At 47.4% G+C, this 71,456-nt stretch overlaps 1 protein-coding gene across 2 annotated transcripts; it reads left to right on the top strand.

Annotated features, from left to right (window-relative positions):
- The first annotated feature begins 37,728 nt into the window (after window positions 1-37,728).
- On the top strand, window positions 37,729-43,097 carry IRF2BP2 (interferon regulatory factor 2 binding protein 2). Of its 2 annotated transcripts, none has more exons than XM_062210634.1 (2): window positions 37,729-38,824; window positions 39,472-43,097. In XM_062210634.1, the coding sequence occupies exons 1-2, from the start codon at window positions 37,810-37,812 to the stop codon at window positions 40,185-40,187; spliced, it is 1,731 nt and encodes a 576-aa protein (XP_062066618.1). In that variant the 5' UTR covers window positions 37,729-37,809; the 3' UTR covers window positions 40,188-43,097. The 2 variants fall into 2 exon arrangements, with proteins under 2 accessions (XP_062066618.1, XP_062066616.1); XM_062210632.1 differs by having other exon boundaries at window positions 37,730-38,872.
- Window positions 43,098-71,456: the final 28,359 nt, after the last annotated feature.

Raw genomic sequence — 71,456 nt, 5'->3', positions numbered from 1 at the left:
AATGACCAAAGCAAAAAAGAAGTTAAATAAAGCTTCAGAGTTTGAATTACATTTTAGAAAGCTTTCAACCCCAAATGCCTTTCCTTTGATCCTTCTTTTCCCTTTCTTCTCTCCTTTCCTTCCTTCCTTCCTTCCTTCCTTCCTTCCTTCCTTCCTTCCTTCCTCCCTTCCTTCCTTCCTTCCTCCCTTCCTTCCTGTGCAGTCAGTTGCCTAGGACTCAGCTCTTCAGAGTGGAGGATTTTATAGTGCTGCTGCCCTGGGTGCAGGCAGTACCTAGATATGGGATCATTGCACATTACGTGATCAATTTTGGTTCATATCCTTTGAAAATATTTCACTTTTTAAAAGATGCTTAACAGCTTACTATTAAAAAACACTGTTACCTGAAAAGAGAATTGAGAAAAAATTAAAAACAAATGGAAAGAGTGGTAAAGAGAAGCTCCATCCGCACAAATATTATATCATCTGTGTAGCAGGAAGGAAAAAGAGGATTCCCTTAAGGCACAAACAAAAGTTTACCTCTCATTTATTTTCACTCTTAGCCCAGCTCACAGACAGAACCCTAAAATTCCTCAGTATCACTAAATACCCTTTCAAGTCATGAAGAGCTAAAAGAAAAATCTAAGTCACTTCCCCATGTGACACATAAGAAAAGTCGGGGGTGGGCAGGCATGTGACACAGTAGTTAAGCCCTCGCTCCAGATGCCCTGATCCCATATTAGTGTGCCTGAGTTCGAGTCCTGGCTCTACCTCTGATGCAGCTTCCTGCTCATGTGCGTGAACCCTGGGAGGCAGTGGGTGATGGCTCAAGTATTTGTGTCCCTGCTATCCACTTGGGAGACCTAGACTGAGTTTCCAGGTCCTTGCTTTGGCCTGGCCTAGCCCTCGCTGTTGCAGTCACTTGGGGAGCAAACTAACAGATAGATGATCTCTCTTCTCTCTCTCTCTCTCTCTCTGGAAAAAAAAAAAGCACATTTAGATCTTCCAAAGGAAAGGAAATTTAACTCCAGCAACTTTAAAGCAAGCCTATCAATTGCATCCTCCCTTCTTCCCTCTTAGGACACACACCACACACACATACACACACACACAGACTCAAATATTAGGAACATGGTACTGTCCTAGCTACCCTTCTTTGAAGGTGCAGTCAGGCACTGGGTTAAAGTTTAATACTTAATTGTCACTTGGCCACACCCCTGTGAGGAAACTGAGGCCAGGGAACTTAAGTCAAGTTCCTGAAAGACACATAGTTTGCAAACAATAGAGAGGGGATTTGAAACAAGCTTGTGTATTAACCACTGGGCTCCACTCTCTGCCAAAGAGGTCTAAACAGTTATCCCTAAATGACTCATTTTCTCAAGGGGCAGGATGATTGAGAAAAAAAACAGTCACTTTGAATGCAAAGACCTAGAATGTGCAGACCTTCCTCTACACAGAATGGAGTTTCTGGGTATTTGGATGTCCTGAGTGACTCACCTGCAATCTGAAGTTGGAGACTGGGGAAGTCCTTGAGCTAACATGGAAAGGTGGTGTGTCCGTATGCAACTGCCACACCAGTGGTCCAGCCGCTGAGCTGGTTCTCTGTTTACCAGTGATGAGTGCCATGGCTACAATCGGACCCTACTTTTACAGTGGCAGCCTCCTGTAAGTACTTCCTGTGTGACCTGGGTAATGTGAGCTCACACAGCCCGCCCCCCAGTCACAGAGCAGGTGCTTAATTCTTGGTGGCCAAAGGCAGCCTTGGGTCTGTCCTCAACTTTTTAAGGCTGCAGGAAGCCTTGAGGATCCAATTCCATAGGGATTAGGCCAAGTGATTCCAGAGCCCTTGCTTTCTACTCTTTTGAGGCATTTACAAAATGCAGATAAGACTATTAGAAAATAGAAACGTGTAAATTGGAAAGAGAAGGAGAGAGAAAAAGAGAGTAAAAGACTGACTTTGGAAATTATCAGCCTGTCAACGTAACATATGGAGAAATACAGCAGTCATTGATCAACATATCAAGTTGTCAGCACTTAAACAGAATGCTAAGGAAGTACTGAGCTGTTCAACTATGTAATACACCAAGTCTCTGGGACTTGCAGAACTTCCTTATGAGGAAAAATGGCAGAGGATGAAGCAGCCACAGGTTCAAGGTAGGAACCTGCAAATGCTTTGTCTCTGCTTCAACCTGGCTGTGCAGCAGGACCCAGGTCTCAGATTCATGGGCAAGGTTAAACTCCTTGGGAGCAAGCTAGGGCAAGTGTGCCCAACCTTTGAGGACATCTCATTCTTCAGCATTCCAGGACATTCACAAGTCTCCAAGACAGGGGCTTCTCAACTCCCCCACCCAGGCAGGCCACTAGTACCCATTGTGGACCCTGTTCTCTCTGTGTGTCTCTCTCTCTCTCTTTTTTTAAAAAATATTTATTTATTTGAAAGGCAAAGTTACAGACGGGCAGAAGCAAAGAGAGAGCGAGGTCTTCCATCCACTGAATCACTCCCCAAATGGCCACAACGGTCAGATCTGGGCTGATCTGAAGCCAGGAGCCAGGAGCTTCTTCCGGGTCTCCCACACAGGTGCAGGGGCCCAAGGACTTGGGCCATCTTCTACTGCTTTCCCAGGCCATAGCAGAGAACTGGATCAGAAGTGGAGCAGTCAGGACTCAAACCGGCACGCATATGGGATGCTGGCACTGCAGGCTGCAGCTTTACCTGCTACACCACAGCTCTGGTTCCCAGACTCTAGTTCTTGGGCATGAATTCAGTAACCAGCACATGATAAGTGCTCCATAAGCATTAGTGGATTGAAATAGTTAAGTGCTTTGTAAATGTCTGCTCATGGAGTCATTAATGCTTGCAAATACAGTGTTTAGTCAAAATATTCTACCTCGCTACACTACAGCCTAAACTCTGTCCACATTTCTGATTTCAGGGGAAAGATACATCATTTTACAGGCATATGAGTTTACATGAATACCATAGCCTTCCAAACTGATATTTCTGATATTAAATGTAATGCAGGCTTATTGTAGAATAATCTTAAAAGTGAAAAATACAAAGAATCAGAAGCAATTTTCTAAAATCTCTTAATCCTACCTCTTAGAGATAATAGTCAACATTTTGATGTATTTGCAATTTTTTCATATAAATGTATGTTGACATTTATAGATATTAAAAATTATAATTATATGGAATATACGGCTATGTCTCTGACCTTTTCATAGAATGTTGTAGATTGGGCATTTTCATTCATCAACAGTTATCTCTGAAAATACTATTTTACATATCCATACAGTATTTCATTCTACAGATGGCCTATGATTTATTTAACTGTTTCCTTATTTTTGTACATTGGATTTGTTTCCAACTTCCCCCATATTTTGAAGAATGCCTCATTGAACATGCTTATTCGTAAGTCATTCTACACACCTGATTATTTTCTTTTAGCAAAAAATTTAAAAAGAGGGAAAAAAAGAGATTTATTTATTTAAAAGGCAGAGCACCAGAGTGAGAAACAAGAGAGAGATATCTTCCATATATCCTGATTCATTCCCCAAATGACTGCAATGGCCAGGGGTGGGCCAGGTTGAAAACAGGAGCTAGGAGTTGCTTTTGGGTCTCCCAGATGGGAAGCAGAAGCCCAAGCACTTGGGCCATCTTCCACTGCTTTCCCAGGTGCATTAGCAAGTAGCTGGATTGGAAGTGGAACAGCCAGGGCTCAAATCTGCACTCTGAAATAGGATACAGGTGTTGCAAGTGGTGGCTTAAATCACTGTACCACACACAATGCCATCTCCTTGATTATTTTCTTAAGATCAGTATCTAGAAGAAATTTACTAAGGCAAGAGAATATAAACACTTTTATGGCTATAGATACATATTTCTACTTTAAAAATTATTTATTTGAAACATAGAGGAAAAGAGAGGGAGAGTCAGAGAGAGAGAGAGAGAGAGAGAGAGAAATCTTTCATCTGCTGCTTCATTCCTCAAATGACCACAACAGCCGGGGGGTAGGCCAGTCTGGAACCAGATTCCCACCCAGGTGACAGGAACCCAAGTACTTGGACCATCCTCTGCCTCCCAGACACATTTTTAGCAGGAAAGTGGATAGGAAATATGGAGTAGCTGGAATCCCAGCTAGGCACTCTGGTATGCAACGAGGGCATCCAATTGGCCACTTAACTCAGTGCACCACAAAGCATGTCCTTCTTGTTACATATTTCTAAAAATATTTTTTAAAATTCTTTTTGAAGCTTTTAAAGACTGAGATCAAAGGGAAGTAACAGAGAGAAATGACAGGTTTTGTTTCGGTTTTTCAATCCTATTATCTCTTCCTTCAGCCCAGCCAGCCCGTGTTTGTCAACCTGCTGCTTCTGTTTCCCCCTGTGTCTCAGGCGCACTCACTGAGAGGGCCCTCTGTGACTGGTGGTCTGTGTTGCCTCCTTCACACAGGGGGGCTGCGATCCAGGGTTCAGGGAGCCCTGCTGCACCCTTCACAGAACCAGAAACTTCTCTGCAGGAAGCTGGTCTCAAGGCTAGAAACACACTGCAGTCAATGGCCTATTGTCTAAAAAAAGCAAGTAAAAATGTACAAGAAATGTTGATTCCATTTAATTGAAAATCCTATATTACTTCCTGCCCCATGTATTTCTACAGAGCTCTTTCCAGCATTCTAGTAGGTTTCAGGAAATATCCAGGGGCATTGCAGCCACAGAAAAAAGTGTGGATTCCAAAAACGCAGTAATGGTCATTTTAGAATACGGTGTTCAGTTCTGTGTGATGGTAACTTAAAGCCTGGGTTATTTCAATTGTTTCTTTCACTTCGTAAAAAATGTGCTAAGTTTGCTGTCTGCCTATAAAAGGTTGCTGGTATTTCAAATTGTATCACAGCAGCTTTGCTCTCTTTGTTTCTGAAAATTTACTTTCTAATGAGCATAGAATTTATTCATGTCAATTACAAACATCCTCCTCCTCCCTTTTCTAGTTGAGTTGAATTTTAATTATTATAATAGATTTTCTTAAGTGATTCTCATTATACTTTCTTATGTTCTACTTTCCTCTCACTTCTTTTTGTCTTCTTTATTATAGAAAATATATTCTGAAAAAATTATGTAAAAGTATTTAATATGCTATACCAAGAGAGTCATCAAATATATTCCTGCATTTTAAGAACTTAAATGTGAGACTGACATAGTGGCACAGTGGGTTCAGCCACTGCTTGCCACACTGGCATCTACTGGAGCACGGGTTCAAGTCCTGACTCCTCCACTTCTCATCCAGCTCCCATCTAATGTGCCTAGGAAAGCAGTGGAAGATGACTCAAGTACCTGGGCCCCTGCCACCCACATGAAGACCAGCATAGAGTTCCTGGATTCTGGCTTTGGTCTGGCCCAAGCCCCAGGTGTTGTAGCCATTCGGGGAGTGAGTGAATCAGTGGATAGAAGATCTCTTTCTCCCTCTCTCTCTCTGTCTATCTGCCTTTCTGGTAAATAAATGTCTTCTTAAAGAAAGAACATAAATGTGTACACAACCATGCTGACAGAATTATAGAATCAAAGAAAACATGTATTTAGCTGGGACCCTGGGATATTAAACCTAACTCCCTCATTTGGGTAAGGAAACTGCATCCTGGGGGAGTGAAAAGGCCACCTCCTGAGGCTTTGGGTTTCTCACCTAATCAAGGATACAGAACAGGAAAAAGAATAACTGGCTTCTTTGTAGCACCTCACTGTTTATAAAACACTTCCACACTCACACTGGAAGGCCCTGCATTTCCGGCTTTCAGCACACGAAACCCCTGCTCCCTCCTGCTCTGTCTCCCTCCAGGAGAGCCGTGTGGCTGATTTCGTATCTGCTATTATTCCGATTACTGGTTGTTGCTGATGGCAGCACCCTTCACCTGGAGCCTCAGAAGGCACTGAAGATGACTTCAAGCAGGAAAGAGCAGGCTACGTCTTTGGAGGGGCTGATTTGAAATGGAGAATAACACACCTTGCTCTAACATGGCTGCATCTGTGTGACACAATCACAGTGTCAGAGAGATTTTTAGATTTTATTTATTTACTTGGTTGAGAGACAGAGGCAATAGACAGAGCGCTCATATCCTCTGATTTATTCTCTAAATTAGCACAATAGCCAGGGCTGGACCAGAACGAAGCAGGGAGCCAGGAACTCAGTCCAGGTCTCCCACCTGGATGGCAGGAACCCAAGTACTTGAGCCATCAGCTGCTGGCTCCCAGGGTCCACATTAGTAGGAATCTGAATCAAGAATGGAACCGGAGGCCGGCGCCGTGGCTCAATAGGCTAATCCTCCGCCTTGTGGCGCTGGCACACTGGGTTCTAGTCCTGGTCGGGGCACCGATCCTGTCCCGGTTGCCCCTCTTCCAGGCCAGCTCTCTGCTATGGCCCGGGAAGGCAAAGGAGGATGGCCCAAGTGCTTGGGCCCTGCACCCCATGGGAGACCAGGAGAAGCACCTGGCTCCTGCCATCGGATCAGCGCGGTGCGCCAGCCGCAGCACGCATACCGGGGTGGCCATTGGAGGGTGAACCAACGGCAAAAGGAAGACCTTTCTCTCTCTCTCTCTCTCTCTCTCTCACTATCCACTCTGTCTGTCAAAAAAAAGAATAGAACTGGAAATCAAACCCAGGCACTCTGAAATGGGCTACTGGCATTCTAACTGCTGCCTTCACTGCTAGACCAAGCACTCACTCTGGATTTTCAGATTTTAAAAACATCTGATCAGCTGGTGCGGCTAGGCGGAGGATTAGCCTGTTGAGCCACGGCGCCGGCACACCGGGTTCTAGTCCCGGTCAGGGCGCCGGATTCTGTCCCGGTTGCCCCTCTTCCAGGCCAGCTCTCTGCTGTGGCCAGGGAGTGCAGTGGAGGATGGCCCAAGTGCTTGGGCCCTGCACCCCATGGGAGACTAGGAGAAGCACCTGGCTCCTGGCTTCGGATCAGCGTGGTGCGCCGGCTGCAGCGCACCAGCCGCAGCAGCCATTGGAGGGTGAACCAACGGCAAAAGGAAGACCTTTCTCTCTGTCTCTCTCTCTCTCTGTCCACTCTGCCTGTCAAAAAGTAAAAAAAAAAAAAAAAAAATCTGATCAAATCTGCTTTGGGGTTCTCAAGGACAGGTTAAATCTCAAAACCAAGGTTGTGTCTTTCAGTGACCAAGGGTGGGCTTCTCCAATGAAGGAATCAGTTGGGCTATCTTGCCGGTTGTGCCTTCATGGAAGATAATGGTAAATACTTATGTGATTTCATAAAATGACATTAATCACTCATCTGAAATAGTTATCCCATTAGTGCATTTGTGTTGTCATCACTCCCTGGGCACATTTGGTTTTCAGGTGCAGTGGGAGGCATGCAGAAGACAACAGGGCATGACTGCTGCTCTTGGAGTGCTCCCCATCTGAGATGCATACCTGCCTAGCCACATCTACAGGAACTGCCACCAGTCCTTGCAGAATTGCATGTCCTTTGCAAATGATGGCATAGTTCATCATCACTGTTTGGGACAGCTCCACTATGACCTCATCCTTGTAGGGGGTCTTATGGCATCATGCATTTACTCTTTAGCGGGGGATGTTAGTTTCCTAGAGCTACTGAAAAAAACTACCACGGACGGGGTGCTTAAAACGACAGAAAGTTATTCTCACAGTTCTGGAAGCTAGAAGTCCAAAATCAAGGTGTTGGCAGGACCAGGCTCCCTTAACGTCTCTAGGGGAGAATCTGTCTCTTGGCTTCCAGGGTTGCTGGCAATCCTTGGTGGTGCTTGGCTCATGCATCACGTCGGTCTGTTTCCATGGTCATGTGGTATCCTCTGTGTCTCTCATAAGGATGCCAACCACACCTCACATTTGCTTGACTGTAAGACCCTGTTGCCAAAGATGGTCACATCCACAGGTCCTGTGAGCTAGGTCTTCAGCAGAGCTTTTGTGGGGACACAATTGCACCCATAGCTCAGGGACTTGATGCATCCGTGCCCTTTTCTCAGCAGACAGTAAGCCACTCCCATCTTCCCTCTCAGGCTGTAGGCTGCAGCTTCACAGAGCTGCCTTCAAGGACAAGGCAGAAAAAGCCTGGGTTCCTGAGCTTCAGAGTGGGCCACTGATGGTTAAAATCCTGTGGGATGTGTTTTCAGGAGCAGGAGGGCAGAACAGCCCCAAGTGGACCTTCAAGTAAGTGACATTTCCTGTGTCCCTCTGTCTTTCATCTTTATGTGTGGATAGCACATTATCCTTCATCCTAATGTCTTTCTCTCCTTGTTCCAGTGAAGCGGCAAAGAGACTAAAAGTGCTGAGCTCCTACTGTAAATCAGGGGCTATTCGATGCCCCCCATCCATTTGCACCACTCACTGTCCATTCTCTGAGACAAGGCTTGCAGCCAGTGTCCTGATAGATCCTGTTTTCCTTCTCTTAATTGAGTCTGAATGGCCTACCTGGCGGAAGATTTTATTTAGGCAGCAGAGTGCATATCTTGCTTCCATTTCAATCATTTGCATTGCAAGTGTCCTCCCCACCCCCAGTGAATACTTAGCTGTGAAGAATCCAAACCAAGTTGCAGGTACGGCCCCCTCTGCATCAGCTGGAAGTTGGCACATAATAATCCCACCTGGAAGAACACAAATTGCCAGCCCCCGAGCCCCATCCCACTCACCTGCACTGCAGCTCTTCCGCAGAGGCGAGCAGTGCAGGCAGGCAGCCCTGGCCGCTCCAGCTCTGCTCTTTGTTCACACACGATGCGCTTCCTGTTGCTTCTGTGCGATGTTCTGCCTGACCCAGCAGCACCAACAAAATATTGTGCTAGGCCCAAGCCCTTCACACTACATTCACCAGGCAAAGTGTTGACTCAACAGGAGCTGAAGTCTTGCTGGGAATGGGGAGCTCTGAGAGAGCAGCTTTCCTCCCTCCCCCTGATCACCCTCAGTGGAGAAGCAGAAAGGTTTCTGTATGAAACAGAGGAAAATGATTGCCTTTCCTGCCATCAGAAATCATGACGAAGCATCTTATTGCAAGTCACAGTTTATTGGGGGTTATAAAGACACGTTCAACACAGTCCCTGAGCCCGGTAATGTGTGACCTAATACGAATTGCAAGGACCAGACAAGTATCTAAAGAACATTCAGGCAATTAAACACATGTACTAAAAAATCTTTAGTTATGTACAGGCAAAAGGAGATAGCATTTCCTGGTAAATACGTAAAAGTCATAAGAGGTCCTTTGAGGAAGAATGGCCACCTTTCTTCTAATCACAGGGAGTTTTGTGGAAGAAATTTTAGAATTCTTTTGGAAAAAAAAAGATTTTGCTTATTTATTTATTTGAAAAGCAGAATGAGAGAGAGAGAGAGAGAGAGATCTTCCATCCACTGAATCATTCCTCAAATGACCACAACAGCTGGGGCTGTGCCAGGGTAAAAAGCCAAGAGCCAGGAACTCTATCCAGGTCTTCCACATGGGTGACAGGAACTAAAGTACTTGGCCATCATCTGCTGCCTCCCAGGTGCGTTAGCAGGAAGCTGGATCAGAAGCAGAGATGAGACTGATATGCAATGCAGGGCCGGCGCCGTGGCTCAACAGGCTAATCCTCCGCCTTGCGGTGCCGGCACACCGGGTTCTAGTCCCGGTCGGGGTGCCAGATTCTGTCCCGGTTGCTCCTCTTCCAGGCCAGCTCTCTGCTGTGGCCCGGGAGTGCAGTGGAGGATGGCCCAAGTGCTTGGGCCCTGCACCCCATGGGAGACCAGGAGAAGCACCTGGCTCCTGCCATCGGATCAGCGTGGTGCGCCGGCTGCAGCGGCCATTGGAGGGTGAACCAACGGCAAAAGGAAGACCTTTCTCTCTGTCTCTCTCTCACTGTCCACTCTGCCTGTCGAAAATAAATAAATAAATAAATAAAAATAAAGATATGCAATGCAGATGTCTCCAGCGGCTGTTTAACCTGCTGCACCACAAGGCCCACCCTAACGTTCTTCATATACAAATTAATTCAGTAACAAATTAAGTGGATAGTCAAGTCTCTCCGTTCCAAGTAAGAGGAGTAAAACTCCAATCAGGAGTGTCACGTACCTAAAAAATTCATCAGTAGTTCCATATCCTCAAAGTCTTTCTCTTGACATCATTCTTAAGCCGCAGTCTCTTTTTTTTTTTTTTTTTGACACAATGTCATCAGAAGATCTAAGCTAATTTTCTATCAGTGTAAGCACCCAAGAAAAGAGTTTCTCTTTTCCAACACTTCTAGCCTAGCCCTGACAATCTTGGCTCTGACAGGCTCAACTTGCAACATATGCTCATTGATGAGCCAGCATGGTTAAAACGCTCACTGGCCAGGCTTGTCCCGTGTGCCTACTCCTGCGGATAGGGGTGACAGTCAACCCCACTAGAATGAGAAGGACTGAGTGAGGGTCAGGAGGAGGTGATTCTCTAAAAGAAAACAGGGCCTGATTAGAAATGGGTGTTGAAGGCTGGCGCTGTGGCTTAACAGGCTAATCCTCCGCCTTGCGGCGCCAGCACACCGGGTTCTAGTCCCTGTCGGGGCGCCGGATTCTATCCCGGTTGCCCCTCTTCCAGTCCAGCTTTCTGCTATGGCCCGGGAGTGCAGTGGAGGATGGCCCAAGTCCTTGGGCCCTGCACCCACATGGGAGACCAGGAGAAGCACCTGGCTCCTGGCTTCGGATCATCGAGATGCGCCAGCCGCAGCGGCCATTGGAGGGTGAACCAACGGCAAAAAGGAAGACCTTTCTCTCTGTCTCTCTCTCTCTCACTATACACTCTGTCAAAAAAAAAAAAAAAAAAAAGAAAAGAAATGGGTGTTGAACAGGCAAAAACAGTAGATGCCCATGACACTATACAAAAAAAAAAAGTACATTGTTCTGAGATTCTGAGTAAGCGCTCCAAAGCCAACTATTATTTTTTTAAAAGATTATTTATTTGAAAGTCAAAGGTACACAGAGAGGAGAGGCAGAGAGAGAGAGAGAGAGAGAGAGAGGTCTTCCCCCTGCTGGTTCACTCCCCAATGGCTGAAACGGCTAGACCTGAGCCGATCTGAAGCCAGGAGCCAGGAGCTTCCTCCGGGTCTCCCTCGTGCGTGCCGGGGCCCAAAGACTTGGGCCATCTTCTGCTGCTTTCCCAGGCCATAGCAGAGAGCTGGATCAGAAGTGGAGCAGCTAGAACTCGAACCGGGGCCATATGGGATGCCGGCACTGCATGCAGTAGCTTTACCTGCTACGCCACAGCACCAGCCTCAACTCTAGCTTTTTAGACTAATTCAAAAAGGGGTCAACTTTCAGTGTCCTTCCCAGAATTTCTGATTACTTTGCATAAGTAACCAAGTCAACAATAAATTCTTTGTTTCCCTTGCAGTGCAAGGTTGTCCAGCAACATTTTCTGTTAATCCTTAGAGTATTACATAAGTCCTGAAGCCTCCTTTTTTGGAAATAGAGGTAACAAACAGATAAAAACAAACAAACAAACAAAAACACTAAAAAGTGTTAGAATACATTTTTTTAAATTTTTACATAATTATATGCTTCAACAGGAAATGCTCAGTGATTTTTGCACACAGAGCAAATAAGGGTTTAGGTTTAAAACAGAAGAAAACCAATCACCCTCTGTAATAAATGCAAAGAAAAAATATGAAAGGAACTCTTTCATGGCATAGATACTGCTGTTTCCCAGGAGGCACTAACATATCTATTTTCAGTTCTCATTTTCTTTCTCACCTCAAAATTTTACGTATTCACTGTAACTTATAATTAATTTTCTTGATTCTTCTTTCCCTCGTTATAATCAGCCCCAAGTTTAAAAAAAAACACAAAAATTATAAATTCAAAAACCAACTTGTATTAAAGTCAACAAAAAAGTCTCAAAGAAAAATTTCTAAATACACAGAACTGAGTGAAAATAGATATTAAAATATGTAGGTGGTAATTAAATCAGGGTTGAGGAGGAACTTGATATCACTAATGCTCACAGTAGACAAAAGGAAATCCTCAACTGAATAATCTAAGTTCCTGTTTCAAGAAACTAGAAAAAGATGAAAAAAAAACTCAAGGTGAGCAGGATGAAAGAAATCAAGTTAAGAGTAGAGATGAATGAAATCAATATCAGGAAAATAGTAGAAGGGAAACCAGAGATATAAAAAGCTGGTTCTTTGAAGAATATTAATAAGACTGATAAAAAATTTTTAAATTATTTATTTACTTGAAAATCAGAATTACTGAGAAAGAGGGAGAGACAGGGAAAGAGAGAGAGAGAAAGAAAGAGAGAGAGAGAGAGATCTTTCATCTGTTGTTTCACTCCCAAGATAACAGCAACAGCCTGGACTGGGCCAGGTTGAAGCTGGGAGGCCGGAACTATGTCTGGGTCTCCCACATGGGTGGCAGCAGCTTGAGCCACCACCTGCTGCCTGGTGCTCATTAACAAGAAGTTGGATCTCATGAGGCCATTGTGTGGTGTACCAGGTTGAGCCATCGGCTGTTACTCCAGCATCCCATATGGGCTCCAGTTTGTGTCCTGGCTGCTCCACTTCCGATCCAGCTCCCTGGGAAAGCAATGGGAGATGGACTGAGTTCTTGGGCCCCTGCACCCACGTGGGACACCCAGATGGAACTGCAGACTCCTGGCTTCAACCTGGCCCAGCCCTGAACGTTGAGGCCGTTTGGGGAATGAACCAGCAAATGGGAGATCTCTTCCTCTGTCTCTCCCTTTTTCTGCCACTCTGACTTTTAAATAAATAAAATAAATCTTAAAAAAACAAGCATTTCAAGAGTAAAATTTAAAATGCAATATCCTCACAACCATTCAAGAAAAAAAAAACCCTCTGATATAAACTTACCAAAACATGTAATTTTATGCAATTTTTATGATGAAAATCAACTCATAAAATACTGATGAAGAAATCAAAGATCTAAATAAATGAAAAAAAAATTGCTCATGGATTGGAGGATTCAACATAGAAAAGATGTCACTTCTCCCTAAATTGATTATAGGCTTAATGCAATTTTTATCAAAATCTAAGAGTTTTTTCAGACATAGGCAAACTAATTTTTTGTGGAAAAGCGTAAGACCTATAATAGCTAGAACTATCTCGGAAAAGAGTGAAGTGTGAAGTATCCTTTCATCTGATGTTAAAGTCTACTGTGTAGCTATCACAGTCAAAATAGTGTGAAGAGACAGACACATAGATCAGTGAAAAAGAATAGAGGACTCACACAAATTTGCATATAAGAAGCAATTCAATAATGAAGGGATAGCCTTTTTAACAGATGGTGTTGGATCAATTGGATATCCATGGGCAAAAAAAAGTCCATTTCAACTGTAATAGGACACCCTATGAAAAAGTTAAATAGATCACATACTTAAATATTAAACATGAATCTTTAAGGACGAAACACTATACATTTTCGAAAGCTAAAGCTAGCCAAAGAGTTGTTAGCTTTGACACCAGATGCATGATCCATTGAAAGAAAACTTGATATCATGGACCTCAACAAAATTATCAACTTTTTGCACAGCAAAAATAATTTACTAGGAAGATGAAAGGACAAGTGATAGACTGGGGAAAAATTTCCAAGTAGTTGCAAAAATCTGCATTTGAATATTTAAAATGGTGTTGCTTGTAATAGCCCAAACTGAAACAACCCAGATATCCCATATTATATGATTCCGTTTCTATAACATTCTTGTAATGGCAAAATTCTAAAAATGGAGAAGAGATTCATGGTTGTCATGGATCAAGAATGAGATCTGGGGACAGAAAGTAGGTGAAAAGGATTTTTGTGGTGATAAAAATGTTGTGTATTTTGACTGTCATCAATGTCAATACCCTGGCTGTGATATAGTGCAGTAGTTTTGTAAGTTGTTACCAGTGGAAAAACTGTGTGGAGGGTACAAGAGCTCTCTCTGAATTTACTTCTTACAACTGCCTATGAATCTACAGTTTTCTTAAGACAAAAAGTTTCTGTAAAAAAAATCAATTTGTATTCCTATACAGAGAATATTGATAAAAACACAAAGTACAAGGCATTAGTAAAGTATCAAATTACTACAAAAATGTAATCAGGAGTATTTTTTAAATTCAGTGCACATGCTTTGGTACTTGGGACAAATTTCTTTGGATATTGACAAATTGACAGTGACCTTACTATGAGGTCATTCATTCTTTCAGCAACTATTTAATGGGTGCTCCTAAGTGCCAGGTACTACATGGTACTGGAGAACATCTTTTTGTGTGTGTGTGTGCAGCTTACATTCCAGTTGTGGAGATAGTGACAAACAAGTAAACATCCACATCAACAGATCATTAGAAAAAAAAGAAAATGCAGGAGAACAGCCCCTTGTGGGTAGGGTGTCAGAGAACCTCTCTGCAAAGGTGACATCTTCAGCAGGTCCCCACAGGTGTGAATGACCTGTCACTGCAGAGGAACAGCAGGTAGACCAATGTCATTGGGATGGTGTTGGCAAGGTAGGCAGGAGACCTATCAGACAGGTCCTTCTCAGCCAGGGTAAAAAATATGAATTTAATTCTTAGAAAAACTGGAAGTCATTAAGGGTTTTATAGCCAAGAACTAATATGACTTGATTTAAATCTTAAAGTAATCATTATTACTGCTGTAGAAAGAATGTGTGTGTCTGATGTTAGGTTCAGCTGTGTGGGAAATAAAACACAGTTGATGGACCCCGTTAGCAATGGTTTGATTTATGCTTTTTTTCGACTTTACCATAGTGCCAAAGAAATACACATTCAGTATTTTGAACCACACATTTTGAATCACTTCAAATTTTGAATGTTGGTCTTTTCCCAAGCTAGGGATTTGTGAAATGATCTTCTCTTGCAATACTGGTCAGCAGCAGCAGCAATAGCCACAGCTCCTGGTTAGTCCCACGATCTCAGGTGTAGACCACTGATACTCTGTAGTGTGTTATGTTGCTGAGTGTGATGTTCCATAGGCTAGGTATACTGGATGCATTTTCCACTTAAGATATTTTTAGCTTATAATGGATTTATCTGGACATAACCTCATGATAAGTCAAGGAGCATCTGTAATAGCTTAAACAAGACAGAGATTGCTCTAACATGAAAACATGGGAGGGGTTAGGGTCCAAGATCAGCCCATCATCTCCATGTCCGTTAGAGCCCTGGTCTCCTCCATCTGCCTTGGCTTAGCAAAAGGCTTCCATCCATAAGATCACAAGATGGCCACAGGAATCTCAACATTAGCTCTGAGTGGAAGACTGTACCAGAAGGGAAGCAAAAGGGAACAAAATATCTCCCATCCCATCCAAATCAGCTTCCTTTCAAGTCGCACAAAACTCTTCTGCTTACATTCCACCGACCAGAATTTCATTACATGTTTACCCTTCGCAGATGAGGCTATGAAATATGATTTCACTATGAAGTCTGTGTTACTGGAACAAGTAAACCTGGAAATGCACAATTGCTCAAACGTGATGTTTGTTTACTTCTCATCCTCATGAAGTCCAAAATAAGTTTCTTGATTGGCAGATGGCCCTCACCAGGACTCAGGTCCTTCTTCTTGTTCTTTTTTTAAAGATTTATTTATTTATTTATTTGAAAGTCAGAATTGTAGAGATAAAGAGAGGCAGAGAGAAAGAGAGAGAGAGACACACACACACACACACACACACAGAGAGAGAGAGAGAGAGAGGTCTTCCATCTGCTGGTTCACTCCCCAGTTGGCCGAAATGGCCGGAGCTGAGCCAACACAAAGCCAGGAGACAGGAGCTTCTTCTGGGTCTCCCACATGGATGCAGGGGCCCAAGGACTTGGGCTATCTTCTACTGCTTTCCCAGACCACAGCAGAGAACTGGATTGGAAGTGGAGTAGCCAGGACTTGAACCAGCGTCTATTCGGGATGCCAGCAAAGCAGGTGGCGGCTTTATCCACTGTGTCACAGGGCCGGCCCCCAGGTCCTTCCACTGTGTGCCTCTGCTATCCCCAGCCCTTATCTTCCAGGATCATCTTACTTGTCTACATCAGGCTGTGGAGGGAGAAAGAGCATGGAGGCTGGGGGCATGGGAGGTTTATGTGGTTGAGGTCTGGAGGTTGACACATGACCAACACTTCCTAATGGCCATAACTCAAGCACATGGGTGTGTAACTGCAAGGGAGGCCTAGAAATGGGGCCTAGCTGTGCCCAAGAAGACACAGGTTTGTGAGCAGTCAGCAGCCTCTGCCGCTGGGGCAGTGAGCTCTGCTGAGAAAGAAATTTGGAAGACAAGTACAGTCTGTGTCCCAAAGGCAAGAGCAGATTCAAGACCAGTTACACTGAAGGGCTGGCATGAGACTGCTTGCCGTCTGTCAGCAGTGAGATGGCACGCTCTTAGACCATCAGATGACAAGGTCCTACCACAGGCTGGGTTTTGCAATGATGCCTCAGCACAGATATTCCACAGCATTATTTTCAGCCTACAAAACATTCTTAGAATAAAATTGTTAATTTTTAAAAAAGATTTTATTTATTTATTTATGTATTTGAGTGGTAGAGTTACAGACAGTGAGAAAGGGAGACAGAGAGAGGTCTTCCATCCGCTTGTCCACTCCCCGAAAGATCACAATGGCTGGAGCTGAGCTGATTCAAAGCCAGGAGCCAGCAGCTTCTTCCTGGTCTCCCGCATGGATACAGGGGCCCAAGTGCTTGGGCCATCTTCTACTGCCTTCCCGGGCCTTTGCAGAGAGTTGGATCAGAAGAGGAGCAGCCAGGACTAGAAACGGTGCCCATATGGGATGCTAGCACCACAGAGGATTAACCCACTGAGCCACAGCGCCGGCCCTGCCACATGTTAACTAGTCAATTTAGTTGTATTTACTTTTGTATTTTCTTAATGTGATAAAAGGCTGTTCTATAATCTGATATCAAGACTATGGAGGGGCCGTTGCTGTGGCGTAGTGGGTGAATCCGTCACCTGCAGTGCCAGAGGCTGCTCCACTTCCCATCCAGCTCCCTGCTACGGCCCGGGAAAGCAGTAGAAGATGGCCCAAGTCCCTGGGCCGCTGCACCATGTGGGAGACTGGGAAGAAGCGCCTGGCTCCTGGCTTTGGATTGGCACAGCTCCAGCCGTTGCAGCCATCTGGGGAGTGAACCAGTGGATGGAAGACCTCTCTCTCTCTCTCTCTCTCTCTCTCTCTCTCTCTGCCTCTCCTTCTCCTCTCTGTGTAACTCTGACTTTCAAGTAAATAAATAAATCTTAAAAAAAAAAAAAAAGACTATGGAGGGGCCGCACTGTAGTGCAGTGGGTTAATGCCCTGGCCTGAAGCGCCGGCATCCCTTATGGGTGCCGGTTCTAGTCCCAGCTGCTCCTCTTCCGATCTAGCTCTCTGCTATGGCTTGGGATAGCAGCAGAAGATAGCCCAAGTCCTTGGACCCCTGCGCCCACGTGGGAGACCCTGAAGAAGCTCCTGGCTCCTGGCTTCAGATCAGCGTAGCTCCAACTGTTGCGGCCATGTGGGGAGTGAACCATCGGATGGAAGACCTCTCTCTCTCTCTCTCTCTCTCTCTCTCTGTCTCTCTCTCTCTCTCTGCCTCTCCTCTCTCTGTGCAAATCTGACTTTCAAGTAAAATTAGAAAAAAAAAAAAAAAAAGACTATGGAAATTCCACCACATTAGGGCAGATAGAGAAGACACAGGGAAACACAGTGTCGATGACTTAACAGTACTGCAGACCCAGCCATAGAAATCCCTGGGTGTGAATTTTGACATATAACATGTTCATTTGGAGATAGTAACTTTATATTCCCAATGTCTGTTTCCATTGTACATTTATCAATTTGTTTTCCTTTAATATTGAATTGTGTTTAACCTACACAATACTCTGCAAGAGAGACATTTACAGGCAGGCTGGGTCTACGTGTGAGACTCAACATGCACAATGAGTCTTGCCCAAATCATTGGTATCTGCAGGACATTCATCATGAGATTCTACAAGGGCTCAAGGTGTCCAGGTAAATGTAGAGGCTCGGAAGGATAGAATAACAGACCTCTAATACACAAGGGAGACAAAAACATGACCATGAGAAGAGAATGAATAGATCTGAACATAGACAAATAGGTCAGAAAGTAGAGTTAATTTAGCAATGTGGTAAAATGCACAATGTTTGAATTATGCCAGGCCTCAAATTCCAGCCCAGCCACTCACAAACTATGCACTTTTCGAGCCATTTAACCTCTCTGAGCATCAGTTGCCTCATCTATGAAAAAGGGATGACAATAGGAACCTCACAGAAATAAGGACATGTAACGTGCCTGGTGTAGTCAGTGCTTGGATGACATACAGCGAGCACTTTGAAAAAACAGTAGTCATTGTTAACAGTCAGTGCTTAGCATGACTAAGCCAGCCTTAGGCTTGATGTCAGGTGCCACTGGGTGACAGAAAAATAGCTCTTCTGTGAAGACTGCTGCTTCCGCAAGTCAGACTAGACAGCACATATAACACAGGAGATCGCACAGCACACATTGAGTGCAGGTGCTGAATTCTGTGTCCCGGGAGTTCAGAAGAAAAAGACCAGTGCTAGTAGGAGGACCTGAGGCTACACGGATGGGGGCCTGCCCTGAGGTTTGGGAGCAGTATAGGGTTGAAACAGGTAAGGAGGGAACATTCAAGGTGACTCCATCAGAGACAGATTAGTTACCTCCAACCGAATACGTGAGTGAATGGAAGAGCAGCAAGTCTGGTTCATGGCGGGGGGCTCCCTAATCGCCATCCTTGGTGGGGTGATGCATCCAGAGATACGGCATCTGGCAGGACCTAATAGACAGGGAGAGTCTGGTTTGATGTGGAGGACTGGTAGAGCAGAGAAGGAAAAGAAGCCATGCTAAGAGCAATTCCGGGTTAGGAGGAAGCTGGGCTTCGGGGAAGGCAGACAGGACCTTGTGTCGGGGATTCGGATGGGAGGTAAGGAGGCTGGGCTGGGGCAGGGACAGCAGTGGGCATGGAACCTGTGGTTCGACCTCTGACCCCCAGACAAGAGGGTGAAAGAATCAGGCGAGAGCCTGGCCTATCAGTGGCTGCAGCAGACTACAATTATGTATCTAGTAGACAGGAAAACCGAAAGAGCTTGTGAGCAAGGGGAGCTGGGGAGCTGGGGAGCTGGGTTAGTGTTTGTTGCTGGAGCCAGCAAAGAGAGACAGCTGCAAACGCCCAACAGGCAGTTAGGAGTACAAAATTACAACTCCAACACATGGGTAGAGGCAGAGAGAGACTTGGGAGTCATTATAGAAGAGACAGTAAACAAAAGTCATGAAATGGAGCCGGTCTCTGAGGCGTGAGTATAAATAGAAAAAAAGAGAAAGCCAAAGTCGAAGTCTCGGGCAATGTATAAATTAAAAATATGAAGCCATTCCAGGAGGACACAGTGTGCGCTCATGAACCTCAATACAGTCAGTTGTCAGCTATGAGGGTGGTGTTAGGACTTCAGTGGTTCCTGGAAGTGACACTTTTGCCTTTGTGGACCCCTTCCTCCATTCATAAAAAGAAATGAAGGGGCCGGTGCTGTGGCTTAGCAGGTAAAGCCACTGTCTGCAGTGTCGCATCCCATATGGGCGCCGGTTTGTGTCCCGGCTGCTTCACTTCTGATCCAGCTCTCCGCTGCGGCCTGGGAAAGCAGTGGAGGATGGCCCAAGTCCTTGGGTCCCTGCACCCTTGTGGGAGACCTTGAAGAAGCTCCTGGCTCCTGGCTTCAGATCGGCGCAGCTCTGGCCATTGCAGCCATCTGGGGAGTGAACCAGAAGATGGAAGACCCCTCTCTCTCTCTCTCTCTGCCTCTGCCTCTCTCTAACTCTGCTTTTCAAATAAATAAAATAAATCTTTAAAAAAACAAAATTAAAAAAGATGAAATCCTATCGATACCAAAATGTAGTCAGCTGGCAGGAGTGTATGCTAGTGTCCCACAGTACACACAGTAGGGTGACCACAGTTACAGCCATCTGTTATAAATTTCATAAAGAACTAGAAGAGAGGCCTTTGAAGTTTTCCCAACACAGAGAAATGATAAATATTCAGGGAGAAGGAACTGCTAGTCATCCTGATTTTGTCATTATGCATTTACACATTTATCGAACTATCACAGTGCACCCCATAAGGATGTGTAGTTAAGAAACATAAATAAAAATTTTTAAATGATATCCTATATAATGTGGCAGTATAAAGACAAATATAATTTAGTCTGGAGGAGCTTTTATGTGAGTATATTCATAATTATATTAATTTTTTCTTATCTTACTTTTTAAAAAAGATTTATTTATTTATTGGAAAGGCAGAGTGACATAGAGTGAGAGAGGGAGAGACAGAAAGAGAGATCTTTCATCCCACATGGCTATAAAAGCCAAAATTGGGCTATGTCAAAGCCAGGAGCTAGGAACTCCACCTAGATTTCCCCCATGGGTGGCATAGGCCCTAACACTTGGGCTATCTTCCACTGCTTCCCATGCATACCAGCAGGAAGCTGTTTCAGAAGCAGAGCAGCTGGGACTCAAACCCATGCTTCGATATGGGATGCCAGCACTGCAAACAGTGACGTAACCCACTGCACTGCAATGTTGGCCCCTCCTTATTTTAAAAAGAACTACAATCAAGACAGTTTAGTTTTAGTGTTTAAAAAAGCATCATGGCTTCTAGTGTGCCTAATAGAGAAATTCACCCTGATCATTACAAGACAATATGATAGTATATTGAATAAAATCCAAAGTCATGGGTGATTTAAAAAAAACTATGTACCATTGACTTCGGAAACTATGTGTGTGTGTGTGTGTGTGTGTGTGAGAGAGAGAGAGACAGAGAGAGAGAGAGAGAAAGAGAGAGTGGTGTGAGGCAGGTGGGTTTGGCCTATTTTTCTTTTTAATGTTGCAAGCTAATGTTTTGATTGATCTTGATTCTCACAGGTGCATAACTTTTGCTCAGCTGAAGTGGCCCTGAACTGAGACTTGCTGCAGAGGTGTTCAGGACAAGGTTAAAGAAAGCAACAGTTGTCACACTTCATAGTCTTTGAGAAATCAGCTTTATTTTTAAAATGCATGTCCTTGAGTTCTACTCCCTGGAGAAAATGATTCCCAAGCATCAAGAAAATAATATAAAGGGACATAGTCAAGGATCTACTTCAACAACACAGTTCCAGACACATTCATGGAGCGTCTACCGTGTGCCCAGTAAAGTTACCCTCAATATCTGGTATGGGCAGGGGATTGGCCCACCCCCATACCAAAATCTAGGATGCTCAAGTCTTTTATATAAAATGATAGTATTTACATACAGATTATCCACATCCTTACATATACTTTTTTTCTTTTTGACAGGCAGAGTTAGACAGAGAGAGAGAGAGAGACAGAGAGAAAGGTCTTCCTTCCGTTGGTTCACCCCCCCCCCCCCAGATGGCCGCTATGGCCGGCGCACTGCACCGATCCAAAGCCAGGAACCAGGTGCTTCCTCCTGGTCTCCCATGCGGGTACAGGGCCCAAGCACTTGGGCCATCCTCCACTGCCTTCCTGGGCCACAGCAGAGAGCTGGACTGGAAGAGGAGCAACCGGGACAGAACCCGGTGCCCCAACTGGGACTAGAACCTGGGGTACTGGTGCTGCAAGCGGAGGATTAGCCAAGTGAGCCGCGGCCTTACATATGCTTTAAACTATCTCCAGATTACATGGAATAAATTCCTAATACAATGTAGATACCGTGTGTGTGTGTGTGTGTGTGTAGTTGTTACACTGTATTTTTAGGAAGTGAAAAGAAAAACAGTTGGCACATGTCCAGTACAGAACAAATTTTTAAAAAGATACTTTCTATCTGTAGCTTGTTGAACCCATGGATAGGAAAGGTTGACGATATTGAAATTTTCAGCATAGAGTAGGGAAGCAGAGAACAAACACATAAAACTAAACATAGGGAGAGAAGTTCAGCAGGTACAGGGTATTGTTTTAAGAGTCAAAGTGAGATGGTACAACACTGTGGCATAGTGAGTAAAGCTGCCGCCTGCAGTGCGGGCATCCCATATGAGTGCTGGTTCAAATCCTGGCTGCTCCACTTCCTATCCAGCTCTCCGCTATGGCCTAGGAAAGCAGTATAAGTTGGCTCAAGTCCTTGGGCCCCTGCATCTGCATGGGAGACCTGGAAAAACTCCTGGCTCTTGGCTTCCGATCAGCACACCTCCAGCCGTTGCAGCCATCTGGGGAGTGAACCAGAGGATGGAAGACCTCTCTCTGTCTTTCGGCCTCTGCCTCTCTGTAACTCTGCCTTTCAAATAAATACATAAATCTTTTTTTTTTCTTAAAAAGTCAAAGTGAGAAAAAGAATCCAAGGAGTGACATCAAAAGTGGCAGATGACTCAGGATAAGAGATAAGATTAGAGAGACGGTCACAGACACGACATAGACAGCTTTGGTGACAACCACTTCCATGCAGAGGGTCATTGAGGAGGGTTCCTAGGGTCCTTCAGAGGCCAGCCACAAGCTGTACTAGAACTGGTTAGTTTCAGAGGTGCCTGCTTCCGCCTCATCCAGAAACACTGGCCCTAACAAAAGGCAACGTGAACCGGGGCTGCTGGTGTGCTGTTCAAGTTCTTCACAAGTCACTGAAACCTCCCATCAACTATTCTTACGCCCACTTTTCACAGACAAGGAAGTTGGAGCATTGAAAGTATGAGAAACTTGCCTAGGATCACAAAGCTGGTAAAAGTGGCAGAGCCTGAACAGGAACCTGGGCTGTCTGGTTCCAGATCCTGCACCTTAACTTACCAATACAGTCAACCCTCTGCATCCGCAGGTCCTGCGCCTCCCTTTTAATCACAGATAGAAAATATTTGTACAGAATGGTCTGTCCTGAACATACCAAAGCTTTTCAAACAAGTTTATTTTCATTTATTTGAAAGGCACAGAGAGAGAGAGAGCGAGAGAGAGAGAGAATGAATCATCCCCCTAGCGGCTCACTCCCCAAATGCCCATTAACAGCCAGGGCTCAACCAGGCTGAAGCCAGGAGAATGGACTCCAACCCCACCTCCCAAGTGGGTGGGAGGGACACATATACACATATCCTGCTGCCTGCAGGATGCCCACGAGCAGGAAGTCGGATCATCAGCAGAGGTGGGATGCAGTCCTAGGTACGGTGATATCAACAGCTTCGCCTTCTGCTCCGTAATGCCTGCCCCAACACAGACATCTTATCCCTTGTCCCTGTTCCCTAAACCTTACAGTCTAACAACTATTTATATAATATTTATATCACATCAGGCATTATAATAATCTGGAGATGATTCAGAGTATACAGGACAACAGATGTAGGCTCCACACACAAATACTACATTTTGCATAAGGAACTTGAGCATCTATGGGTTTTGGTATTGGCAGAGGGTCTGGAACAAATCCTCCATGGATACTGAGGGATGGCTGTACTTTCAGATACTTACTGATTCTGAGGGTCTCCAGACATTACTAAAGCTCACGTTTGTTTGGCAGCTGGTTTTGTTGTTTTTCTATCAATTTACAGAGGTGAGCAAACTGCAGAAAAGTGATGCAGCTGGGTTTGCAGAGTGAGAGCATGACTTACTTCCCCAAGGTTCACACCTTGGAGTGACTGGGGAGCAGGGGAGGCGGAGCCCCAGAACTCTGTGAAACAGAGCCAGGAAGCCCAAAGACAGCACCCTGAGATCCCAGGAAAGCAGAAGTGGGGACTCCGTTCAAAAGAGCAAACATCTGGCCAGTTCTCAGCCCAGATCTGTCTCTGCATTCCTGTGACCCCCGTGACCTCTGGAGAGCAAATTTTACTTGAGAAGGAGTGATTTGTTTTCTTACAGTGAACATTTAGAAAATGCAGAATTTCAAAGCCTTTCCCCATTGAGACTCAGTCTTGAAGACACATCCCCTGCTTTGGCTGCTGAGTGAAGAATTCATCCGTAAGGAACCACTATTTTTTTTTAAAAATCATATATATAAAATTCCATACACACACACACATACACAGAGCAGCTTGGTTTTTGTTTTGGGTTCCTAGGAGGAAAGATACCATCTAGACATAAATGGCTGTAGTTTGTTTCTTTTTTAAAATAAAAAATTAATGACATTCCTGTATCAACATGAAATGTGTACAATTGACCTACAGGCCTTTCTCTGTCTGGTGAGGAAAATGCATCCCTTGAAAATGTGTGTACACGGACAAAGAGATAATCGGAGGGATAATTGTCATAATGGTTGGGTAATAAGGTTAGGCCCTGTGATTTTTGTGACCACAATAATTGCTGCTTCTACTCGCCACAGCTTAAGGAAAATGATGGTGCAGCATCCATCAGAGAAACTGAAAGGGAGACAGCGCTGTCTGTGGATGAGAAATGGTGTCCACAGTGACTGTGTTAGGGATGTCATAACTGGGGAGGCACTCATGCCTACCTCTCCAGTACACACCTGTGTGAATCTTTAACAAGCGTGTGTTGACTACATTTTTCAAAATCTAATATTACTTATGTATATTGGAGAGAGTTGCTTTTAAAAAAACTTTAGATTTTATAAAGTGTCCATTTGTAATTCTGAATGATCACTTCCCAACTTATCTCTTTTCTAAAGCATACAGCATTCCATTTAGAATGCTCTTCAAGCAGATTCTCAGTAACAGATACAAATGGTTATTAGCAATAAGAGTGCTTATAAAAGAGAATTGACATGAAAAAAATCAAATATTCTTTTCAGTTGCTTCAGAAATGACACTGGGCAGAGAGGGACTAACGTAAAATCCTAAAGGCTGTGTGTTTTTCGGCAGAGGTCACCTCCTCGTGCTTGTCTTCGAGCTCAGTGCTCTGTGTCTCTGTGTAGCTCCAGAAGCTCTGCGTTCATGTGTGGTTAGGAAAAGAATTTGCTGTATCCATGTTCCCTTCCTGACATATCTATTATAAAACAAACCGTCTACAGTGATCTGCAAACTTTGCTTTCTTTCAGGGCAACACAGAAAACTGCCATCTCCTGTGCACCAGGCTCCAGGAACAATCCTCGCCTCCCACCCCACATGCGGAGGGGCGGGGAGGGAGGAAGGCCGGCCCCAGGTCCTGGCCTTGAGATGGAGTGTGTTGAAGCTGTTCTGCGTCCCGTGGGGCGCCTGAGGATGCAGTGCTGGCTGTGGTCCAGGTATATTGGAGGCAGTCCTAGAAGTAGAAACCATCCATCATCTTGGTAAGATCTGAGGTTCTAACGGTTGCCTTGGGCGTTCAGATATTTTTTTCCTATAAAGCTCCCGGTCATAAAGCCCTCTTTCCGCCTCTGCTGCCATATGTTTTTCCAGCTGGACTTTCATCAGTCTTCCACTCTCCAGAAAGTTCTCACTCCTTCAGCCCAAGGGTATCTCATCAGCTCTTCCGAGGACTCTTTAAATTTCCAGCAGGTGTCCTGGGCTGTGTCTCCAGGACAGCCCAGCAACCTAAGCTTGTGGATGGTGATCCCCAACTGTGGCCTTGTGCCTTGAGGTGTGGCGCTTTCCTTGTTCAATTTAAATTTAGAGAGATTTAAATAAACACATTTAAATATGTGAAACTGTATGAGAAAAAAAGCTATTAGTATGCATTTTCTGTGACTCAAACTGCCTCACCAAATCCAACAGCAAAGAAATTTAGTAACAGCTTTTGTCCTTAAAGAAGTTTGTTGGAGTCGGCGCCATGGCTCAACAGGCTAATCCTCCCCGTAGCGGTGCCGGCACACAGGGTTCTAGTCCCGGTCGGGGCGCCAGATTCTGTCCCGGTTGCCCCTCTTCCAGGACAGCTCTCTGCTGTAGCCCGGGAGTGCAGTGGAGGATGGCCCAAGTGCTTGGGCCCTGCACCTGCACCTGGCTCCTGGCTTCGGATCAGCACGATGCGCCAGCCGCAGCGGCCATTGGAGGGTGAACCAATGGCAAAGGAAGACCTTTCTGTCTCTCTCTCGCACTGTCCACTCTGCCTGTCAAAAAAAAAAAAAGTTTGTCGGAAGAATTTGCTGACCTGTTTACTCTGATCAGCCACTGACCTCCAAACCCTGTTTCCGTTGTTCATCTTCCACTCAGCTGGGGCACTTGGGAGCGTTTTGCAGGTAGCTTTCTCTAGGTTGCTCAATAAGATGGTTGGAGTTGAAATTTATTGTAGTCCTTGCCTATGGGATACAGTTCTCTCTTTCAAATTCTAGTCTCGCGGTTGGTTCTTTGTGACTCAGACTCAGCTGTTGCCCCGTTGGTTTTCTTCCCTTTGGGTGAATTTAGAATTCAATTCAGCTCCTTAGTGGGCCTCAGGAGTCCTGACTGGGAAGGAAACTGGTGATGCATTCTTCATGGCAAACCTTCCTTGGGAAAATAGGGATAGGGCAGGGTGTGTACAGCTTCTGCTGCCATGATGCATTGATCTTTGATTTACAAGAGCAGTGGTGCCCATAGTGCCACCACAACTTACTAGGAAGACACTTTCATCCTACTGTCCGCCCACCCCCCCCCCCATCTTGGTCTGTCCTCCTCCCTCCCCTGTACTGTTGTGAGTGCTCTTTTCTCATCACCTTCAACACCACGAAATCGTCAGGGACAAAAATGATGATCATGGAAAGAGGTCTCAAAGCAACGCAAGCTACCGGCATAAAATTTAAAACTGTTGGTAGTACTAATTTAGGGAGACAGATGAGATTCAGGGCTAGCTCTGAGATTATGCCGTCTGAATGGGTAAAGCGTTTTTCAAAGTAGGTTAACCGAAAGCAATATTATGAGGAAATCACACCGATTTTCACTTTCTTTCTGGCTTGTTGGCTTCACTAAATGCTTAAACAAGAATATAATTACAATATTTCTTAACGATTGTGCAACTACTCTGAAGCTTGACAATATTCCTCCCAACACTCACGATAATACAAGTGGTATATATCTGGTAGGTTACCCATTAAACGGTTGTGACAGATCGTATTTCTGGTTAATTGTTAGTTCCTTATGACCGTAGACTTTGGCTGTGTATTTAATAATACCATCTGCTGTCTGGAGTAGCAATACTACCTTTTAACATGAGGATTACTGTTCTTACTTCGTAAACAAAAATGCTCAATCTGAGGTGTTGAAACTCTACCTTAGAATTATTTAAATTATACTACGTATGGAAAGCTTAAAAAAAGAAACCGACTTTCTTCTCTATGCTGGCTTTACTGTCTTCAACTAAAATATCATAATGTATATACCATAAGAAAAGCATAAAAGGAAGATTTACAAGTTGTATTCTGGGTCTGCAAAGTGAATGTTTTAAAAGGACTCTGTTACGCCTGGCCTGTTTGTCTTCTTCCAGACTAGTTTCTCATTGTATATAATCTCTGGGAAATTTCCTAATAAAACAGACAATTGAAAAATAATTCCCAGAAAATTAAGTGGGATGAGATCTTAAAAAAATTTTTTTTAAGTATCACCCAACACCATCCTGATGCATGTTAAGAATCCTGCTGGTTCCCAAGAAATATTAAAGCATTGACTAACATGCGGTCTACAAGAAGGCAAATGTAGGTTTTCAAGTCAATTACCTTTGTTTGGCTCTCACAGATAGTGGTGCCTATAAAATGAACTCTTCATGATCAGAGGGGGCACGTGGAACGAGGGCAGAACACTCAGGTTTTAACGTAGCCAGGCCCATGCTGTGCAGTACAGCAATGTAGTGCAATTCTCCAATCCATGAATCAGAACCTCCTCAAAACACAAGGGGTCTAACTCGCATCTTCCGTGTTAGGAGGAATTGACGTCTTTCTGAGTCAGAAGAAAACTCAACTCATCTGGTCTTTCATTTATTTGTCCTGTAATCCGCCGCCAGCCTTCATTCCAAAAGGAGCAGAGGTGAATGAAACATTCCTGTTTAATTTTACTGGGGAAACCACACTCCTTGAAGGTGAAAACTTCTTAGAGGAGCAATACAACTCAGAAGCAGGAACACCACTGTTCTGGAGAATCGATGATTTTTAGATAATTTATGTCTATGTTGAAGTGCCTGACTGTGGTTATGAACTGTGACAAGGCTCAGAGAATTGTCCATAATAAGCCCAGCACTCACCCAGTCTCTGAACTTAGGCTACACTGTGGACACTGCACAGAGTGTCATGTGTGTTGTAATTACTTGGAACCGAAGAGGCTGGCTTGGACACCCACCACATGAAAATAATCAGGAGGCTGTTTGCCAACAGAATACAACTTCAAAGGTTGGGAATGCAGATTTCTGAGTCTAAACCACTTGCGAGCATCCCAAAAAAGCATGTCCTGACATGTTTGCAGTCTAAGAGGGCTTTGGCATTCCAGGCTTTTAAAAGAATGCCTCCTGTTAAAGCTATGAGGGGCTGCTTATCCTTTTCCATTCTCTGAATTCAAGGAATCTGAAAGTCTGATTCTGGACCATTCATTTCAAAATGCATTGAGTGGTCTTTAAATGAAAAGACAAATATTATGTGTTGGGTTTTTTTGTTTTGTTTTGTTTTTGAAGAATAATTAAAATTAAACAAATTCTACACATAAGTACCCCCTTTTTAAAAAAAATGGAATTTAGGCCGGTGCTGTGGCTCACTAGGCTAATCCTCCGCATTGCGGCACAGGCACACCGGGTTCTAGTCCCGGTCGGGGTGCCGGATTCTGTCCCGGTTGCTCCTCTTCCAGGCCAGCTCTCTGCTATGGCCCGGGAGTGCAGTGGAGGATGGCCCAAGTGCTTGGGCCCTGCACCCCATGGGAGACCAGGGGAAGCACGCCAGCCGTGGCGGCCATTGGAGGGTGAACCAACAGCAAAGGAAGAGCTTTCTCTCTGTCTCTCTCTCTCACTGTCCACTCTGCCTGTCAAAAATAAAAAAAAAAAAAATAGAATTTAAGAAATTTCATTGTTTTCCCATAACAGACCCAAATAAATGAAAGTCATGTAGAAAGTTATGAATGTAACATCTCATCCTAGTTAACAAAGTCACAACACATATGAAAACATCAGAATTCCTTGAATTTACTCATAACATCCTTTATAAATTCAGTATACAGCCAGCAAAGGAGCCACACTGCTACTAAGCACTAGAATCCTGGGTGAGAATTAAAAAAAAAAAAACAACCTAAAAACAAGTTTCCACATCCTGCTGATCGATCTATCCAGCCAAATGCCTGTCAGTGTATGCAACTATTTTTTGTTTGTTTCTTCCTTCAACTGAGTACCTCTTGAATAATCTGAAAGGCCCAAGGATAGTATTAAATCTTTGCCTGTTTTATATATATGGCAGTCCCTGTGGAAAGAAAGGTGCAAATACTTTCCACAAGCCCCAAAACAATTTTGTTGGGCATATTAATGCTGATATGAATGTTTTGCCCTGGCTCATTTAAACTAAGTATAGACCATGGTTTAGCCACTCCTAGCCTGGGATCTGAGCCCAAACCAAGCAGACATGATGTTCTCAGATGATGTGATGATCCGGTAGCCATTCAACCTCACAACTTTATTCGGAATGGCACAATGCCCCAAATAATGGGAAGGCATTCACTGCTAGTCTTTCTGCATTGTTTTTGTGATCCTGTGTTGGTCAGAAGAATCTTGGAGTTGAGATCGCCAAATTCCCCTGTATTCCCATTACTTCCACCTACCACATGAGGAGGGGTTGGAGCAGAAATGACCTCAAGGTTGGCACCCCCTCCCCCTTTGAAGAAAAACACTGGCTCCAGAGCACCCAAGTGGCCCGCCTCAGGACATACGCCAGGTGTATGAAGAACCTATGGTCACTTGGTGATCTGCATGGATACTTACACATATGTAAGAAAGAACCTCTAAAGAATATATAAACAAGCAGCAGCCCATCAGGGGGCTAAAGAACTGTACTTTGGGAAGCCTGAATTCAAGCAGTTACTTAATTGCACATTTGCTTTGTTTCAAGGCAAATTCCTCAATCGTCTTGGTGCCTTCAGTTATAAATTCGTAGGGAGTAGATGCTGATGTTCTTATTCATCGCTAAGAATAATGAATTGACAATTGACCTGATAATGATAGATGATAGATAGATAGAAGTAGATAGATAGACAGAAGTAGATAGAATAAAAGCAGTCTGACAAATGTTTAAAATCTAGCTACTAGGGCTGGCGCTGTGGCGTTGCAGGTAAAGCCGCTACCTACAGTGCTGCATCCCATATGGGCACCAATTCGAGTCCCAGCTGCTCCACTTCCGATCCAACTCTCTGCTATGGCCTGGGAAAGCAGTGGAAGATGGCCCAAGTGCTTGGGCCCCTGCACCCACATGGGAGACTGGGAAGAAGCTCCTGGCTCCTGGCTTCTGGCTTCGGATCCACGCAGCTCCAGCCATTGTGGCCAACTGGGGAGTGAACCAGGGGATGGAAGACCTCTCTCTCTCTCTCTCTCTCTCTCTCTCTCTCTGCCTTTCCTTCTCTCTCTGTATAGCTCTGACTTTCAAATAAATAAATAAATAAATAAATCTTTTTTTAAAAAAATCTAGCTACCTGTTAAATGCTAGAAGATAACAGTCCCCAGGAAGCTTGTGTGTGTGTGTGTATGTGTGTGTGTGTGTGTGTTTCCCAGGCATGCTTCAGAACCAACTTCCTCACTCAGGAATTTGCTTGAAGGGCTGGGAAACTTGCCAGCAAGCCCATCAAAGTTCATTGGTATTTGCATTTTAGCTGTCTGTGACATGCTTTTCAGTAAACACACTATATTTAGGCAATCACTTTAGGGAATCCACTTCTATAATCCATCTACCAATGGTCTCTTGCTAGAGCTCAAACCTACCCTGTCTGCTCCCATGTATGTATTTTCTTCTTCCCTACATGAACTTTAGTCCTGGGTGTGAGTCTTAATTCTCAATGGTTTTGTATGCCCCCGGCAAAGAGGTATTACTATGTGGTCACAGGAGTAGATGTGCTAATGCATACAGAAATCCACTCCAATTAATAAATTACAGACCACAATTAATCTTTTTAAGTTTTCCTTCTTTCTGCAGGGAGCTTTCTGTGTCTCTTCTATCAATAAAACTGACTACTGCCCTGCTCCCCCAAAAATGTAAGGGTGAAAGAATTTTATTGTTAAACGTTTAATTTTTGAGGGATATCATTGGGATATGCTCTATACATAGAAAATAATTGTCTTTTTTGCAAAGTATATTAGACTAAAGTAAGCCACCAAAATAGATTATTGAAACTTCATCGATAGAGGTCAGTTTTTCCTGCTGAATGGCATTTCTTTTGCAAATTATATTTTCAGTTGGTCAAGAGAAAGTCAAATCTACATTGTATTGGCTTCTATTTCTTAATAAATGAAAACTATCACAATGAAAGCTTATTTAAATAAGTTATGATTATTTTGTATTCTGTAGCCCCTCTATAACCATGAAATTCTGTGCAAAATGTGGTTACATGCTTCTTTTCTTTTCAGTGCCCTGTAGCTCCTTGTATTTACTTGTCTGAGTGCAAAGTTGTCAGGGCTGGAGTCCTACAACAGGAATTAAGGGACTTAATGAGTGTTTCTTCTGCTTTCTACTGTTTTAATGAGGTCAAAAAGAGTTGGAGGTACAGCATTCCAATTTGGTGAATGCCAAAATCTTTTCATCACCCAAGTCCCAGAACTGTCATTTATCCTAGCAGCAAATCAATTTTTATCAAAGGCTCATAAAGACCAGCACAGAATGGTTTGCCATTTGAAGGAACCTCCCACTAGACATGGTATTGTGGCACCTGTTCCTCACCTCTATCATCTCCCTTGTATCTGTTGTGAATGTTTACTTTTCTTTGGAATAAGTGTTCTATGAGCTATACTAGAATTCTCCTTTTTCCTATAAATACAAATAAACAAATCATAATATTCTTTTAGTTAACACTCACAAATATTAACTTTTTGTTAAGCCTCAAAACTGTGCTTACATGATTTGTAAACTTGCAAAATGCAAATAGAAAATTATAGACTACATTGTTAGACAACACAATTCATACTTGGATTTCAGCTCTGATATTCACCTTTTTTTTTTAAAGATTTATTTATTTATTTGAAAGGCAGAGTTACAGAGAGAAAGAAAGAGATCATCCATCTGCTGGTTCACTCCCCAAATGGCCGCAATGGGGCTAGGCCAGGCCGAAGCCAGGAGCCAAAAGCTGCTTCTGGGTCTCCCACATGCATGCAGGGGCCCAAGGACTTGGGCCATCCCCCGTTGCTTTCCCAGGCGCATTAGCAGGGAGCTGGGGGGGGAAGTGGAGCAACTAGGAATCAAACCAGTGTGCATATGGGATGCCAGCACCACAGGCTGTGGCTTTAACCCACTGTGCCACAGTGCCAGCCCCCATTCACCTTTAATGTCGCTTTAGGGAAGTCACTTTATCTTTAATGCTTCAAGTTTTTAGTTTCTGAAAAGGATGCCAATGTTATAGAAATTATGCTTGAAATACCTTTTTTAAAATGTCCATATGGAAGACATAATAAATACACTATCATATGATTCTTGAACCTTTTAGAATTGTTACATCCTTGACTTTTTTTCAAACTCCTTACTACTGAATGTGTAAGAAACACAATGAATGTGTATGTAAGAACATATATAAGAAATATAACAGGTAAACTAATGAGAGAAAGTTTATCATTTTACTATTTAAAAAATTCTCCATGAAGTTAATTCATTATTTTGTCAGCATCTTTCTACTGATTTCTTCTAAAGGATCTCAGTGTCTTAAAAATAAGTCAAACCCACAGCCAGATATTATTCCAGAAAAGTGCATTTCATCCTGCTCTCTTCAAAAAGTCAATAGGAAGGTTCTGGCATCAAATGGCTGTTGAATCCCTTCCAGTTCTCCTACAAATTTCCTTGCAGACTGAGCCAGTGTGTGACCTCAATCTCTCCTTTGTCTGTTTTGTCTGCTTTTCACTTAGCTCTTTAAATTCTGACACAGTAAGTAGTTAACCTACATCAAGACCCTGAATTTTGCTCTAAATGGGGATCTGTACATATGTTGACACACAGGCTGGTGACTAACAGCTTCAGTGTATAATATGTGGATGATTAACAGGCCCTGTGATTTTATTTGGCCTGATTCTTAGACTCTCCACAGAGAGTTATCTCCTCTACATGCAAAAGTCTCTTTAATATGCGAATACTCTCTGTGCTCTGGGGAGACAGACTACAGAAGAGGTCAAACAGAGGGAAAGTTATTTCTAAAAAAGAATACTTGCCATTTGAAAAACAGTGGCATTTTCTCATAAAGCGCTGACTTCGGAGAAAAGCACTCATATCAGTTATTGCAGGTCATTTATGTCGGGCTGCTCCATGTATGCCTAGATTTAACCACCTAAACAAATGTGTTCAAACATACACACAAGTATTTATAACTTTTTTTTTTTAAGTGGGAAAGCCCTGAATATTACATGCGCTCTCCTAGTCTTATGGCACTTGTACCCAGGCACTAGAGCCTGATGTGATGTTCATAGAAATCTGAATGACATGTGGCTGCATTTTTTTTCTTCTTTCAAATATGCTAGGGTCATAGTTTAAGAAGCTTTCTTATGGTTGCAACATCAAGTTATGTAAAGAGGCTGCACTCTCAAGAATGAAGGCTGTGATTCAACATCTGGATAGAGGGTGAAACCCGTGAACCCAGCGGTCCCTGGGAACGCCACCTCCTGGGCAGCAGCCACAAGCTGCTGGGGGCTTGGGACTGCATCCCCCTGCTCCTGTGTCTTGGGGGCAGAGTTCCATCAGGGCTCTCTGGTGGCAACCCTTTCTTTTTACTTCCCTATGGACTGTCAGTACAGGGTTGCAGTGTGCTAACCAGAGCAGCTGGACCAGAGGAAGCCCTGGGGACCCTATTCCCATTTTTAGATGTTAAATGCTCACATGGTAGAAGCCTGTGTAAATCTCACTGCAGGGAGGTGAGATCTGTTCTACCCCCTGAGCTATTGCTCCCTTTGGTTTGCCTTCCGGGCACTCACTCTCCAGTACTCCTGCTTTTTCATGGTGTCCTACTGAAATGCTTTCCTTTTACTTCTAAACTAGGATCTTTATTTAAAAAAAAAAAAAAAAAAACTACAAAATTGCAGCTAGAAAGGACGACTGCTTTCTCTAGTCTCAGCAGGAGTCGTCCCCCCCACAGAATAGTTCCTTCAGTTCTTAAGACAAATTGCAACATTTCAGTGCTCTGGTTCAAAGCCAACCTCAACCCACTGCTTCACTGACACTTGGCGCAGGATCTGCCTGCCTGTCCACGTATCAGTGTGTAAGAGCTGGCTGCAGCCAACCTGGTAACCTTGGCTCTGTGGCGAAGATGATCATAATTCTCTTTGGAGAGGACCTGGAGCCTTAAGCAAGAGGGCAGAGTCTACGTGACTAAAACATACCAACTTCCTCTTTCATAAGTCATCACATGATGAACTACAATTACAATTCCTGCCTTGTCTCTGCGAATTGCAGACGCATTGCCTCACCCTAGAAACCCTGCTCCTGTGTGTGGAGGAGGCGGCTGTAACTGCTGCAGCAGCCGCTTTGGAAGGGATCCAACTCTAGTCTTCGCCGGGAGGGAAGGAGGGAGGGAGGGAGGGAGGGTGGTGGGTAGAAGACAAAAACAAAGCTATGTTTACTTAGCATACATCGATAAAGCTGCTTCAGAGCTACAGGAAAGGCCAGGCAGCATGAAAGACTTTTGACACAATATAAGGAATTGCTGCCCTGGATCCAGGTCCAGCCTTAACCCCCTTGATCCCGGATCCTTCAAGGCCAGGCTCAAGCCCAGAAATAAAACCGCCCTTCCATTTTCAAGCAGGCGTTTCAGTAGGGAAGTTACCACAACCCAGTTTCAACAGTAAGGTGGCGGGGTACATTCAAAAGGAAATGCTCTTCCTTTGGAGAAGAGGAGCTCTGTCCTACAAAGGTCCTGACTTCGGAGCTCTCCGGGCAGACACTGCCGTCGGGGATTCTATTCTGGGGTGGAGTGGCAGGTGCTCTCTGGAGGGCATTACAATGAGCAGGGAGCGCTTGCAGGTAAATAAGAATAATTAGGCCACCGTCCTAATGGCGAGTTGTTTTCATTGAATGCATGGGGTTCTCCAAAAGCTCCAGGAAAATGTGTATTACGAGAAACCTACGCATAGATTTCAAGTTCTTTCACACTCAAACTTTTCTTGTAACCCCGTTTTCCCACCGACTTTTTGAGGCCGCCCACTACGTTCCCAGCGGTGCTTCCCGAACCATCTTTTGAGGGCCCCGAGGAGGCTCAGGTCTGCAGCACAAACACCAGGCTTCATCCCCTGTGGGTGGCACAGGGTCGCTGAGCAGCGTGACCAGCAGGAGGTGCTCTATTGCAGTGGCCACAGCTGCTCCTGGGAGGGGATCCCGGCAGGCCACGTCCTCCCCGCAGGATGGCAAGTGCCAGGCAAGACCTGGACAGGGACGAGGAGACCCTTGGAGCAGACACGCCTCTGGAAGTCCCCGAGGGAAGACAGTCAAGGTTAGCCTCTCCAAACATCTAGACGTGGCAGCATGTTTTCTGCGCCATTTTCAAACAACTTTCCTGTGTTCTAAGCAGCTCCCTCCGTTGTCTCTCTATGGGTGCTTTTCCCTCTTCCTTGTAGTTAATCCTTTGAAAGAACCTGGCATTTTCAACAGCAACAACTAGGGAAACGTCAGCAGGATTTTTTCCCCTCCCTCTCCACCTACCAATCCAGTTGTAGGGATGATAACATAATTAGTACCCTGTTCTTCCCACACTTGACCAGCTCACTCCAGTCTCAGGGAGAGATGCGGGCCTGTGCTGCTGCTAGCCAAAGCAGCTCCAGAGATCGCTCTGACAAAGCCGCAACGTCAAAGTCCCAGCCGACAGCGCCCAAGCCCGCGTCTGTGAGCAGGACCAACGACCAACCCAGAGATTTACCACAACACACACCAGCTCCTCCTCCCGATTAAAGTGGGAACCTCATGCGCGCACTTCAATAGGGGCAGTCTGGCTGCCCACGGCGGAAGACAGGCGCGGGCCCGGCCGGCCGGGCTTTGGGGCCGCACCCCGCCTTCCCGCCAGGCAGGTCTGCACCCACCACGGTTAGGGCCGGACTGGGTGGCGCAGAGGGCGCAGGGCCGCCCCCTCCCGAGGCCCGCCCTGCGCCACGGCCGCGACCGAGCCAACCAGCAGGTCGCCCCCAGCGCCCGCGGGGACCCATCGAGGCGAGCAGGCCGCGCGCCCCGACCGCGCCAGCGCCACCCGCCACCTCGAGTCCAAGTTCGGGCCCGGGGGGCGGGGGCCTGCCGGGGGCGGAGCCTGCGCCGTGACGTCACGCCCCGCGCCTCGCTGGCCGTAGACCCCGGATCCCTGGAATGTGCATTCGTTCAATGAGGCCCCCGTGCCAGCGGCGGCGAGGCACGTTCGCGCGGAGCGTGCGCACTGGCGGCGGCGGGGGCCTGCGGCCCGCAGCCCCGCGCCCACGTCACGCGCTCGCCGCGCGGCCCTACATAAGGCGGCCGGGGCGGCGGGCGCGGCCGGGGCTCCGCTCAGAGGGCGGGCGGACGGGCGGTCTTGGTGTTCTGGAGCTCCCGGTCTGGACCGCGCTCCCTGTCCTTGCGGAGGGCTCCGTGGACAGCGCGCGAGCCAGCTGGCGGCATGACGACGCCGTGCGGTGCTTGGCAACAGTCGACTCTCCTGAGTTTGTGAAACCTGAGGGGCCTGGCGTGTCCGTCCCAGGGCAAATGCAAGTGCAAAGCGTTCCTGAGCGATTCTGTGCTCACGTGTCCAACATCTGGCTTTTAACTCCTCAAAAACCCCAAACTGAAGCACGCCAGACCTAGACCCTCCATCAAGCGTCTGACAGAAACCAAGTTACAAAGCGGCCCTGCCTTTATTAGTAGTATTATTTATTAGTTTTAGCACGACTCGACGGAAAGGGCACGCGCAGGGAAGCCAAATCCCGACTGAGGAGTCGGCAGAGCCGAGGCAACAGGGCAAACATCCCCGTGCAGCGGCGTGCTCACGTCAGGGACGCCGGCCGCTCACTGGAGGCGGCGCGACCCCGCGGAGCCGGCTCTCCCGGCCGCGTCCCTGCGCGCGGGGCGGGGGGGGGCGGCGAGGGAAAGCGCGTGCGCGTGCGCGCGGGAGGGCGGGCGCGCGCGCCAGGGGAGGGGGCCCGCGCAGGCGCCGTGCGAGGCTGTCGAAGAATCAAGTCTGTAGAAGTGGAGCGGCCGCGGCGAGCAGCAGCAGCGACAACCTAGGCGGCGGAGCTGAGGCGGGCTAGGCGCTGACGCGGGCGCTGGAGAGCAGCGACGCCAGGAGCTGTGAGAGAGCGGCAGAGCGACCCGGGGCCCGCGCCGCGCCCGAGCTTCACGCCGCTCGGCCGCCGCCGCCGCCGCCTCGGCGCGGCATGCCCCGCCGCTCGGGCTGAGCCTGCTCCGGCGGCCGCCCCCCGGCCCCGGCCCCCGCCCCCCCCGCGTCCTCCCCGCCCCCCGCCCCGCACTCCGTGCCGGCCACCGCCGCCGCCGCGACCTGCTGCGCTTCCCCGCGTCCGCGCGGCCCGTCTTCGCCCCGGTCTGGAGGCCCGCCGCGGCCCCGGCCGAGCCCCCGCCGCGCCGCCCCGCCGCGCCGCCCGCCCGCGCCCGCGCCCGCGCCCGCGCCGGCCGGGGGGACCTGCTGCCGCGGCTGCAGCCCCTCGCGCCGCGCCCGCCGCCCCTCGTGCACCGGGGGCGCTGCGCGGGCGCCGAGCCTTCGCGGGCTTTGCCGCCGCCGCCGCCGCCTCTGCGGCCGCCGCCGCCGCTGGTGGGGGAGACGCGGGGTTGGGGGGGGAGGAGGGCTCGCGCGGTGCCGGCGGGGGGCGGCGGGGCCCCCTCCTCCTCCTCCTCCTCCTCCACCACCTCCACCTCCTCCTCCTCCCCCGGCGCCGCGGGCTCCTCGGACATGGCCGCGGCGGTGGCGGTGGCGGCCGCGTCCCGGCGGCAGTCGTGCTACCTGTGTGACCTGCCCCGCATGCCCTGGGCCATGATCTGGGACTTCACCGAGCCCGTGTGCCGCGGCTGCGTCAACTACGAGGGCGCCGACCGCGTCGAGTTCGTCATCGAGACGGCGCGGCAGCTCAAGCGGGCGCACGGCTGCTTCCCGGAGGGCCGCTCCCCGCCCGGCGCCGCGGCCCCGGCCGCCGCCAAGCCGCCGCCGCTCTCGGCCAAGGACATCCTCCTGCAGCAGCAGCAGCAGCAGCAGCTCGGCCACGGCGGCCCCGAGGCGGCCCCTCGCGCCGCGCAGGCCCTGGAGCGCTACCCTCTGGCGGCCGCGGCGGAGCGACCTCCGCGCCTCGGCTCCGACTTCGGCGGCAGCCGCCCGGCCGCGGGCCTGGCCCAGCCTCCGACGCCGCAGCCGCCGCCTGTGAACGGCATCCTGGTGCCCAACGGCTTCTCCAAGCTGGAGGAGCCGCCCGAGCTGAACCGCCAGAGCCCGAACGCGCGACGCGGCCACACCGTGCCGCCCACCCTGGTGCCGCTCATGAACGGCTCCGCCACGCCGCTGCCCGCCGCGCTCGGCCTCAGCGGCCGCGCCGCCGCCTCCCTGGCCGCCGTGTCTGGAGCCGCGGCCGCCGCTGGCCTGGGCTCAGCGCAGCCCGCGGAGCTGGGCGCCCACAAGAGGCCGGCGTCTGTGTCCAGCAGCGCAGCCGTGGACCACGAGCAGCGGGAGGCGGCAGCCAAGGAGAAGCAGCAGCCGCCGCCACCGCCCGCGCACCGGGGCCCGGCCGACAGCTTGTCCACCGCGCCCGGGGCCGCCGAGCTGGGCGCCGAGGGCGCAGGCAAGGGCCGCGGGCCCGGAGAGCAGGACTGGGTCAACAGGCCCAAAACCGTGCGCGACACGCTGCTGGCGCTGCACCAGCACGGCCACTCGGGGCCCTTCGAGAGCAAGTTTAAGAAGGAGCCGGCCCTGACTGCAGGCAGGTTGTTGGGTTTCGAGGCCAACGGGGCCAACGGGTCTAAAGCAGGTAGGGGCGGCTGTGGAGCGAGGGGGCCTAGGGGAGAGGGTCGGAGAGCAGAGGAGGAGGGGTGGTTGCTTTTCATTCATCGTGCTACCCCAGCCCAGAAACAACAAACACCCAACTTCCTGATGTGCCTGAGGCGGAACCAGTGCTTAGTGGCAACGTGTTCATGTGCTGAAGCAGCATAACAGAGATGAGTCAGACGGGGCTGATAGGCACTGACACAGGCTTTTCCTTTCCCAGCACATTCTTGGATGGGAGCATGAGGGCACCAGTCACCTTTTAGCCTGTCGGGGGACTTTTTAACAATCACATGCACAGTTCAGACGGGGTACATGCATGCATGTGTGACACAGGCCCTGCCGTATTCGTGCCTTTTTCTGGGGCTTCCTTGCCTTTTTTTCCATCGGTGTCCTGCCTCAGAGCCCCCTAAGTTTAGATGATCAGGCTGCATGCAGCCACTGGGAACGGGCGTTTTGTCTGTGTGGTTTTCAGAGGGTAGAAATTCAGTAAGGAGTTTTTGGTTTGGTTTTAGCAAAAGTGCTTTCCAGTGCAACTTTCATTTATTCCCCCTTTTTTCCTTTTGTTTCCTAATTTTTTTCCAGTTGCAAGAACAGCAAGGAAAAGGAAGCCCTCTCCAGAGCCGGAAGGTGAAGTCGGGCCCCCTAAGATCAATGGAGAGGCCCAGCCATGGCTGTCCACGTCCACCGAAGGGCTCAAGATCCCCATGACTCCCACGTCCTCTTTTGTGTCTCCACCACCACCCACTGCCTCACCTCATTCCAACCGGACCACACCGCCTGAAGCGGCCCAGAATGGCCAGTCCCCGATGGCAGCCCTAATCTTAGTAGCAGACAATGCAGGGGGCAGTCATGCCTCGAAAGATGCCAACCAGGTTCACTCCACCACCAGGAGGAATAGCAGCAGTCCACCTTCTCCGTCCTCTATGAACCAAAGAAGGCTGGGCCCCAGAGAGGTGGGGGGCCAGGGGGCAGGCAGCACAGGAGGACTGGAGCCAGTGCACCCTGCCAGCCTCCCGGACTCCTCTTTGGCAGCCAGTGCCCCGCTGTGCTGTACCCTCTGCCACGAGCGGCTGGAGGACACCCACTTTGTGCAGTGCCCGTCCGTCCCTTCGCACAAGTTCTGCTTCCCTTGCTCCAGACAAAGCATCAAACAGCAGGGAGCTAGTGGAGAGGTCTATTGTCCCAGTGGGGAAAAATGCCCTCTTGTGGGCTCCAATGTCCCCTGGGCCTTTATGCAGGGGGAAATTGCAACCATCCTTGCTGGAGATGTGAAAGTGAAAAAAGAGAGAGACTCGTGACTTTTCGGTTTCAGAAAAACCCAATGATTATCCTTAACTAAAACTGCTTGAATTGTATATATATCTCCATATATATATATATCCAAGACAAGGGAAATGTAGACTTCATAAACATGGCTGTATAATTTTGATTTTTTTGAATACATTGTGTTTCTATATTTTTTTGACGACAAAAGGTATGTACTTATAAAGGCATTTTCTTCTTTTGTTAACGTTATTAGCATATCTTTGTGCTTTATTATCCTGGTGACAGTTACCGTTCTATGTAGGCTGTGACTTGCGCGCTGCTTTTTTAGAGCACTTGGCAAATCAGAAATGCTTCTAGCTGTATTTGTATGCACTTATTTTAAAAAGAAAAAAAAAAGCCAAATACATTTTCTGACATTGTAAGATTGCCTTACTGTCTGTTATTCCTTATTGCTGGCCCCCTTCTCAGGGTGGAGGCCAGTTGGTGGAGAAGGAAAGGAGATGAGTGATGAAAGGGGCACTGTTGGCAAGTGGGCATGCCACTGGAAACATCACCAGGTTTACCCCAAAACGTCGTCCTTAGAGGAATAGGCAAATGGATTTTTAATCTCTCTGTTTTGTTCTTAAAGTTCAGTTCTTGGGATATCGATGACAGTCTGAGAGGTGCTGCTGAGAGATTTTTAGGATTGTGTGGCTTTTGGGGCTGAGGGGTAGTTTTTTTATTTTTTTTAAGGCAAAGTTGACCGCTGTTCACTGTCCACGTGATCAGTTGTAAGATTACAATGCTGCATGCTAGTTGGTTACATAATACACAGTTCCAGTGATGGGAGGCGGTTAGAATGGATGGTGGTGTGCACAAGATGGCACTGCCATCTTTGAGCAGAGCCTGGCTCTGCAGCGCCACTTCATCGCTAAACACCCTAGAGCTCTGTTTGTTGTTGCTGTTGTTTCCTTTGAAGGAGTCCTGAGAGAAGTTAACAGTCCAGGTGAACTTGGAGATTGTGGGATTGGTTTTGTTTCTGTTTTGTGTTTTGTTTTGTTTTTTATCATTTACCTGTAGTGCTATTGCTGTTGATACTATCACCTACACCCTGTTTCTAGTGAGTGCTAAATACAGTATGGTACAATGACAGTAACAGCCGCTGTGGTGCTGCCAGGACTGCCCGTGGGCATATCAGTGACAGCCCGAATGTGGGTGGAGGAAGCCTGTAATTTCCTTCTTACATGTATTTGAAATATCAACTGAATAATACTGTTCTGGGGGAAAAAGTGATAAACTAGTGAAAATGAAAGAAATTAAGGGTTTTTACATAATAGACAGGCCCCACCTCTCAAACTATTTTTAGAAGCCTTTTGTAAACTAATTTCTTTTGATCACTATTTTGCATCAGTAAAATGATTTTTTTAAACCAATAAATCATCAGTTACTAGAAATAGTTGTCTCACAGTGATACTGGTTTTTCTTTTGTGCTGTTATGATTTAACATTGACAGGAACACTTAAATCCTTAGGTTCAGGCGTTTGTAACTTGGCCTTCTAATTAGGCTGGATCATGGTTTCTAGGACTACTACAGTTTATGTTATCATTCAGAGACTAGCTTCTGTTTCAAGTTGAAAACAGGTTATTATTACAAACCTTGGGTTCTTTTTTAGTTATGTGTTTATCTTTTTTTTTAATTTGCTAAAATATTTTTTAATGGTCAAGTTACTAACACTTGAAAATCAGATACTGCACCAAATACAGTATTTTCTCGTAGTGTTTTTAATGAGTGCACCTATTGATGCCGTGCAAATTCATGTTACCGGTCATTGTTATATTAACAGACAGACTTGCATGAGTAGCCAGTTTGTTGTTACACCTTCTGTTTTTAAAATTGGAGTATATATGATTCAGATCAGACTGGTCTCTTTTATGTGAATACACACATGCAAAAACACAGAGTCAGTTTTACATACCCGTAAAGACATTTGTAAAGAATTCAACTGTCATGGTCTGTTGTGTAAGTGTGTATCTAGGCACTTTATTATAAACTGGAATTTGACCTCATAGATGTTACGACTTGATCAGTCATTTGACCTAATTTGTGGTAGCTGTCTGTATGTTTTGCAATCTTAATACAGATAAGCTTTCCCAAAAGATCAATAAAGAACCCTCCTGCTTGTTACGGAGAAGTCTGTCCAGCTGTGGAAAAGGACGCCTGTGTTTCTCTGTGCTGTTGTAGGCGGAGAATATGCACCGTTTCAAAGGGCTGCTTATTAAAGTTACTGCTGTTAAAAAACAAGATTTGCAGGAGTCGGGACTGGCCCTCGGGTGGCCTTCGTGGAAGGCTGGAGGCTGCAAAGCGTTGATCTGGGTTCTCTGGCCTTCTCTTAACGTTAAAAAGTTAACACTGGGACATGGGTTTGATCTTTTGTTGTACCTGATGACAGTGCAGAGATTCTCCACAGCTGGATGAAAACGTCAGAAAGCTACTTACTGTACGTGGGCAGTATCAGATTTCAGATCCTAGTATTTCAGCTGTGCTTTTCATACTCAAGAATATTAGGGGATGGGGGTGTTGAGGCTTTCCCTTTTTTGCTTTAATGATTTATAGAACTTAACAGATGTACTGTCTTTCATGTGGCCTCACATTTAAAGTTATGAAAACCTACACATACATGGTTTACAACTTTTACTATATACCTTTCCTTGGCCACCAAGTATTTTAAAAGTGTGCCACCTTTTAACCTTTACTTTTTTTAAGTTGAAGGTGATACTTTTTCTACATATGATGAAACTCATGTCAACTGAAGTGAGTGTAATCTCAGATATCAACATTATTATATTTTAAAATCACGCTATGGAAATATCACCTGCATTCTGTCATTTGTCAGATTTACAGTACCTTTTTTTCTTTAACTTTTAGCATTAAATAAAAATAAAATTGGGAGCACTGAACATTTTCTGAGGCCTTTTTTTAACTATTAAGAGTAAGCTTAGAATGGCTTTTGTTTTAATCACTAATGGCAATGTGACTAAAGAATGTGTGGTTTGGGGTAGGGTTTTGACTGGACCTGCAGGAAAAGAATAGGAGATAAAAGACTAAAAGACATGGAACAAAAAGGCAACTGATGGTAGAAAAAAAAAAAAAGTGCTAGGGACTGGGGAAAGGGCAACAGGATAGGGGATCAGATAAAAGAGCCGAACAAAGTACAGCTAGAAAGCACTTGTTTATTTTTCAACTAGCAGGAGAGCCAGCCATTCTGCAGTAGTAGATTGGAAGGAGAAGATAGTAACCTCGATGCTGAAAAGACTGTCAAGACCTGGAGCTGCTCTTTGGAAAGCTTCGTAATAAAACAGCCGTGTTGGGCCATAGGAAATGCACTGGAGACAAAAAGTGGAGGAGAAAGCCTACACTTGGGAAAGCTTTGGAATGATGTGTGAGCCAAAGCCATGTGTGAGCTTTAGTGATATCCTGAAACCTAAATTTACAAAGAGAAAAAGATACAAAGCACGGAGGTACATTTTAAAACCACTGCCTACTATCATATAGCAAGAAACTTCCTAGATGCTACAGCTCTTACTCTTTATTGATCAATGGCTTGGCAGACTTCTCTGTGAAAGGAAGTTGAGAGATTTCTATAAAAGAGTTTGAGGCTAGGATATACATAGACCTATGGTATGTTTTAAATTAAACATTGAGTGTGTGCTTGAATTTTCATTAGGGGTGGTCCAGTAACATGGGCGGCCCATCACCGTATTTTAACAGTCTTCTCAGTAGCCTGTTTAAGGCAGCTTTCAAGAAACTATACTTACTAAGTTACAGATTATACAACACGACTTTTCATTTATTAATTAGGTTAAAAGGCAAGCTATTAATGAGTTTTCTAACTTAAAACTGAACATTTAAACTTCATGAAATTTAAAAATAGTGTAACTTGCAGGAGTAATTTTTAAAATTTCAAAAGCTCTTTCCAAAGATAAACTTTAATGATTGCATTCAGTTCCCAGTTAAAAACAAACAAACCAGACTCTTGATGTGGCAGATGTCTTTGTTTATTCCCCAAAGGGGAGCAAAAGTTAAAAGGAAAATATGGAACTCCTTTTAATTCCTAGACTTTTAAGTCCCTCTTTGCTCAAAGTGGTTTTGCATATGATTTATAGATGGTTTTATTTGGCCAGTGAAGAGTAAAACGTTTCTCTTCCTGATTCCTAAGTGTATGCGTGGAATCATTCAGAAAAATGGTTCAGTTGTGTTAGGCCACTGAAAGTCCTGAGTCACCCTCATTTGCTTGCCTTTTGTTCGTAGGGAACAGTGTGAGAAGACACGCCTTTCCTCTGTCACAGACAAGATCAGATGCACCAATGAATGGAATACATATTTACCCACTTCATCATCTGGGGTTCTCCAAATGGGGGGAGGATGCCTTAACTCCTTCAGTGCCACTGGTTGGGCCTCTCACATGCAAATAAAAATTAAGGGTGTTAGTTTCCAGATTATCCACTACCTATCAAGACCCCTTATTGCTGTTTTTGTTGGCAGCTTGCATTTTCCCTAATATTTCTGAACCCCTCATTGCAAATCGAAAGGCACAAAAGTAGACAATTTGTAAATTACTTAAGAGGCTGAAGATGGAAAATTACTGGGTTTATGGGTTATCTGTGGATTCCACTATTAATCCCCAGGTAAATCGATAAGCAGGGATATCTACACTATTCCTATTTATCATTAACGAATTCATTTATACCTAATTTAACTGAACTTCTTAAAATCTATCAGCATATCTCTTCCTCCTGTCAACACAAGCTAAAATGCTTGACTTAAAACAGCTTTCCTTTGATTTGTTAATTCAAAGTATAACTTACTTTTTAAAAGATTATACAATTAAAATGTTTTTAAAAACTGTATTTATCTTTAAGAGAGAGACATCTATATTTGCACTGACTTTTATCTTAGAATAGCGTGGGCTTCTACATGGCCCTGAGCAACATAAAACCAACCCACAGAAAAAGTACTGGAGGGCAAAAAGTATACCATAGGCAAATCATTTGGAGTCATTTAGACATTGAATCCTAGAAGCGATTCTTTTATTGAATCTAAAAAACACTAGTAAGATTTCCTTATTAGAACAGCCCCCCTAGAATGACATAAGCAGTTTACGATACAGGTCTGAAAGTTCCTTTGCGGAAAGGTGGAATGGCCCTTGACAACTCACTAGCTCAAAACCGGAATAGCGAATCTGAAGTACAAGCAAAATTTATCACAAAATCACATGAGAAGCCTTAGGACATATTTCCTCCTGGGTCAGATGCGGTCTGGAGACTAGACTGCAGGATTCCTTGTTTAAATGGAGAGCATCAGCACACGGGTTGATCTCATGCTTTGAATGGGCGTTAGAAGTTGGATTGCATAATCTAAAGAGCCTGGAGCAGCTGGCCAGAGACCCTTGATGCTGAGATAAGACATCCTGTACGGGGCAATAAAGTCACATTTGAATATTTCTAACTAGAGTTTGCATTTTGGGGGAAATGAACGACATTACATAATCTCTAGATCCCATCACTTACCACTTTTACTTAGCAATTAGTATTTCTAAGTATTTATATCATCACTGCCAATTAACATTCAGATGCCTGTGAGGGCCCAGCAAGCGTCACACGTAACTCATGAGTCAGGTTTTGTCGTGTAGGCACTCAGCAACTTCAGCTACATATTTAGGTCACTGCCAGTTTCTCTGCTATTTAGAAAACATCTTTCCTGCGGCAGTTCAGATAGATTAGTTTGAACTCTGTATGTGGCTCTGTATGCCTCCCGGAAGTCAAAACAAAAACAGAAATCCCAGAAACTGCATTTCATTAGCGCTGAGAGCTGCCCTTCACCGTATGCAAAGAGGTTACTGAGAGTGAACCCTGAATTACTGAGCTTTTACCTTCCTTTACGGGATGATTTTTTTTTTTTTTTAATATTTGCCTTGCTAGTAGGATCCTGCAGAGCCGTGATACGCAGGAGGAGGGGCTATCCGGGTCGGAATAAATCGGCACTTTCTTTACACTCAGCCAAGTTCGCCCCGGCCTGACAGCGTAGCCTGTAAGCTGCAGTACAGGAAAAGGCTGCTACACCCAGGCTGAAAGCCCTTTTTGTTATTGTTATTTCCGCCTGCAACCAGCGAGCCAATTAGCTTTTCTGGTGATAAAAGATAGATTGATTGTACCCTCACATACGACTGAAATCAGAATTTCACAGGAGGGTCACAGTCATTAGGCAAGTTTGGGAAGACTATGATCTTAACACGCAGCATCTGGGTCCTCGCTGTGACTAGTTAACACCTTTCCAGGCAGGCACCTCCGGGCAGGGGCTGGACAGCTCGGAGTCCCGGGCTCTGGGAATGGTGTCTGCCTCGCGGGGCAAGTGGTGACAAGAGTTAACAGCGCCTTGGTTTCCTTCCAGGAGTCTGGGGAGTATAATCAAGGCTAACTCGTACTTGGGAGAACCGAGTCTCTTCCTAGAACTTAGACCTGCACGATGCGGACACAGGAGCACAGCCCCCCGTGCGGAGGCCGCCAGGCCCGGCGTGCAGCTGTCCCCATCAGCCACCACGCCGTCTCCACGAGGGACAGCCCGAACACCGAGGCTCGGTGAGCCCGGCAAGTCCCGCTCGCACTCCCCCCACGCTGTGAGTCGTCGTGTTTTAAAAGCCAGAAAGCCTGCAGCTCCGCCAAGCCCTGTTTACAGCAGGGGAAGGAAGGGGGAGGCGGCGCCGCCGCTCCGCAGCCGCCTGCGACTGGTCCACGCGGGGCCCACGCCGCGGCCTCCGGGGCGGGCCCTCGGACTCGCGCCGCGCCCGCCGGCCCTTGATTCCAGAACTTTTCCGCGGCCCGGGGCTGCGCCGACTCCCTGTCGCGTCCTGGCGCACGTGGAGCCGCGCGACCCCGGGCAGGGCAGCGGCGGGCCGGGGCGGGGCGCGCGGGCCCGGAAACGGGAAACGGCCCCCCGCGCGCGCGCGCGCGCGCGCCCCGCCCCGCCGCTGCCCTGCCCGGCCGGCCCGGCAGCCCACCACCGCGTCCTGTCCGCCCGCGCCAGGCCGGCCCGCGCGCCAGCTGCTGCACTATAATTAGCGGGGACCGCGGCCCCGGGGCCGAGCCACCTCCCCCGCGCGACCCCCGCCCGCGGCCCCGGGGAGGCGTGCCTGCGCGCGCTCGCGCGAGGGCCCGCTCCGTGCGCGCCCCGGACCCGGGACCGCGTGCTGAACCAAATAAAGTAAAAGGTCTGGCTCGCGCTGGGCGAGACCGGGCGAGGGACGTGCGCGCCGGGGCAGGGGTGTGGCGAGCCTCCGAGCGCCCAGAAAAGATCAAAAGCGCGTCAGCAGCAGCCGGGGCTGCCGCCTGCAAGGGTCCCTGACGCGGGCCAGGCTGTCCTGGGTGGATTTGCTAAGTTGGAGATGGCGCATGACAAGAGCTGGCCCAAATGTCACTCCCTTTTTGGAAATCATGATGCTGCCTCTTTTTTTTTTTTTTTTCCGAAAGGCCGCAGCTATAATAAGCCAAATGTTCCATGCTGGTGGAGTAAACATGCATGTTTAAGGGGCGTCTGTGTTAGCAGGAAGCACACATGCGCCGAACGTATTTATTAAGCAAGCCTTAGGACGTGCCCGGATGAGAACTCCGAGTCAAATAAAGCACTGTGCCTTCTGACTGCTAAAAGGCAGTTGACTTTTTTTTTTTTAATTGGGAAACTTAGTTAAATTAAAAGAAAAAAAAAGTTTTCTCTGACCATAGTATTGTTGGGCATTTGAGGCACCATCCACTTAATTATCCTGTAATTTTAATAATCAGTTTCATACTTTGCAATAATATCTGGGAGAAAAAGCGAGCATGACCCCTGCCACTTAAAAAAGTGATATTTATCCATCACTAGCCTTGGAATGGGAGGTGGCTATCAGAAGCACGGACTTCATTGTTGGTTAAGGGTTGTATAATAATTTTAGTCATTGGGAACCAACGTTGTGGCACAGCCAGTTAAGCTACTGCCTGGGCCACTGGTGTCCCAATGGGTGCTGGTTCGAGTCCTGGCTCCTCCACTTCCTATTCAGCTCCCTGCTAATGTGCTTGGGAGGGCAGCAGAAGATGGCCCAAGTGCTTGGGCAGCAGCACCCACGCGGTACAACCTAATGGAGTTCCTGGCTCTCAGCCTGTCTTGTGGCCACTTGGGGTGTGAACCATCAGGTGGAAGATATCTCTGTCTCCCTCTCCCCCTAACCCTATGTATCTCTACCTTTCCAATAGATAGATACATCTTTTTAAAAAAATAATTTTAGTTGATGGTGGCACTGTGGCTCAGCAGGTTAACGTCCCAGCCTGAAGCATGCCACATGGGTGCCGGTTCAAGTCCTAGCTCCTCCACTTCTGATCCAGCTCCCTGCTAATGCATCTGGGAATGCAGTGAAAGATGGTCCAAGTGCTTGGTCCCCTGCACCCATGCGGGAGACCTGGAATAAGCTCTTGGCTCCTGGCTTTTGGATCAGCTCAGCTTCGGCCGTTGTAGCCATCTGGGGAGTGAACCAGATGGAAGACCTCTCTCTGTTTCTGCCTCTCCCTGTAACTCTGCCTTTCAAATAACTAAAATAAGTTGTATAAAAATAATTTGAGTCATGTTTCAGAAGTGATTGCAGTAGGTGGATGGAGGCTAAGAAGAAGTGTTTCTATTTTGTGTGTCCAGAACACCTACACACAGCCCCAACCCCACCCAGACTTCTTTGACCAACATACTTTTCTGATAATGGACACAAAAGCCATTTTGGAAGCTTAGGATGGAAATTGTACAAAGCAGCCCAGTCCTTACATAGTTTAGTGAGGAACCTGGAAGACTTTTCAGGTTGCAATGTAATTGCTAGGAAATTATTCTTGTTCTTTGCCCGTTGCTTTTTGTCTTGACACAGCAGCAATGCAATCACAATGGCTCTGCCCTTCCCAAAGACCTTGGAGAGAGAACTATGCTGAGAGGCGCAGATTTAAGCTTTTATGAAAACACAGAATTGTCCAGTTGTGTCCCAAATACACAAAGCCGCTAGAATAAAGGTCAGGATATTCTTGGGCCTTATGTGGTCATCTCGGGTGATGCATTTGACTTTTGTGTCTGTTTTGCAATAATTTAAAAAACAACCGTGTACTCATCTCAGAAGGGGCTGAGAAATCAAACCAAGCCATCTATGACAGGTTTCTGATTTTTCGTGTTATCAACCAGACACGAGAAAACACTGTACGCGTGGCACAGGGCTTCATTGTTAGGTAGGTGAGTGCAGTGACTGTGTGCACCCAAAACAGAGTCTAGTGTTAAAGGGAAGAGGGTCATGGCCAATAACTGAGAACCATGGGAGAGAAGGGGCTCCCCCTGCTGTCATCCCGGGAACTGCATTGTGTTCCTGGGCCACCCAGTGGGTGTCAAGCCTCACTTTGGGCATGTGTAGTTATATTGAAAGTAAAATAAGGATCACAAGTAAAGGATATGAGTGTTTTCTTTAAAGCACTCTACATACGCACCGATTCATTTACTGAAAGGCCAGGTTACCCAGAGAACACCAATGTGGTATATCTCAGTGCATTTTTGCTTTGAAAAGCAAGGATACTATTTGTGTAGCTGGAAGCTGCTAAGGTGGAGGGTGAGGATATGTATGAATACACTGCATTAAAAAATTAAATAATCAATAAAAATGATGTGTTTTTTTTTTTAAAAGAAACATCTTCATTGAGTTTTGACCATGGTAAAAATGTAAACAGTGGCCGGCGTTGTGGCGCTGCAGGTTGAAAGCCGCTGTCTGTAACAGCAGCATCCCATATGTGTGCCTGTTCGAGTCCTGGCTGCTCCACTTCCAATCCAGCTCCCTACTGATGTGCCTGGGAAAGCAACAGAGGATGGTTCAAGTCCTTGGGCCCCTGCACTCATGTGGGAGACCAGGATGGAATTCCTGGCTCCTGGCTTTGGCCCAGCCTAGCCTTGACTGTTGCAGCCATTTGAGGAGTGAATCAACAGCGAGGAGATCCCTCCTTTTCTCTAACTCTGCCTTTCAAATAAATAAGTGTTTTTAAAACTGTTGTAAACAATCATTTCCTTTCCCTGTAAATCACCCTGTTCTACACAAGAGTAGAAGGACCCAAAAATAAGCCTTCAAAGGTTATGACAGATTGGGTGTGACTGCCACACATTTTGGCACAGGAAGGAACTTACTCAAGGTCTCAGGGACAAATGGACTAAGCCGAATCCCAACCCACCCAGCCTGAGCCAGCCTGGACCATGTTTGCCCAGCAGTGGAGGGCTTCGATGAAATCAGTCAAGTTGAATTTCTTCATGGACCAGACAAATCCAAGGAGACAGTGTGTGCAGGAACAGAGAGGTTGGAGAGGGAGAGTCCCGCCAGGAGACCAACAACTAATACTCACTTGCTCGTTCCTGGGTTTGCTGTTCTCTCACTCCACACGTCTGTCTCGTGGTCGAGAAGCTGGGCACTGTGCAGACTGCTTAAGCTCAGGGTCCAGTGCCACTGCTTTCCAACCTTCCTGTTTAACCTCCTAATCTCAGTTGTCTGTGAAATGGGTTAAGCATAGTGCTTGCTTCGTGGAGTCGTGGCAGAGCTTAATTGGCAGGAATATGCAAGATACATACAGGGATGGCTGGCATAGAACAAGCACCTGTTAAACTGAGCTGCGTCGCTCTATGGGACTGGGTGGAGAGCTGCAGTTAGGTGTGAAAAAATCGCGTCTGCACCGACAGCAGCCACTGTCCTTGTTTTGCGGCCTCCCTGGCTGCCCCTTCCTCCTCTTCTCACTTGTTTGAGTACCCTGAAGCTCACTCCTCAGATGATTTCTCTGCCTATACTAACTCCTACTAGTCTCATCCTGAGACATGGTTTTATTCATTTTTAAAATATTTGAAAGGCAGAGTGATGGGGGGTGGGGAGAGATCGATCTTTCATCCATGGTTCATTTCCCATATGCCTGTAACAGCTGGGATAGGCCAGGCCAAAGCCAGGAGTTAGGTCTCCTGTGTGGGTAGCAGGACCTCAGACCCTTGGGCAATCATCCTCTGCCTCCCTGGTGCATTGGCAGGAAGCTGAGGACTCGAACCAGGCCCTCTGGTAAATGATGCGGGTGTCCCAAGCCACGATGCTCACCCACTGTACCATGGTTTTAAAATAATGGGCATTTATATGCTGACCCTCAAAATAACTTTTAAATATTTATTTACTTACTTATTTGAAAAGCAGGGTGACAGAGAGAGAGAGGAATCTTCCATCTGCTGGTTCACTCCCCCAGATGACCACAACTAGGGCGGAGCCAGATCCAAACCAGGTGCCAGGAACTCCAGCCAGGTCTCCCATGTGGATGGCAGAGACCCAAGCATTTGAGTCACCATCCTCTGCTTTTCCAGGCACATTAGCCAGGAGCTGCATCACAAGAGAGCTGCCAGAACTTGCACCAGTGCTAGGATATGCAATATAGGCGTTGCAAAGAGCAGCTAAACCCATTGTGCCACATCACTGGCTCCTCAGATTTCTTATCTCTAGCCAAGACCTCCCTCAAGTGCTAGCCTTGCACATCAGCTAGCTACTCAGCGTAGTCACTTGAGTATGTTAACTGGCATCTCCAACTTGACAGATCCAAAATGCCACCCTCAATCACTGCCTCCCACTCCACCCCTTTCTCATCTTTCTTCCAGGTGCTAGGGTCACACTCTGGAGTGGCCCATCTGATCTGGGTGTCTCTCACACACTCTCCATCCAATCTATCTTCAAACTCTCCTTTCCCTGCCTTCTGTTGTTTTCAAACTGACCACGGCTCTGTACCTGGCTGAAGTTACCACTGGCTCTTGTCTAGATTAGGATGGAAGCTTTGTAACTATTCTTCCAGCCTCTGCCCTTGTCCTCTGCAGTTTATTCTCAGCTCAGCAGCCAGAATAAACTTCAAAAATATTGGTCTGATCTTGTTTCTCCTTTGTGCAAATCCCTCTGATGCCTTTCTGTCTTTGCTTAAATCCCATTCGACGCCTCTCTTACTCCTTCAGAGTCAAACACAAAATCTTTACAATGGCGTGCAAAGCCATGCTGCATCCCAGATGTGGCTCTGATCCTCCGCCTTCTATTTTGGCCACATGGGCTTCCTTGCTAGTCCTTTACCTTGCTAAGTGTGCTCCTGCCACAGGGCATTTGCACTTACTCTTCTCTGCTTGATGTGTCCTATCCTTACTTGTATGCATAGCTCATTCCCTCATATGCTTCAGGTCTCTACTCCGATGTCCTCTTATTAATGAGATCTTCCTAGCCACCCTGCATTCCTATCCTACTGCTGCTGTCACAAATGACCACAAATTTTGTGGCTTAAAGAAAGCCCCACAAAATGAGTATTTGACGGCTCTGGTTGTCACCTCTCCACCTGCACCCTGCAGTCACAACTCCTTCCTGGGATCACTCCACCCTCTCTTCCTCCTCACACCTCCTGCCTCCTTCTGCTAAGGATCCTAATTACAGGGGGCCTGGTTGAACAGCTCAGGATAATTTCCCCATCTCAAAACCCTAAATTTAGTCCCACGGGCAAAGTCCCTTTCACTGCGTAACGTACACTCCCAGGCTCAGACATTAGGATCTAGACATGTCAGCGGGGCCATAAGTCAGCCTACCACACACCCCATGTTCAAAAGCCACCCAAAGCCACTGCACACTCTCTTGTCCCCGTCTCTGCTTCCTTGTTCTTCCCAGCACCTCTTCCCATCTGACAGGCTATGCATCTATTGGTTTGTAAGCTTTGTCCCCCTCACCCCAACTCCTGCATGGCCTCCATGTAAACTCCAGGAGGCAGGGCAGAGCACCCCTCCCCCCGGTGTCATGACACTGTGTGGCACAAATATTTGTAAAGGAGCAAACTTGGTGTCCAGGCTCAAGAAGGGAAGTCTGGTGAAAAGTCATAAGCAAGCAGAAAGGAGCTAAAAAGGCGACGGTGACTCCGTGAGTCCAGGTGGAGACAGAGGGTGCGGGGTGAGCACAGCACCTCCGGGGGCGTGGCGGGGCGGCAGGACTCAGCTGGATGATGGCCCTCAGGATGCTAAACAAGCATGGGGTCCTGCAGATGCTGTCCACACACACAGACTCGGCTCAGAGCAATCCGGAAGGAAGGGGCAGGGGCCATGTGTGAACCACGTCAGAGAGCCAGTCTGAGGGTGATTCAGATAGAGCAGGAGGCAGCAGGAGGGCAGCAGGTTCTCCCTGCGGCGGGGTGGTGCCAGTTCCTCACAGGCTCAGCCCCCAGCAGGGCTGGGACTGGGTTCGGGTTGCTGAGCCATAGACGGGTGCTGCTTGCAGCATCCACACTCTGACCTCCTACCTTCCCCTGGCTTCAATGCAAGCCAGGCTCTGCTCTGTCCAGGCGTCTCTGGCAGTCCTACTGTAGGGAGCTCTGGGTCCTTTCTGACCCTAGGGGAGAGGACAAAGAAATGCAACCATGCTCTAGAAGCCAGAGAAAAGTTGGTTTGGAAAAGTCTAAGGATGCGTCACTTCTGATTCTGTCCCTCCCTGACAGCGAAGGCCAAGGTAAGTTTTATTCAAAGTTAACCAAGTACACATGTCACTCACCATGCCACAGGGTGGAAAGAATATGAATATTTAGATTATAGCATTGTGTGTGAAAATGCATTGTCCAGGAGCTGGCATTGTGGTGTAGTAGGTAAAGCCACCACCTGTGATGCCTGCATCCCATATGGGTACCAGTTCGTGTCCCGGCTGCTCCACTTCAGATCCAGCTCCCTGCTAATGGCCTAGGAAAACAGAGGAAGACGGCACAAGTGCTTGGGCCCCTGCTACCTTCATGGGAGACCTGGAAGAAGCTCCTGGCTCCTGACTTCAGCATGGCCTCAGTGCTGGCTGTTGTAACCATCTGGGGAGCGAACCAGCAGGTGGAAGATCTGTCTCTCCCTCTCTCTGTAACTCCGACTTTCAAATAAATAAGTAAATATTTAAAAAAAAAAAGAAACAAACAAAAATACATTGTCTACCTTAATATAAAAATGCTGACTTTTATGGTTTAACTTGGGGTTAAACCAAGTGATAAATTTAGGGACTTTCTTTCCTTTACACATAATTTATAAAAGTATTAAGACTGATTTTATAAAAAGGGACCAGCTCTGTGGTATAGTGGATTAAGCTGCTGCCCACAGCACTGGCATCCCATATAAGCACCAATTCAAGTCCAAGATGCTCTGCTTTCTCCTGATCCAGTTCCCTGCTAATGCACCTGGGAAAGCAGCAGAAGGTGGTTCAAGTACTTGGGCCTCTGACACCCACGTGGGAGACCCAGATGAAATTCTGGCTCCTGGCTTCAGCCTGGCCCACCCCCAACCACTGCAGACATTTGGGGAGTGAACCAGCAGATGGAAGATCCTTTTCCCTCTCTGTCACTCTGCCTTTCTTTCTTTTTTTTTTTTTTTTTTTTTTTTTTTTGACAAGCAGAGTTAGACAGTGAGAGAGAGAGAAAGGTCTTCCTTCCGTTGGTTCACCCCCCAAATGGCCGCCATGGCTGGTGCTGCGCGGATCCAAAGCCAACAGCCAGGTGCTTCCTCCTGGTCTCCCATGCGGGTGCAGGGCCCAAGCACTTGGGCCATCCTCCACTGCACTCCCAGGCCAGAGCAGAGAGCTGGACTGGAAGAGGAGCAACCGGGACAGAATCCGGCACCCCAACCGGGTCTAGAACCCAGGGTCTAGAACCCAGGGTCCGGCACCACAAGCAGAGGATTAGCCAAGTGAGCCACAGTGCTGGCCCACTCTGCCTTTCAAATATGAAAAGACAGAGACCATTATCTGGACAATGAAACTGATTAACTCTTCTCTGACCACCTGTAAAGTATTTATCCAAGACTTTTCTTTCAGATCCTAAGCTCATCCTAAAGACAAGATTTTCTGGGAGTTTATTCTTACAGCTTTGGTGCAGCTACAAGTCACTGATCACATTTCTGCAGAGCCTCACACAAAAGCTTTGCTCGGGGTTTTCATGAGCTCCACAGTGGGAGCCAGGAGGTCAGAGGTACCAGGAGAGACCACACAATTCTTCCTCCTGGCAAGGCTGGAAGAACCTGCCAAGTTAGCTGCCCTTCATTCTAATCCCCAGAGGAAGGCCACAAGAGACAAAGAAGTCTGAATACAAAAACAGAAGGAGGCTGCCTCCTTTGGGCATATCTGACAAGACATAGGAAGGATCTCTGCTCCTAAAATACGTAAGGCGTTGTGTAAGGGACCTATAAAAATGAGTGTCCCATTTCAATGCGTACTCAAGATGTAACGTGGGATTGTTAACATGGGAGCTACTACCGACATGCTTCGTTTTCCTTGAGCCATAGTCAGAGTGTTTATAAGACCCGGCGGAGGCATTGGGAACGCACGGTCAGGAGAAGCGTAGCAAGGGGGATGGGTGCACAGAAGAGACACTGAAACTCATCTACCCTGGGCTCCATGAAGGTTCATACCCACTCTGGTCCCTGGATAAGTCCAGGCCTAAGGAAGGATTTTTGAATCTCCTAGTCCCAGGACCACCTTGTGCCAAGTTTGCATGTGGCGCCCTGAGTCTCCTTCCATGCTCAGCCTTTGGACCACTGCCCTCAGAGGAGGCTTCTGGGTGGTGTCCTGGGCCCTGGATCACAGCTTCAGGCTCTTGACCATGTTGGCCAACTCCATGGGAGTGGGCTCTGTCCTGGTGCATGCCAAAGGTCCACCTTCATTGCTTCAGGCCTCTTCTTTTTTTTTTTTCTTTTAAAGCGGGGGACAATTACCAGACTTTGCCACATCACCTCATGAAACAAATTGCTATGTCTTCTGTTGTTTTTACTTCCCTTATCTTTTTTTTTTTTTTTTTTTTTGACAGGTAGAGTTACAGACAGTGAGAGAGACACAGAGAAAGGTCTTCCTTCCATTGGTTCACTCCCTAAATGGCCACTATGGCCAGCGCTGCACCGATCCAAAGCCAGGAGCCAGGTGCTTCCTCCTGGTCTCCCAAGCGGGTGCAGGGCCCAAGCACTTGGGCCATCCTCCACTGCCTTCCTGGGCCACAGCAGAGAGCTGGACTGGAAGAGGGGCAACCGGGACAGAATCCGGCGCCCATATGGGATGCCAGCACCACAGGTGGAGGATTAACCTAGTGAGCCATGGTGCCAGCCCCTTCAGGGCCTCTTCTAAAACTGGAGATCTACCTTGATCCCCAGTCCTGTTGTGAGGACTCTGATGCTTGCCTGATTTCCCACCAGAATCTCTAGGGGATGGCCTTCTGGCCTGGGTTCCCTGTCTTCATTCTGTGCCCACCTGTCGAGACTCTGCTACCTCATCTATGCCAATCACTGTCTGGACTGTGCCTGAGACTCTTGGAGCCTAAGGCTGTTGTGCTTCCTCCTTGCCTTCATGTTCCAGATGAGACTTGGCCACCAAGTGAGTTGGACCAGTGCTTGTCCCATCCTAGTGAACAAGTCGGATGCCACTGTCCTCCAGAGAAGCAGAACCAATAGGAAAGAAGCATGTAAAAAGAGAGATTTAGTTGAAGGAATTGGAAGTCCCAAATCTGTAGAGCAGGTTAGCGTGCTAGAACGCTATTGAAGCATTGATCTTGCAGTCTAGGGTCTGAAATCTACAGGCTGGAAACTGAGGCTCAATTCCTTCTTTGTTGGAAAAATCTCAGTTTTGCTCTTACAGCCTTCAAGTGATTGGATGAGGCTCATTCACAAATGCAGGGTAATCTGCTTTACTCAAAGTCTGCTGACTTAAACACCAATATTAAATATGAGTATTAATCACATCCAAAAATACCTGCATGGCACCATCTACACCAGTGTCTGACCCAACAATGGTCAGTATAGCCTAGCCAAGTTTATGCAGAGAAATCAGCCCACTTTCCACATTTTATTTTCCTTCTTCCCTCGCCCCCCGGGATCGGGATACACTTATTAGGGTGCAGTCAAATACAAAGTCACAGAAAATCCTACTCCAACAGGCTTTACCTGTAAAGAGAACTGGTTGGCTCTTGGAACTGAAAAACCCACAGACCCACAGGTGTCAGGACTGACTTAAGGCTTAATTAAACGTCATCTCTCTCCCTTCCCTGTGTCAATGTTGTCTTCAGGCAGACTTTCCTCATGACGACAAAATGGCTGACACACTTCCTCATTCACATCTAGGGGGTGAGAGAGCAGAGCATGCCTATCAGACAGGGGAAAGGAGGCCTGAGCCTCTCTCTGATTGGCTCAGTCCTGACGTCATCATCGTGGCTAAGGGAATACTCCGCTCTGATTGGCTTAGGTCTGCCCATGCCCTAACTAATCTCAGGGCAAGGGAATGGGCTTGCCCTGGCCAGCCTCTATTGTCAGTCTCCCCTGAGACCAGGAGGAGGACCAGTCTCCACAAAATAAGTGGGTGCGGCCCGGTCCCTAAGGACAGGTCAGCCTCCAAGCGGAGCACACCCAAGCCCCATACCACCCATGCGAATGGTACCCGCTGGCGGTGAGTGGTCCCAGCCTGGATCCCAGGACAGGCCAGGGAAGGTCCAGCGGGGCAGCCGCCGGGTGCTGCTCACTTGGGCCTTCGTGGCCCTGCTTGGTTTGCGGCTCTGTCCGCCATCAAGGGAGGGATCGGCTCAGCAGGACTGAACCCGCAGCAGCCAGGATTCCCAGTGTGGGCTGCCTGACGGCCCTGGCAGTGAGCGACTCCCCCTGCTGTGATGGGGATGATGCGGCAGAGACAAAGAATGAAGGAGAAAGGAGGCTTGGAGATGTGTTGCCACGGCCCAACAAGCCGAGAGGCTTGCCTGGGAGATTCTGATCTGTCATTCGTTTCTGTTGAGAAACACCGCAACCAGGATGGCAGGACTCTTCACAAGCCCCGTCCTCCCTCTGTCGTCGCTGCCCGGGTCTTCACGGCGCAGGCTCCTCAGTCTCTGGTTCAGACGTGTCCCTCGGAGCGCTCTGCAGGGAGGGTGCGTGCAGTGTGTTGGCGTGGTCGCTGAGAGCAGGCATGTCCGGAAGAGGAGGCCCTTCCATTGACTGAGCAGCAGCAGCCAGAGCTGGGCTGAAGCCACCAGCAAACCGCATGGCCCCCGAGAAAGACTCCGCATTGTTTTCCCAACACCTGAGTATCATTCTGGGCTAAGGAGTGAGGCATGGGGTGGGGGTGGGGGGGGCGGTGCGCGTAGCTGGAATTAACCAAGGGTGCGTGGATGTGAGCTGGTACATGATTCTAGAGTGTGTGGGGGCGGGGGGAATCACCCCGTCAAACACTAACAAAGTGCTTTGTGGTTTACTGGGCTGTCCTTGCCCTCTTTGGTTATTTAATCCTCATAACAGTCCTTGAGAAACTCTGGTACAGAAAAGGAAACTGAGGAAGGAAAACCCAGTGACTCGCTTAAAGTTAGGTCGCCGCCACACGAGGTCTACTTAAATGGCTTCTAACTCTTAGTCTCACTTTGATCCCACTTGTGTCAGTGTTGCAGAATAATGCTTTTTCTGCCCCCCTCTCGGTACAGGCAGTATTGGTTGAGATGTGCCCTGGAGTGGATTAAACAAATCCCCTAAGCCCCTTTCCTTACAGATTGTTTCATACTCATTCTTCATGCTCAGTTCACTAATGTCGGAGTCACATGTGACTGTTGTCTTTATTCCCTTGGTTTAATCAGGAAAACGAGCTAAAAGAGCTGAAATGATTAGCCTGGCATCATTAGAAGAGGAAAGAATTTATATTCACAGCGACTGTATTTCTAGTCCATTGATTAGGCAATTTTGCTTTTATGAATCAATCGTGATTGCTGTCCTGAATAAAATGGAGAGTTGTTATCAAAAGAAAACACAAATGGTTCACCTTAAATGTAATACTCGCTATGCATAGACCTAAATATGCAATGAGGATTCCTGCTTCCTCTTCCTGTTTTTTTTTTTTTTTTAAGATTTATTTATTTATTTGAAAGTCAGAGTTACACAGAGAAAGGAGAGATAGAGAAAGAGATCTTCCATCCACTGGCTCACTCCCCAAATGGCCACAACGGGCCGGAGATGTGCCGATCCGAAGCCAGGAGCCAGGAGCTTCTTCTGGCTCTCACACAAGGGTGCAGGGGCCCAAGGACCTGGGCCATCTTCCACTGCTTTCCCAGGCCACAGCAGAGAGCTGGATTGGAAGTGGAGCAGCCGGGATTCGAACCGGCACCCATATGGGATGCTGGCACTGCAAGCGGAGGCTTTACCCACTATGCCACAGTGCCGGCTCCTCTCCCTGGTTTTATTGAAAATTCCTCAAGGACCATTCACCCGGGTTCCCCAGCCCCTGTGGCCGGGTGACTCACCGACAGGCTGGGTCCTGGCATGTGATGCTGTCCTTTGACAACACCATGCCAGAATGCAGGCTAATGCCCATGCCCGCCTCGAATCTCCAATTCCAGTCCAGACGGCAAGGTGATTTTTAGAAATATATATAATTGCCTGTGGAGATTCTAATAGCAAATGCGCCAGCAATCTTATCTCTTATTAACATGTTAAATTTTTTCTGAGGGTATATAGAGGTCATTTCAGAAATTGCACATTTTATACTGATTAATCTCTGTGGATTACCTCTTGCTTTAGCAAATATGATAATGTCCAATAATTGCAATTAATAATCATAGAACTTTATTTCACGAGAGGATGTTTTGAAAGCCAAATAATCACTTTTAAGAGGACACCAGACTATTGCATGAGGTGGCATGGAGACAGAAGAACAGAATGGAGAAACGCATAGTGATAGTCACAAGTGCTTAGGGGAGGAAATATTGAAAGGCCAGGGGTTACAGACAAAGAAGATATTGGATTTTAACACTACGGTATTTTAAGGGTTCTACCAGATGTTTCGGGGATTAATTCATTTGACACATATTTATTGTGTACATCCTATACGTGAGGCACAGGGGATTTGAGGTTGTTATTATTTTCTTAACATTCAGATATCTCATAGCCTACAAGAAAAAAACTGGACCGAGAGAGAAACAGAGAGAGAGAGACAGAGAGAGAGATTTGATGAACATGAAGAAAACACAGAGAAAGCAGGAAAGAGAAAAAGCAGAAATGAAAGTAGCAGCAGCAGCCAATGCAAACAAAATCCCACTCGCAAAGCCCTACATTTTCCGAAGCAAAATATGTATAATATTTCTGAGCTGACATTTTACCCAGTTTCCCTCAGCGAAGATCAGTCAATCATGAGCACGAGCCTATTAAATAAGCTCTGTCCGTGCTCTCCTCTGGCAGGTGCTGTGAGAAACACGGTGAGACTTGGATCCTGTTTTCAAGGAACTTAGACTCGATCTAGCGATTCCAAGTGAATGCAACCATCCTAAGTTACGGATCCAACTCTAAGACAGTGGCCAAGCAAGGGCAGAGGGGCGTTAATTCAGACTGGGGTTGCTTGATAGTTCAAACAGGCCAGCGAAAGAGAAAAGGGAAAGTTGATGGAGAAGATGGGCTCCGGGAGACAACATCAAGTGAAGCAGAAACTAGTGCCGCGGGCCTCAGGCACCAGGAAGGAGAATCTGAGACAGGAAGTGGAGTTTGAATGGACAGGGTACGTTAGGTGGGACTTCTGGGGGTCCCAAATCTCATGCATGCGGAGAGCCCAGGAATGCAGTGGTCCTCCTGCAGCCAGGGGCCGGTGAGGAAGCCAGCCCAGGCAGAAGGGTTTCATAAAGGACGGGACAAGGGCCCCCACCCCGAGGTAAGCCTGTGGACAGCACCGCAGAGGCCTGGTCAGGAAGGCTGCAGAGGCGATCAGCGGATGAGACATTTCCACTGGGGGCTGGTGAGGCCTGCAGTCTGGCAGAAGGGGGCACTGGGGATGATGCCAGAGTTGCACAGCTGGGGCATTTGTGAGAACGGGAGCAGTCTAATCAAGGTGCTGAGATAAGTGTGTCAGAGCGACTTGTTGTGTTGGGACATGCCTCGGGACAGAAACAAGAACTTCTCCTTCCTCCCTGAACTAACATTTTACCCATTTTCCCTCCGCAAAGGGCAGTCAAGCATGAGCACGAGCCTATTAAATAAGCCCTGTGAGTGCTTTCCTCGGGCAGGTACTGTGAGAAACGCAAGGTAGGACTCGGATCCTGTTACCCCTCCCTAGGGTTAGGTAATGATGGCAAAGGGGTGACAGCCAAAGATACCAGCAGGAAACGGGCAAGCTGAGCGCCTTGGGGGCAGGAGACCAGGGGGTACAGACTAGAGGAGGCAGGATGAACACAGGGACAAAGCAGAAGAGAGTTCACGGTCAGGACCCAGACAGACGTGTCTTTGGTGCTCGGGACATGTGTCTGGAAGAGCCCTTCAGGCCTCAAGTCTGTGGATCCGTGTTTGCGTTTGCACTGCACAAGTAGTGCTTGTCCATTCATTCCTCCTCTGACTCACTCATTCAATGTGTGTGACTTGATCACTAATGTGTACCAGGCAGTGTGCTGGTTGCCAGGGCAGACAGGAACAAGACATGGGCCAAGCCCTCAAGGAGTTCCAAGCCTACAGGGGCAGGCTTAGACACACAGACCTTCAGCCCTGAAAATAGGCACAGTAAGTCCAAGGAAACCGCCTGAAATAGCCATTTGGGCTATTTATCCAGAAAGGAATCAGACGGAGGCTATGTGGAGTTGGAATTGAAGAGGGTGAAGATTTCAAAGCTCTCCCTTCAGAAATTCTCAGTAGGAGCGGGGAAAGCAGAGGGTGGCATGGTTAAGGGTTAGACATTTGTGTCTCAAAGCTCAACGTATCAGCGAATCCAAGGCTGTAATGACAGCAGCTTGCGGAAGTTAGCCAGACAGTGGGATCGCCATGGTAGCCCCCCCAGGCTGGGATGCAGACTGCCTGCTTTTTCATGGAAGGCCCAACTCGACTCAAAGAAAACCGCCCAGTTATCTTTAGGATACTTCTAAAGACCGTTTCTTGGGGTACGGTGTCGTCGTGACATGTAGACTTTCTCTCCATCAGTGGATACCGTAGACAGAAAAGAGTCCGGAGAATGAGCTCAAGTCCCGTCTCAGAGCTTACCCAGGCGCCATCCTTCTCAGCACCAGGCACGCCGCAAGGCCAGCCCTCCAGTGCTTCCGGCATTCCGGCATTCTGCGTCCAGCCCACTGCAGGCACTGGCGTGATAGCTCGGAGAGTGTTCCTCCCTGGACTCTGTCCCCCCACCCCCCACCCCCGCTCAGGTCTTCCCTGCTCTCCTGGAGAGGAGCCGGAGGTGGGCCTCCCAGAGACAGCCCAAGTTCTAGCTACACTGCCCTAGGCTTATTCTAAGAGGTATGGCTCATCCTGGCCACTGTGGGCATTTGGGAAGTGAACCAGTTGATGGAAGCTCTGTCTGTCGGTCTCTTTCTTTGCCTCTTAAATAAGTAATTAATTTATAAAAAGATGGTGCATATTTTCCATGAGTTTTTGCAGTCCACCCTGTGAAGTGCTTGGTACCGTGTCTGCCGCCTAGGGAGTGCTCCATGCGTGATCCCAGGTAGGATGGCAACCAAGCTCCCGGGGAGCTCCAGGACTAAACAGAGCTTTCATGCACATTGCCCCGAAAGCCAAATACGACACAGGGACTAAAACCCTCACTTCATTAAGAGGGAGAATCATGTCAAGGGGCCTCCACAGCATAGCACAAGTCCCACAGCAGCTCTGACCCCCGTTTATTTGCCCTGCTAGTTTTCTGAGTAATCCAACAACACAAGCAAGAATGTACTCCCGCCCTCCTCCCCCACGGACCCCCCCCCCCCCCACACACACACACACTCATCTACACACACTGAAGACAGATGTGCTGGCAGCTGGGCAGGTGGGGTCATGACTCCCCATAGGTAAATCCTGCCCAAGAAGCCCTGTAGGAAACCCCACAAAGGAAAGAGTTTATTTGCCAAAGGAGATTTTATTTTGCAGTTTGCAAAAGGTAAGAGGATCCTTCTGGCAAATTTGTTTTTTCTTTCAAGCTCACACTTTAAATGTAGGACACTGAATGGCCAGCACCTTAGCCTTGGCCCCGGTGTCTGGGGTATGGTGCCAGCACCTGGAGTTCGAGTTTCCGCCCAGTAGGCTTGTAACCTGAGCTTTCTGTTTCTAAAATCCCAGTTCAGAGTAGCCGACACAAATTCTGGGCCACAAAATTCTGAGAATGATTGCACTTGTCAGCTGCTAAGTCACATGCCCTTCGGCCTGCTCCCTCCTAGTGGATAATAGTACTTCTGTTCGAGCCTATGAATTTCACTGTCATATAAAAACCGGCATCCCTAATAACACCACCCAAGGCTTGCCATCATCACCCAGAAATACACCGTCAGGCCTGTCATAATTAATCAATTTTCAGGATTCCTCGGGGTTTCCAAATACAATGACTACCAGCAAATTAATAGATACTTTGGATCATCCCATTTAACTTCATCAAGGAACTGACCCCATGATGAAAATGTAGTTTAATTAGGATAATAGCTCATATTTAAAGCGTGCCTCCAAGCAAGGAAGCCCACAAATTTGGTCTCTTATTTTTCAAAGCAGCACCACATGGCACTGAGAGGCAACTTGGAGGGAGCAGGCATGTTGAGGCCCACGTCAGGATGAGAAGAGCTTGCTGCCCTTGACAGTAAGTGCGGGGGGGGGGGGGGGTTGTGAACCCAGAGTTCTGGATTCACCCTTCAATATTGCCTTTATTTGCTGAATGTGGGTCTTCGAGCTACCAGCAACACCCAGCCATATGTGGGATGAATTGTTTCTGAGCACATGTTGAATAGATAGGGTATCCTTGTACGGGGCAAAGCTGCAAATAGATATAGGTCGTGGAATGCTGGAGTAAGCAAATATAGGCTGTAGCTTGTGCTCAGCAGCGCTGGGCTCCCCCGCCGAGCCCCATGCTGCTGCGTTAACTGGTCTGTTTGGGAGCCCGTTTTTTTTTTCCTCCTAGGTTCAGTGGCATGATAGTACAAAGAGCCTTGTGTTACGGTCTCAACACTACTATTTATACCCTGTGACCCATTAAGCACTGAGTCCTTGGTTGGGGTTCTCCCAACATCTCAAGAGAGAGAGGGAAAAAAAGGGAGGGGGGAATAGCCTGACTGGAAAAAAAAAAAAAAAAAAAAGTGGTTCTCATTTACAATACTCGAGTCAAGAATTTGGAAACATGACCCCAGCCAAAGCCTTGGGAGCCCTGGTATCAAATGTTGTTATTTTTGGGTCGCTTGAAAATCAGGCTGGCCGGGGAGTGGACAAGGTGCCTGAGTGGCTGTGGCAGGAAACAGGCGGCCGGGGGTGGGGTTGGGGGTGGGGAGATGGCAGGAGAGGGTCCTCGGCCAGGCCTCTGAGGCCAGCTGGTGGAACTGGAGAAGGCCACCTCCGCTCCACAGGTCCCCGCCTCCCCCCGAGGGGGCTGAGACGTGTCCACACCTCCCTGCAGGGTTCCCAAAGGGACCTGGCACTGTTTTCCTCCAAAATACGCTGGGGAATGAAGCTCTGTCAGGCTTACCCCTCCCCCTCCACTTGTTTTTATTTAACTAGATGGTATTTCCCACGGCTGTGGGCTGCCTCCCCCATTTTGGGAACAAGGGGCCACTGAGATATTTTTGTGCTCCGCCTGCCTGTGGCGAAAGGGAATCCTGGCTTAAGATATCACCGGTAGGGTAAAGCGTCCTTCCAACTCTGCAGCGTTGTGTCAGAAGTGAGGCAGTGCCCATGTTTGGAAACACAACTCACTCACCCTGTCGCTCTGGGTCTCCCTTCCAAGTCAGTCTGTCGTACCCACCCACCCCCCACCCCCCGCCCTTCACTCCCCGACACACACACCCTGGCTCAGAGGCCATGCGGTCAGCTGCTGTGTCATGGACTCCTGGTACATATTTAAAAATTATTCTAGGAGAGCATGAGGGATACCTAAGATATCAAATAAACGCTCTGAGAATACACTGGTGTGAGAGGCAGGAAGCCTACACTATTTTTGCAATATTCACGTGCCCTCAGAGTTACCTTAAATGAAAAGGCCTGTAAAATATTTAGACTCGGTTTCTCACTGGGAAAAAACAAATCAATGCACAATGGCTTATGAACCCTGCAAAATAGAAGGTCGTCTATTTGGGGCATGAGTTTCAGGTTTTTGTGCCTCCAACGCTGTCTCTCACCCATCTGGCCACCCAGGCCTCTGTGCACCCACCGACCCTTCCCATCGTTCTGCCTGTGCTCTCAACTGCTTCAAGTACCAACTTCTCCACACAGCTTCCTTCGTGCCCCTCTCTCCCAGCCCTGGACAACTGTGTGCTGCGAAACTTGCTTTTCAATTTCATTTATTTATTTATTTGATAGGCAGAGTTACAGAGAGGAGGAGGAGAGGGAGAGGAGGAAGAGAGAGAGACAGACAGAGATCTTCCATCTGCTGGTTTGGCTGAAGTCAAGAGCTCCTTCCACGTCTCCCATGTGGGTGCAAGGGTCCAAGCATTTGGGCCATCTTCTGCTGCTTTCCCAGGTGCATTAGCAGGGAGCCGGATCAGAAGTAGAGCAGCTGGGTTTTGAACCAGCACCCATATGGGATGTCGGCATTGCAGACAGAAGTTTAACTTGTTACACCATAGCGTTGGCCCTACTCTTCATCTTCTAAAGGGTGTGTTTCTCATTCTCTTAAGATATAGCAAGATCCTGAACGCAAACGCTGTCTTGTTGGTCCTTAACACCTCCCGGGTCATTCCCAAAGTGCCTGCCCTGGTCAGCGTCTGCAAGTCGTGGGGCCATGCCCGTGCCTGCTAAGTGCATAGCCCTGTCTAAGGAAACCACCCACCATAGGTTCTGCTAAGGGGGACAGCCCCAGCCCAGTTCAGTGGGTGAAGGCCGGACAGGAGGCATACAATGTGGCGGGGGCATATAAAACAGCATCTAGTCCAGTTGGTTGGTCGAGGGGGAAGACATGTGTGGTTTGGGTCTGGGTGGGTAAGAAGTGTGAGCAAGTTCTCGAGATCATTGGTGGAAGCAGCAGGTGGAGGGGACTGCTGCAAGCCAGAGGCAGCACTGCACTCTCTAGAAGTTGGGGAATGTATGCGATTGCATGCAGGAAAATGGTGAGAAGCTTGGAAAAGTAACGGACCTAGATTCTACACGTTCCTCTAAACCAAATTAAGGAGTTTCACTGTAAGGACAATGGGAAGGTCTGGTTGGTTGTGTCCAAAGCAACATGGCTGACCTTGTGGTCCATGTGTGTTTGTAAATCAATACAGAAACATTCACCGTCAGATATCCATGGCAGAGAATTCTGGTAACTTCTGCTGCAGTGTGTTAGCTCATGTGACATGTTTCCATTTGGTGAATCCTGCAAAGTATATTGACATAAATAAGTTATTTTTCCTTAGTTATTTTGCCCAGAGCTTAATCCTCATCAAAATGGACTTTCCATGAGTGCAGGACAAGCGTCTTCACTCAGACGTGAACAATGTGTCGCCCACTCTCTTTAAAAGGCTTCCTCGTCTCTTCAGTAAGAAGGTTTGGCTTTTTCCCTCAGTCTCTCAGAACTTTGAATAGAGCCCCAAACTTATACTCCCTGGCATACAGAATGATCAGACATTTTCCAGTACATTTTGGAAAACATGTTTTGTGGTGTAAAAGGAATTAATTTAAGAGGCAAAAAATTTTAGTAAGTAATATTCTGTTCTGCATTCAAGATGAGCCATATGAGTGTTCTTGGGTTTTACCTTAACCATCATCTGGGACAGGGATGGGGCACTTTTTTTTCTGCCAAGGGCCATTTGGCTGTTTATGACATCATTCGCAGGCCATACAATATTATCAACTTAATAATTAGCTTGAGGGCTGGCATTGTGGCTCAGCAGATTAAGCCACTACTTATGAGGCCAGAAGCCCATAAGGGGGCCAGTTTGAGTCCTAGCTGCTCTCTTACCCATCTAGCTCCCTGCTAATTGCCTGGGAAAGCACTGGAGCCTGGTCCGAGTGCTGGGGCCCCTGCACCCATGTGGGAGACCCAGAGGAAGCTCCTAGCAACTGGTTTTGGTCTGGCCAGCCTTGGCTGTTGCAGCCATTTGGGGAGTGAACCAGTGGATGGAAGATCTGTCTCTCCCTCTCTTGCTGTAAATCTTTCATATAAATAAAAATAAATATTTTTTAAAAATAATTAGGCTGCTATAGATTTACTGAATTTCAAGTCCAGCCTGCGGTTGCCTTGGCAGGGTCAGACCAGACCAGATGATTTTGCACAGCCCATGGCCAGACATTCTCCACCCCTGGCTAGGGTCAGGAACCTAGTGTAGACTGGTTAACAGGTGTATTCCTTAGAGAGCAACTTTTTTTTTTTTTTTTAACAGAGGCCCAAATACTTAGGCCATTTTCTGCTGCTTTCCCAGGTGCAATAGCAGGGAGCTGGATTGGAAGTGGGGACTCAAATGGATGCCTATATGGGATAAGGGCATCGCAGGCAGCGGTCTAGCCTGCTGCTCCACAGCACCGGCCCCAGAGAGCAATGTTTATAGTGGTAAGAGGTGTACTACAGTTTTACATCGACACAATTCACCAGAGATCTTCTCTCTCTGACTCAAATGTTTTTTCTTCAATGCCAGTTTGTAAAGTTTTCCTAAAATTTCTGTTTTGGATTTGGCTCCTTTGACTGATTCTCAATGGGAGAGTACTGCTCTTAGGAGACAAGATATTGGTTTCTTCAAAGACTCTCTGTTCTTATTCCCATCTGGAATCAATATGCTTGACCTCTTTCTGTGCACGCCAAAATGTAAAGTCTTTATATTGGTAGTGTATGTGATTTCCTTTGGAAGGAGAACTTACACAGCTCTATCTATGCCTCTCTCTCTTGATAACTTCCAATGCCAAGAGTTGGTTTGTAGCCAATGCAGGAGCAAGGCAGAGTTTTGAAAGAAAGGCAGGAGTACAGGTACTCTCCCACACACCTGCAGGATGAGGGGTTACGTTCAAGACTCTGTCTAGACTGTGCATGTTAGCCCCCAGTTCCTGATTTGGAAACACCTGCCACTTCTTGATGCCAATGAGGTCTGGGATGACCCCCTAAGAGGTATACAGCCTAACTTTAGAATCCTCTGTGTGCCTGAAGCATCCTTTCTGAAATATGTGCATTGTTTCAATTTTAATGTATCAAGGTAGAGCCAAAGCTGACACCAGCAAAAATGAAACTCCATTCTTAAAAAAAAAAAAAAAATCTTCCACAGCTAGTAAGAACATTTCTTTCTACAGCACTGAGTAGGGGGCAGTGCCCCTTTCCTGACCCCTGGCAGGTTCCGGCGCCCTCAAAGAGCTCCCTCTACTGAATGGCTGAGCATACGGCCTGCAAGCTCCAGGAGAGATGGGGTGCTGCGAGGCTGGGAGGAAGGGCTACGCCTCAGACACGGGTTTTCTTGGAGGGCCTGAAATACCCACTGTCTCGTGGACATGCTGAGTCCCCTTCTGTCTTCTCCAGCTGCCCCCCTGCAGACGTTAACATCCACTTCCTGTTTCCTCCACTCCCTGTCCCTGCTGTCCCCTCCACCAAGCCTCCCAGATGGGCCAGGCAGGGCAAAAGGACTTTCCACTCCCACAGGCGGTCTGTGTCCTTGTGACCGACCCTGTCTGTGACCCTGTCACTTGCACTTCCAGGTGGTGTTTGGAAAATAGGCTACAGTTGTTCTTGGAAGTCAAATACTCATGCCAGTAGCTTCGGGTCACTGGGTGGCACCTGGTAAAATCTGGATTCTGAGTCAGGGGGTCTGGATGGGGCCTGGGAATTGGCATTTCCAGCAGCCCTCTGGGCGGTGCAGTGCTGTCACTGCTGTGCTGGGGGCTCCCCTTTCAGTGGCGGGGGTAGGTCTCGAGGTTTTTGAGGGTGAAGAGTGTGTCTGATTTGACTTTGTATCTTTCGTGCTTAGCACTGCATCTGGCACATGGTGGGGCTTCGGAAGGGAGGGAAGGAAGGAAGGAGAGCAGGTTATAGGTCTTCTACTGAGCATGCCTTCCCAGTTCTTATTACTGGCCACACATTAACACCCAAGAGAGGCACAGGTGAAGCAGAGGAGCAACAACGCTACTTGGCCAGTTTTTCTTTTTACCAATTTATTTATTTTGACCCATTTGAAAGGCAGAGCAATGGAGAGAAACAGAGATATCTTCTATCCACTATCTATCACTCCACAAGGCTTCCAACAGCCAGAGATGAGTCAAGCCAAAGGCAGGAGCCAGGAAACTCCATCCCAGTCTCCCAGGAGGGTGGCGGGATCCACTCTACCAAGTCAGTCTTTTCAAGGGAAGTTTTGGGCTAGGTGCTTGATGCAGCAATCAAGTTGTCTCTTCGGAGGCCCACATCCCATATCAGAGGGCCTGGTTTGAGTCCGGCTCCTCCATTTCTGATCCAGCTGTCTGCTAATGAGCACACTGGGAGGCAGCAGATGCTGGTTCCAGTGTCTGCATCTCTGTCAACCACATGGGAGACCTGGATGGAGTTCCAGGCTCCTGATTTTAATCTGGCCCAGCCCTGGTTGTGTAGGCATGTGGGGGGAAAACCAGCCAAATACAAGATTTCTCTCTGTCTTTCAAATAGCATGAAAATAAGAAACAATGAAATGCTTTAAGATTGTTTAGAGATAAAAAGAGAGAGAGAAGGAGAGAGTGAGAGATAGGGAGAGAGAGATAGAGAGAGGGAGAGGGAGGGAGAGAGAGAGAGAGGGAGAGGGAGAAGAGAGAGGGAGAGGGAGAGGGAGAAGAGAGAGGGAGACGGAGATTCTTCCTAGCATATTCATAGCTGTGCTTGCAGGCCTCAAGGCTGGCCTCCAGTCTGGCAGACCCCTGTGAGATGCCAGAGTTCTCTCTGGTTGGGGCGCTCGGCCATGCCCACAGGCCCCGTCACTGCAGCGAGGAGGTGTTTGATTAGACGTTGCTTTCATCTCAAGTTCACTGACCGAGTGGTGCGGCCCCAGGTCCCTGGGGACCATGTGATGGACAGCCTTTCCTTCAGAAAGGGGTGGAGCTTTTCTCTCCGCAGAGTTCCTAGGAGAGCCTCCAGACCTTCAGCTCTTTTCAGCTCCGCTCCTCATTTACAAGACAAAAGCCTAAAATGTTTGATCTGTAAAACTCATGGAGCCCAGAGCACACAGCCCGGTGCAGGGCCACCCCAGCCAGGTAGCTTTCATCTGAGCCAGGGAGGCCAGAGGAGGGTGTGTGCATCACAGCGTCACAGCGAGGGCGGCGAGGCCAGAGGTGAGAACTTGGGTCAAAATTCATCAGCACCGTTTTCTGAAACAAATGCATCCTAAATAGGCATGATTTTTTTTTCTCTAGAAAGTGAGCCTAATCCCGAACCTTTTTAAAAATAGAAAAAAGGAGGCCGGCGCTGCAGCTCACTAGGCTAATCCTCTGCCTGCCTGTGGCGCCAGCACGCCGGGTTCTAGTCCCAGTCGGGGTGTCGGGTTCTGTCCCGGTTGCTCCTCTTCCAGGCCAGCTCTCTGCTATGGCCCGGGAAGGCAGTGGAGGATGGCCCAAGTGCTTGGGCCCTGCACCCGCATGGGAGACCAGGAGAAGCACCTGGCTCCTGCCTTCAGATCAGCGAGATGCGCAGGCCACAGCGGCCATTGTGGGGTGAACCAACGGAAAAAGGAAGAGCTTTCTCTCTGTCTCTCACTGTCCACTCTGCCTGTCAAAAAAAAAAAAAATAGAAACAAGAAAAAACATCACCATCCTATGTTAATACCCATTGAGCTAAATGCAACTCTTAATATCTTCTACTTCTCTTTTTTCTTTCTGTGAGTATCTTTTTTCATGTGTGTGCAAATTTTTCACATGCAATATGTGTCATTTCATATGGTACTGTTAAAATGTAACATTGTATCTGTCATCAGTATTTTCCACTCATAATCATAATTTTCACTTCCTGCACAATAACTCATTGGATGGCTATAATAGAAGTTTATTAACTCAGTTACGAATGCAAGTGCATGTATAAAGCATTTAAATTGTTTTGAAATCTTTACAATATAATTGTACAAAAATATAATTTAGGAAGTGCCTATTTGCACATGCATATAGAATGTTACATTATGTAATGAGCTTGAAATCCATAATAGATATATTGGCCCAGATATTTTTAAAAAGACATATAACAGATGACATCATACAAGCATTCAACAAATGGTCTCTAGGAAGTAATCAGGGAAGAGAGAAGAATGAGGCTTGTCAGCCTATGCCAAGGAGAGTGTGAGGCAGCTAAGAGCCACTCCCCTGGTTCTGTGACTGGGGACCAGTGAGTGAGCCTGCCTGCAACCCAGCCTCCTCATAAAACCTTGGTAACAGAAGCTACCTC

Source organism: Lepus europaeus, chromosome 14, assembly GCF_033115175.1.
Source record: "Lepus europaeus isolate LE1 chromosome 14, mLepTim1.pri, whole genome shotgun sequence".
Classification (NCBI taxonomy): Eukaryota; Metazoa; Chordata; class Mammalia; order Lagomorpha; family Leporidae; genus Lepus; species Lepus europaeus.
This window is presented reverse-complemented; position numbering and strand designations above follow the sequence as displayed.

Excerpts from the sequence above, each read along its gene's own strand:
- IRF2BP2 (XM_062210632.1), top strand. The coding sequence starts at position 37,810 with ATGGCCGCGGCGGTGGCGGTGGCGGCCGCGTCCCGGCGGCAGTCGTGC. Across the intron at positions 38,873-39,471 it reads GGCCAACGGGTCTAAAGCAG|TTGCAAGAACAGCAAGGAAA; the intron begins GTAGGGGCGGCT and ends ATTTTTTTCCAG.